General features: G+C 46.5%; 3 protein-coding genes, 1 long non-coding RNA gene and 1 other non-coding gene across 7 annotated transcripts; 4 read left to right on the top strand and 1 right to left on the bottom strand.

Moving 5' to 3' along the window:
- Positions 1-808: 808 nt before the first annotated feature.
- Positions 809-15,277, bottom strand: LOC121830216 (uncharacterized). Its single transcript, XR_013051901.1, has 3 exons — positions 15,173-15,277; positions 2,195-2,277; positions 809-938 (listed from the first exon to the last, which is right to left on the bottom strand). It is a non-coding gene; the product is annotated as an uncharacterized LOC121830216 (long non-coding RNA).
- A 1,201-nt stretch (positions 15,278-16,478) lies between these two features.
- On the top strand, positions 16,479-17,974 carry LOC102903693 (casein kinase II subunit alpha-like). The gene has a single exon (XM_042279403.2). The coding sequence runs from the start codon at positions 16,622-16,624 to the stop codon at positions 17,387-17,389; it is 768 nt and encodes a 255-aa protein (XP_042135337.1). The 5' UTR covers positions 16,479-16,621; the 3' UTR covers positions 17,390-17,974.
- A 13,755-nt stretch (positions 17,975-31,729) lies between these two features.
- On the top strand, positions 31,730-42,535 carry Aqp10 (aquaporin 10). The gene is given in 13 exon segments (XM_076575313.1): positions 31,730-31,793; positions 33,778-33,935; positions 40,547-40,613; positions 40,993-41,066; positions 41,069-41,144; positions 41,253-41,278; positions 41,281-41,326; positions 41,329-41,372; positions 41,451-41,464; positions 41,606-41,650; positions 41,652-41,813; positions 42,345-42,462; positions 42,464-42,535. Coding segments are annotated over 13 exon segments (966 nt in total).
- LOC121830652 (U1 spliceosomal RNA) lies at positions 34,370-34,532 on the top strand. The gene has a single exon (XR_006073870.1). It is a non-coding gene; the product is annotated as a U1 spliceosomal RNA (small nuclear RNA).
- A 1,448-nt stretch (positions 42,536-43,983) lies between the features above and the next one.
- Positions 43,984-68,799, top strand: Atp8b2 (ATPase phospholipid transporting 8B2). Of its 3 annotated transcripts, XM_006976302.4 has the most exons (28): positions 43,984-44,138; positions 46,133-46,200; positions 48,296-48,354; positions 48,715-48,828; positions 48,970-49,068; positions 49,333-49,394; positions 49,494-49,566; positions 50,024-50,094; positions 50,508-50,587; positions 53,349-53,507; positions 53,647-53,735; positions 55,353-55,549; positions 58,300-58,508; positions 59,362-59,405; positions 59,856-60,021; positions 60,143-60,331; positions 60,475-60,590; positions 61,801-61,965; positions 62,049-62,160; positions 62,313-62,418; positions 62,536-62,680; positions 62,930-63,113; positions 63,284-63,507; positions 64,325-64,408; positions 64,714-64,959; positions 65,086-65,224; positions 66,484-66,614; positions 66,863-68,799. In XM_006976302.4, exons 2-28 carry the CDS (start codon positions 46,170-46,172, stop codon positions 67,139-67,141), a joined length of 3,573 nt encoding a protein of 1,190 aa, XP_006976364.1. In that variant the 5' UTR covers positions 43,984-44,138; positions 46,133-46,169; the 3' UTR covers positions 67,142-68,799. The 3 variants fall into 3 exon arrangements, with proteins under 3 accessions (XP_006976364.1, XP_015850679.1, XP_076430588.1); XM_015995193.3 differs by lacking the exons at positions 43,984-44,138; positions 46,133-46,200 and adding an exon at positions 46,732-47,030; XM_076574473.1 differs by lacking the exons at positions 43,984-44,138; positions 46,133-46,200 and adding an exon at positions 47,098-47,821.
- The last annotated feature ends 1,551 nt before the right edge of the window (positions 68,800-70,350 follow it).

Below are 70,350 nucleotides of genomic sequence, written 5' to 3'. Positions count from 1 at the left end.
AGTTCGAGGCCAGCCTGTTCTACAGAGTGAGTTCCAGGAAAGGCACCAAAGCTATGCAGAGAAACCCTGTCTTGAAAAACAAAAACAAAACTATATATATATATATATATATGCTATCCTTATTTTTAGTAGATGATTCTTCTTCCCATTTTCTTACTATACTCATAAATTTATATAAGGATACAGTTGATTTTTTTCAATGAGCTTTTCAGTGTTTAATCATAAATATTAGGCCAAAGATCACCAGATATGTGAGGAAATCTCACACGAGTAATAGAGATTCATACAAACAAAAGTGACTTGGAATAAACTCACTATACAGAGAGACTTGACAAGTAAACAAGTCTCTTATGGTTTTAGAAATATGAGATAATAATGTATAAAAATGTCACAAGTGAGCTGCCAAATTGTCTCAGTAGGTAAAGGCACTTGCTGCCACACCTGACCACCTTGGTTCCATCTTCAGGACCCAGAAAAGAACGACTTTTCACAATAGCACATGCCTACACACACACACACACACACACACACACATAATATAATAAATATAATATAATGATCCAACAAGATGGTTCAGAAAATAAAAACACTTGCCATTGAGGCTGACAACCTGAATTTAATCTCCAGGACTCACATGGTAGAGGAGAACCAACTCTCACAAGTTACCTTATGACCTCGACACAGGCACTATGGCATACATACCATATACAATTCATGAAACTAACTGTTCACTTAAAAAAGTTCACAAGACAAACAGTAAGCTGGGCGGGCTGTTTCAGTAGGTTAAGTGCTTGTACAAACATGAGGGTTGTTCACCCACACGGAAAGCTGGTCCTGATGGCACACACTTGTGACCCACGGCTGGGAAAGCATGAGGGAAGATCCGTGGGCTGGCTTGCCAGCCAGTCTAGTAGAATCAGCTCCAGGTCCACTTTATTCTGTTTGAAAAAGTGAGGAAAAGGGCAAAAGTGATTGAGGAAAATGCCCATTGTCGACCTCTGGCCTCCATACACATGCATGCATACTTCTTACCACTCACTCAAAAAGATTCTTTTTAATGATTTTCATTATTTGCCATGGGTGCTGGGTCCCCAGGGACTGGAGGTACAGACAGCTGTGAGCTGCTATGTGGGTGCTGGGAATTGAACCTGGGTCCTCTGGAAGAGGAGTTCGTGTTCTTAACCACTGAGCCATCTCTCCAGCCCTCCTCAAAAACATTTTTTAATAAAAAACAGTGCTGCTCTTGTAGAGGGCTAAGTTCAGGTTCAGTCCTCAACACCCATGTCACACAGCTTACAAGCCACCTGTAACTACAGTTCCAGAGGATGCAGACACATATAAATACATCTGGAAGCCAGAATATGACCTTGAATGTCTTCCTCAATGGCTCTGTTATTACCTTGAAACAGAGTCACTCACATGCTCACACCAGGAAAACAAACAGCAAGAGACTGGGATGTAGCTCAGTTAGTAGTTCTTGCCTAGCATTCATGAAGCCAAAGCCCTGGGTTTAAACCTCAGCACTACATAAAACTGGGCGTTGGCTGGGCATGGAAGAGCACACCTTCAACCTAGCACTCAGGAGGCAGAGGCAGGTGGATTCCTTAGTTCCAGGCCAGCCTGGTCTACAAAGAGAGTACAGCACAGTCAGGGCTACATAGTGAGACTCTGTGTGTGTGTGTGGGGGGGGGGGGGGAGTGAGCAGAAACAAGCCAACTGTAAGATTTTGAAGGGCTAGTGACATGGCTGAGCAGGTAAGGCTGCTGGCCACCAAGCCTGGCAACCTGAGTTCAATCCCCATGACCTAGAGAGTTTAAGGAGCAAACTGACTCCTGCAAGGTGTCCTATAACCTCTGTGTGGGTACTGTGACACATGCTCCTCCCCTAAAAACAATGAAAGAAGAAAAAAGATTTTGAAGACAAAGATGTGGAAATCTCCCCAAAGTAGATATTTTTAAGACTTACTACAGGGGGCTGGAGAGATGGCTCAGCAGTTAAGAGCATTTATTGCTTTTGCAGAGAACCTGGCTTTGGTTTTCTGCACCCACATAGTGGTTCTTAACTATGTGCAATTCTAGTTCCAGGCAATCTAAGGCCCTCCTCTGACTTCTGCAGGCACCAGTCACAAATGTGGTGCATAGAGATACATGCCAACAAAAGACTCCTATAGGAGCTCAGCAGTGATGGCGCACACCTGTAATCCCAGAGGCAGAGGCAGGCAGATCTCTGAGTTTCAAGCCAACCTCATCTTCAGAGCAAGTTCCAGGACATCCAGGGCTGCAGAGAGAGAAACCCTGTCTCAAACAAACGAAAACAGAAAACACTCCAGTACATAAATATAATTTTTAAAAATTTAAATCCTCAGTGGAAATCATTGAATTTTTTTAAAAGTTATCTTAAGTGTATAAGTGTTTTGTCTGTGTGTACATCTCTACACTTGCATGGTGTAGTGCCCTCAGAAACCAGAAAGGAGAAAACAGGACCCATCCATATGCTGCATACAAGAAACACACCTTAACTCCAAAGACAGACACTACCTCCGAGTAAAGGGCTGGGAAAAGGTTTTCCAAGCAAATGGACCTAAGAAACAAGCTGGTGTAGCTATCCTAATATCTAATAAAATAGACTTCAAACTAAAATCAATCAAAAGAGACCAGGATGGACATTACATATTCATCACAGGAAAAATCCACCAAGATGAAGTCTCGATTCTAAACATTTATGCTCCAAATACAAAAGCACCCACATTCATAAAAGAAACACTACTAAAGTTTAAAACGCACATCAAACCCCACACATTAGTAGTGGGAGATTTTAACACACCACTCTCACCAAAAGATAGATCTACCAGACTGAAACTTAACAAAGAAATAAAGGACCTAACAGATGTTATGACTCAAATGGACCTAATAGATATCTACAGAATATTCCATCCTAACACAAAAGAATATACCTTCTTCTCAGCACCCCATGGAACCTTCTCAAAAATTGACCACATGCTTGGACACAAAACAAATCTCAACAGATACAAAAAAATTGGAATAACCTCCTGTATTTTATCAGACCACCATGCCTTAAAGTTAGAACTCAATAACAACAAAAATTATAGAAAACCCACAAACTCATGGAAACTGAATAATACCCACCTGAAACATCAATGGGTCAAGGAAGAAATAAAGACAGAAATTAAAGAGTTCCTAGAATTCAATGAAAATGAAAGTACAACATACCCAAACTTATGGGACACTATGAAAGCAGTGCTAAGAGGAAAATTCATAGCTCTAAATGCACACATAAAGAAGATGGAGCAATCCCATACCAATGAATTAACAGTACAACTGAAAGCTCTAGAACAAAAAGAAACAAACTCACCCAGGAGAAATAGACGCCAGGAAATAATCAAATTGAGGGCTGAAATCAACAAAATAGAAAACAAGAGAACAATACAAAAAATCAATGAAACAAAGAGTTGGTTCTTTGAAAAAATCAACAAGATAGACAAACCACTAGCCAAATTAACCAAAAGGCAAAGAGAGAACACCCAAATTCACAAAATCAGAAATGAAAAGGGAGACATAACAACAGACAATGAGGAAATCCAGAGAATCATCAGATCATACTTCAAAAACCTGTACTCCACAAAAATGGAAAACCAGGAAGAAATGGACAATTTTCTGGATAAATACCAAATACCAAAATTAAATCAAGACCAGATAAACCATTTAAATAGACCAATAACCCCTAAAGAAATAGAAACAGTCATCAAAAGTCTCCCAACTAAAAAAAGCCCAGGACCAGATGGTTTCAGTGCAGAATTCTACCTGACTTTCAAAGAAGAACTAATACCAATCCTCTTCAAAGTGTTCCACACAATAGAAACAGAAGGAACACTACCAAACTCTTTTTATGAGGCTACAATTACCCTGATACCCAAACCACACAAAGATGCAACAAAGAAAGAGAACTACAGACCAATCTCCCTCATGAACATTGATGCAAAAATACTCAACAAAATATTGGCAAACCGAATCCAAGAATACATCAAAACAATCATCCATCACGACCAAGTAGGATTCATCCCAGGGATGCAAGGATGGTTCAACATACGGAAATCAGTCAATGTAATACACCATATAAACAAACTGAAAGAAAAAAACCACATGATCATCTCCCTAGATGCTGAAAAAGGCTTTGACAAAATCCAACACCCCTTCATGATAAAGGTCTTAGAAAGAATAGGAATACAAGGAACATTTCTAAACATAATAAAAAACAATTTATAGCAAGCCAACAGCAAACATCAAATTAAATGGAGAGAAACTCAAAGCGATACCACTAAATTCAGGAACAAGACAAGGCTGTCCACTCTCCCCATATGTATTCAATATAGTACTAGAAGTTCTAGCTAGAGCAATAAGACAACAAAAGGAGATCAAAGGGATACAAATTGGAAAGGAAGAAGTCAAACTTTCACTATTTGCAGATGATATGATAGTATACATAAGTGACCCCAAAAACTCTACCAGGGAACTTCTACAGCTGATAAACTCCTTCAGTAAAGTGGCAGGATACAAGATCAACTCAAAAAAATCAGTAGCCCTCCTATACACAAATGATAAAAGGGCTGAGAAAGAAGTCAGAGAAACATCACCCTTTACAATAGCCACAAATAATATAAAATACCTTGGGATAACACTAACTAAACAAGTGAAAGACCTTTTTGATAAGAACTTTAAATCTCTAAAGAAAGAAATTGAAGAAGATATCAGAAAATGGAAGGATCTCCCATGCTCATGGATAGGTAGGATTAACATAGTAAAAATGGCAATCTTACCAAAAGCAATCTACAGATTCAATGCAATCCCCATCAAAATCCCAACACAATTCTTCACAGACTTGGAAAGAAAAATACTCAACTTTATATGGAAAAACAAAAGACCCAGGATAGCTAAAAGAATCCTATACGATAAAGCAACCCTTGGAGGCATCACCATCCCGGACCTCAAACTCTACTATAGAGCTATAGTAATAAAAACAGCTTGGTACTGGTATAAAAACCGACATACGGACCAATGGAATCGAATTGAAGACCCTGACATTAATCCATGCACATATGAACACCTGGTTTTTGACAAAGGAGCCAAAACTATACAATGGAACAAAGAAAGTATCTTCAACAAATGGTGCTGGCATAACTGGATGTCAATATGTAAAAGATTACAAATAGATCCATATCTGTCACCATGCACAAAACTCAAGTCCAAGTGGATCAAAGACCTAAACATAAATCCAGTTACACTAAACTTAATAGAAAAGAAGATAGGAAGCACTCTTGAACGCATTGGCACTGGAGACCATTTCCTAAATAAAACACCGACAGCACAGACCCTGAGCACAACCATTAATAAATGGGACCTCTCAAAACTGAGAAGCTTTTGCAGGGCAAAAGACACAGTCAATAAGACAAAAAGACAGCCAACAGATTGGGAAAAGATCTTCACCAACCCCACATCTGACAGAGGATTGATCTCCACAATATATAAAGAACTCAAGAAACTAGACATCAAAGCACTGAACAGTCCAATTAAAAAATGGGCTAAAAAGCTAAACAGAGAATTCACAAAACAAGAACTACAAATGGCTGAAAGACATTTAAAGAAATGCTCAACATCCTTAATCATCAGAGAAATGCAAATCAAAACGACTCTGAGATACCACCTTACACCTGTTAGAATGGCTAAGATCAAAAACACCAATGACAACCAATGTTGGAGAGGATGTGGAGCAAAGGGAACACTCCTCCACTGTTGGTGGGAATGTAAACTTGTACAACCACTATGGAAATCAGTATGGCGGTTTCTCAGAAAATTAGGAATCGAACTACCTCAAGACCCAGCCATCCCACTCTTGGGCATATACCCAAAGAATGCTGATACATACCATAAAGATACATGCTCAGCTATGTTCATAGCAGCACTATTTGTAATAGCCAGAACCTGGAAACAACCCAGATGCCCATCAACGGAAGAATGGATGAAAAAAATGTGGTACATATACACAATGGAGTACTACTCAGCAGAGAAAAACAATGAAAGCATGAAATTTGCAGGCAAATGGATGGAACTAGAAAAAATCATCCTGAGTGAGGTAACCCAAACCCAGAAAGACAGTTATGGTATGTACTCACTCATTGGTGGATTCTAGATATAAAACGAACAATCAGACCACAACCCATAGAACCATAGAGGCTATATATATAGCATGGAGGTCCCTAGGACGACTGTGGCATATAATAAATTTCAGTTTTACTCAATTATTGAAAAAAAAATAGCCAAATGAATGGAAACACATGAACTATGAACCAAAGACTGAGGGGCTCCCAGCTGGATCAGGCCCTCTGAATAGGTGAGACAGTTGATTGGCTTGATCAGTTTGGGAGGCATCTAGGCAGTGGGACCAAGTCCTGTGCTCATTCCATGAGTTGGCTCTTTGAAACCAGGAACTTATGCAGGGACACTTGGCTCAGTCTGGGAGGAAGGGACTGGACCTCCCTGGACTGAGTCTACCAAGTCGATCACAGTCCTCGGGGGAGGACTTGTCCTGGAGGAGGTGGGAATGGAGGGTGGGCTGGGGGTAAGGGGAGGGCGTGGGAGGGGGGAGAATAGGGGAACCCATGGCTGATATGTAGAACTGAATGGTATTGTAAAATAAAAAATATATATCACAAAAAAAAAAAAAAAAAAGAAACCAGAAAGGAGAAAGCATCAGGTCCCCTGGAACTGTAGTGTAGGAGTGATTGTCTGTGACTTATTACCCTGAAGCATCTCCCCTAGTGAGGCAGCAGGTAGCTGCTAGGTACCTTCCCCGCTGGGGCGTGGCCCAGACAGGAACCCCTTAAGACCTGGGATGACATATGTGCTCTTTCTTCAACTTACTACCTTGTGGTCTTGGATGCTGGTGCAGATCAAGGCAGAGCTTAAAAAAGGGGAATGGATGGGTATGGGATATTAAGGTAGATTATTGTATATACTAGTAAACTAATTTAGTGAAATGTTAGCCTTGGATAATTTGCACTGTTATGGTTTCTTGTATATTGATACAAATATAAATTATTTTTATATTCCTATTTAAGATAATTTGTATATTGATGAAAATACAAAATTATATTTGTTATAATGTATATATATTTCCATTCTTATTTGAAATACTTTATATACTGATACAAATGTAAAATTATATTTGTCATACTGTATGTATGTTCTACTTCTGTTTAGGATATTTTATATATTCATACATATTTAGGATTGGTGTCATATTGCATATTACACTATATATACATTTCTACCTCTGTTTAAGATATTTTTTATATTATCACAATTTTGAGGTCATTGTCCTTTTACCATACATTTGCTTACAGAATGTTTACCTTATTTTTATGAAGCCTTAGTCATTGGTTTATTTAGGTAAATAAGACTTACAGATTTATAGTCACCCATGCTTGTCATTTCTATAGTTATGTTAGTTACATTGTCCAGATTTACAGATACATAGGTCAGATGGACAGGTAATCTTCAAACACTTCATAGACCTAGAGAATATGGCATTTAAATAAATTAGAGTTTGCCAGGCAAAAGCTGAACAAAGGAGATTATATTCAGGGATCTCTTTCTGAAGGGAAAAAGGGGGATATAGTATAGAAATGATGATATAAAAGGGTGGTTTGATGAGTTTACTTTTGAATAACCACTAGTCTCAAATATTTTACATCGGTATGGATTTTTATATATTGATACAAATTTAAGGTTATTTTGTTATACCGTGTATATGTTTCTACTCTTGTTTAGGGTATTGTACCTATGCAGCTTATTTAACAATGTAATGTAAAGTTCTAGTCCTTGAAAGCTATTTAGGATAATAAAGAAATACAGGTTAGTAGTTAGTCATCTACAACAATCAAACTTATAACCATGTTAGGTATATTTTCAAAGTCAAACAGATATATTTGAAACAGATAGATGGTCTTCTAACACTTCAGAGACCTATAGAATATGGCAATTTAATGTTTAATATCATGGGGCTTTTCATGACAGACACATATGTTTCTGGCAGCACCAATTTACTTCACAAAGGATGATGGGCATTGAAGAACCTCCATATGGAGTTTGCTTTCGTTGTGGCACAGTTAGCCATTTGGGCAAGAAACTGCCCTTGCCTCAACTGCTGACAGAATGCAGTCCAAATTGGACAAGCGGGACACAAAAGAAGACAATTGCCAAACTTTGCCAAGACAAAGTGGGACAGTCCTTTAAAATTCCTGCTTCACGGAAAAGTCTGACAGATATTTAGGCCCATAGGCCAAAGATGGATGCCCCAATGTTGCACAGGAACCTTGGGTGACTTTCCAGGCAGCCAGATGTCTCTGTTGTTTCTTAGTTTTAGAAGTTGTTTGCTCTGTACTGCCTGTTTACTCAAGTAATAGTTTATCCTTCTCAGGTCTCTGATGGAGTTGAAGATGAGATAGTTATAATCACAGTTTTCTTTTTACCAAATTCAGAAAAGAAACTTACAAAAGAGATGTAAAATGTATAAGGTTGAGAGACATAAAAGCTTAAGTTGTTTATCCAAGAAAATGTTTTAAGGTCTAAAAAGATATTTTTAGGTTGGCAATACAAAGTATGATAAAAATGATTTAGGCGCCGGGCGTTGGTGGCGCACGCCTTTAATCCCAGCACTCGGGAGGCAGAGCCAGGCGGATCTCTGTGAGTTTGAGGCCAGCCTGGGCTACCAAGTGAGCTCCAGGAAAGGCGCAAAGCTACACAGAGAAACCCTGTCTCGAAAAACCAAAAAAAAAAAAAAAAAAAAAAAAAAATGATTTAGGCAAAAACTTCTGACACACTAAAATAGGATAGATAATACAGTAACTTTCTCCAAATTTATTTGGAGACTATCTGAAAATTGTTCTTATTATATGTAGTTTTACTGTGATAGAGTAAGCCTTTCCCTTTTATCTAGACAAAAAGGGGGAAATGTTGTAGAATAATCTTTTTGTACACTGTAAAGATGTGTCTTTGCCAAGGTGCCTTGTGATTGGTTTCATAAATAGCTGAATGACCAATAGCTATGCAGGACGATGTTAGGTGGGACTTCTGGGCAGAGAGGAAAAGAAAGGAGATGAATCTAGGCATGAGAGTGATGCCTAAGGACATGGAGAGGGAATGAAACAGGAAGTGCAAGATGGAAGAGAGCTGGTGGCCCAAAGAAAAATCTGTCTATACTGTTCTACTTCCTTTTTGCCTAAGACTGCTCACAGAACTTCAATGGGAACTTTTTGATTGTTTGTTGTTGGTTTTTTGTTTTGTTTTGTTGAGTGTTTTTTTAAGATTTATTTATTTATTATATATACAATGTTCTGCCCACATATATGCCTATAGGCCAGAAGGGCGCCAGATCTCATTAAGATGGTTGTGATCCACCATGTGGTTGCTGGGGATTGAATTCAGAACCTTTGGAAGAGCAGCCAGTGCTCTTAACCACTGAGCCATCTGTCCAGCTCCCTGTTTTTTTGGTTTTGTTTTTTGTTTTTTGTTTTTGAGACAAGTTCTTACTATGTAGCTGTTTTGGAACTCACCATGTAGACCAGCCTGGCGTTGAACTCAGAAAGATCTGCCTGCCTCTGCCTCCCAAGTGCTGAGATCAAAGGTGTGTGCCACCACTGCCCAACTCTCTCTTTTTTTTTTAAGTTTTTTTTTTAATTTTATTTTACTATATGTGTATTCGGTGTTTGCCTGTATATTTATGTACTATGTGCATTCCTGGTGCCTGTGGAGGCCAGAGGAGGGCGTTGGATTCCCTAGAACTGAAGTTACAGATAATTGTTAGCCTCCATATGAGGGGTGGGGAGGATAGGATTGAACTTGGAAACTCTGCAAGAGCAGTCAGCGCTCTTAACTGAAGAGCCATCTTTCCAGCCTCTTCTTTGGGAAGTTTTATCACTGTGGAATTGGCTATAAAAATCAGTTTTTCCGGCTGGGCGGTGGTGGCACACGCCTTTAATCCCAGCACTCAGGAGGCAGAGGCAGGCGGATCTCTGTGAGTTTGAGGCCAGCCTGGTCTCCAAAGTGAGTTCCAGGAGAGGCGCAAAGCTACACAGAGAAACCCTGTCTCAAAAAACCAAAAAAAAAAAAGAAAGAAAAAAATCAGTTTTTCCAGGACAGTCACCAAAGCTACACAAAGAAACCCTGTCTCAAAAAACAAAAATCAGTATTTTGTGGGTATTGTTGGGTGGACAAAATTGGGAACTAGGTGGAAGTGGCCAAAAGCCTACAACTTTGTCAGCTGAGTGGTTTAACGTTTTTAGAGCACAGACAAATGTGGTAGCACATGCCTATAATCCTAGAACTTGGGAGGCTGAGGCAGGAGGATCCTGACTGAGGGTGCCAGCCTAGGCTACAGAATGAGACTCTCCAAAACAAACAACAAACAAACAGGAGTTATGAAGCTGGAGATGGTTGTGCACACCTGTGAGCCCAGCACTAGGGGGAGTAGAGTCTGGAGGACTGCAGCAAGGTCTAGGCCAGCCTGGTCTACATAGCAAGTTCCAGGTGACCCAGGGATACATGAGACCCTGCCTCAACAATAACAACAGAAGGGCAAGCTCCTTACAAGACTTAGTTGAAAAAAGTGGTAGACAAGCCAGAAATGTAACTAAAAAATTAGAGAGCCATGGATGGAGAGATGACTCAGCATCTAAGATGACTGGCTGCCCTTATTAGACCCATGCCTTCCCCCAAGAACCCTTTGACAGGTCGGAGCTGGATTCGGAAAGACTCCCACATAGGGTGCCTGGACATGGAACTTGGGTACAGAGGATAAAGAGAAGGAACACCATGGGTTAAGTGGGAATGCTCAGGTAATTGAGGTGGTGATAATCTTTTCTTTGGGAGTAAAATTGTAAATATAAAGCAGAGTAATTTAAGTTAGGTTGCAGCAAGTATCCCTTTCTGTCTGTTTCTCTCTCTCTACTAATATAAGTCATACAAGTTTTGGTGAATTTTGAGAAATATAGACTTTAGGTATAGGGATATGGTGAAGATTTAGGCTTAATAGAAGGTTTAACTTAAGAGTAGAGTAGGTTTTCCCCAGTGTGGGACCTGGGATGCAGAAAGCAACTTTCGGGACTGAGAAGCTACTGTGGACTTGGCAGCTTCAGAAGCCCCCGCCACAAGCAGCAGCAGTGGAGGCAGCGGCTGACCCAGCCTCAGCATCACTGAGACCCGTGGGGTATCATCGAATAACAGGCAGCAGGCACCGAGAGAGCCAGCGCGAGCAGCCAGGGTCTGTGCTTTCTGCCATGGCAGAGCTGTGGCAAGGAGAGTACAGTCAGCCAGAATGCTTGTAAGAGCAGGACTGACATGGTTAGAGGCTACACCAAAAGTACACAGAGAAACCCTGCCTCGAACCGCGCCCCACACACACACAAAAAGAAAACATTTAATTGAGTGGTTTGCTTTTTCAGAGGTTCAGTCCATTATCATCATGCAGCAACATGGTGGCGTGCAAGCAGACATGGCACTGGAGAAGGAGCTGAGAGTCCTACATCTTAACTCACAGGCAACAGGAAGTGGTCTGTCTCCCTGGGAGTAGCTTGAACATAGGATACCTCAAAGCCCAACCCCAAGGTGACACACTTCCTCCAACAAGGCTACACCCACTCCAAAAAAGCCACACCGAATAATGCTCCCTTTGAGGGCCATTGTATTTCAGACCACCACACTATAGATCAGATAGAGCCCAGGGCCTTGTACAGGCTAGCCAAGTACTCCACCACTAAGAGATACATCACCAAGCCTCTTTTAACTATTTTTTAAACTTTTGCTTGTTTATTGAAGGGGGTACATGTGCCATGGAACACATATGAAGGTCAGAACAACCTGTAAGAACTGGTTCTCAAAAAAAAAAAAAAAGGACTTTACATGCTGACCTATCTCACTGACCTCCTCTTCAGCTTTTTACTTATTTATTTATTTACTTTATTTTTATTTTATTTCATTTGGTTTTTCGAGACAGGGTTTCTCTGTATAGCCCTGGATGTCTTGGAACTCACTCTAGAGACCAGGTTGGCCTTGAACTCACAGAGATCTGCCTGTCTCTGCCTTGAGGGTGCTAGGATTAAAGGTGTGTGTGCACCATCACTGCCTGGACTTCAAGGGTTTTTAATCTGAACCTTTGTTTGCTTTCTGTTGGAACTCCTTTTATATGCATACTGGTATAGTTAAAATATACTGGTATCTAAGGCTCTGTTTACCTTCTCTTATTATTCACATTTGATCATTTCTGCTGCTCTTTATTTAAGCTTAAATTTTTCTTTTGCTAGTTTGATCTGCTGTTGATTTTATGTAGTCAACAAATGTTATCATTTCAGTTGCTAAACCTTATGATTCATTTGAATTTCTATTTCGTCATTTTTACAGATCTTAATTCTCTATTGAGAGTCCTTTTTTCTTGTATCTTAGCAAATGTACCCACTAAGTCATTGCTGGCCCAAGAATTTAACATTCAATAGAAACTGACTTGGGCCTGGAGAGATGCCTCCTGAGTTAAGAGCATTGGCTCCTCTTCTAGAGGACCCTGGTTCAATTCCTGGCCCTCACATGGCAGCTCATAATGTCTGTAACTACAGTCCCAAGAGATCTGGTGTTTTCTCTGGACTCTGATAGTGCCAGGCCCACACACATGTAGTGCATCCACATACTTTAAGGTAAAACACCTATACACATAAAATCTAAATTAAAAAATAAAATAAAAATATTTTGGTCAGTCATTGTGTAAGCCTTTAATCCCAGCACTCAGGAGGCAGAAGTAAGTTGATCTCTGTGAGTTCAAGATCAGCCTGGGAACCCAGGTGGTGGTGGTGCACACCTTTAATCCCAGCACTGGGGAGGTAGAGGCAGGTGGATCTCTGTGAGTTCGAGGCCAGCCTGGTCTACAGAGTTAGTTCCAGGATAGGCTCCAAAAGCTACACAGAGAAACCCTATCTCAAACAACCACACACACACACACACACACACACACACACACACACACACACACACACGCACCTACACACACACACACACACACACACACACACACACACACACACACACACAAAGTTCAGCCTGGGCAACATGAGGTCATGCCTCAAAAACAAAACAAAAAAACACAACAAAATGTGGGAGTCTGTCAGAGTCCAGCTCCGACCTGTCAAAGGGTTCTTGAGGGGAGGAATGAGGAAGTATTAGATAGAAAGAAGGAAATGATAAGAAAGACAGAGACACGGGATAGCTTCAGGAGGGCCCTGAGTCAATACAGGAGTCTGGGAGTCTGCTTAAGGGGTATAGGGAGTTTATTAGGACATAAACTGCAGTAAACAACTCACTAAACAGCATTGGGTGCCAGATATAGTGAGAAATCCAAGGGACCTGTAAGGAATACAGGGAGTTTATTAGGACATCAATTGGAGAAAACAACTCACTAAACAAAATAGGCCGAGTTGCCTCGAGGTTTATTCCAAAGGGCTTTTTATACAATGCCAAAGAGTGAGGCAAAAGACCTCCCCCTTTCAAAGCACAATGTACAGCCAAGTGTAGACCCTTCAAGACACCTGGTAACCATGCCTGTGACCAAATCATCCCATTGTGCAACTCTGCTGGGTAATGCAAGCTCAGATTTTCTGACCTTGAGTAAGGTCTTATTAGTAATCCTTTGTGGGCCTCCACAATTCCCCCTTCTTAATAATAAAAAATTTTTTAAGTGATGGTACAGAGCTTAACTCTAATCAGCACTGAATCAGCTTTCCACAAAGAGCTTGCAAGTAGCTAGAATAATCATAGCAATGCCCCTGCTTGTTATGGCTGCTGTACTTCCTAATAAAGGAGTAGAAGATGATTGAGATAGAATTTTTAAATGGGTCTAAGATGACTATAGCAGTTATAGCTGGATCCAGCCCCCTTTTTAAATCAATAAACTCCTGATGCAACCACATCAAATCTAATTACTCCTTAGCATCACCATACCATGGTTTATTAATATTAACAAGTTAACATCACAATTCTAGTATGAATATTACTATACACAATTACAATTTTCATAAACTTACATCCAAAAGCAAACTCTTAATAGAACTATTTATACTTCATAAACTTTAGAAAACATCCCAAAGCAATTTCTTAATAGAACTTTTTGCATTTTTTGCTAACAAAACATAGGGTACATTAACACAGGCTAACATTAGTCCACTCAAGGGACAAGAAAATGTTTTTGTGTTTGAGATGCTACAGTCCCACAGCAAAAACTTTATCAACTCCTATTTATCAGTACCTTTTAAAATTAAATAGAGTTTTAAATTAAATAGAATATAACAACTCCCCCTTACTTTATATTTTTGAAGCTCCATCTTGAGCCTGGGTAGAAAAAAAAAACCCTTCTCTATTCCTACATAAAACAGTTCATGAGTCACCACAGTTAATAAAAGTTTATATGCATACACAAAACAGTTCCATTGCAATTAAAGCACTCCTGTCCATCCCATTTCTGAAGTCTGAAAAGTTCAAAAAGTCAGTTCTGACCAGTCTTGATGTTCCACTGAAAGCTCAAGATCAGGGCCTGGCTCATGAGCTGCCCTGACGTCTTTGTATAGCTGTCCAAGTCATAATGAGTCCAAAGCAAAAGCTCCAAATACAAAATGTCTCATTACCAAAGCTTGTTGCAGTTCCCTTGCATGCAGCAACCCAGTTCAAACAAGAGTCTTTGAAAACCCACTCTCAGCTACAGAGGAACTTGACACCAGTGGACTTCCCCTAGGCAATCTGCCTTAGGGTGAAGGTGGTGTTACCTTAGCTGAGCAGTGCAGACCTCTTCAAAAGAGCTCTCCATACAGCCAGCATGAACCGGGAAGCCAGCTCGTAAAGGAGCCATGCATTTGGCCACTGCTAGCAAATGGAAGTTGCGAGGCTTTGGCTCCTGGCCTGTCCACCCAGAGACCCCAGTGTCCTGAGGCCCAAGGGCTCTTAACTGCTTGGCACACAAGGAGCTCAAGGTGCTGCCCACTGGCAAGAGCTGCAGCTCTCGCTCAGCACCCTGGGGAGGATACCCAGCCTTGACCAGCTGCACTGCTGCACCCCGGCTCCTTTACCTGCTCTGCCAGTGGCCTTGAGTCTTCTGTGTGCTGCCTTACTTGCATGGCTGAAGGCTAGCCTCAGGGCAGGGTTCTCTGGAGACTTTGTCTCTTGTACAGCAGCCAAGGCACCTTGCACATTGCCCTCCAGCTGCCTGCTTGGCTCTCCACCCACGCTTTCCTGGGACGTCCCTCACTCAGCTCTGGCTGCTGGGGACTCTGGCTCCAGGTGACAGACTGCTCCAACACTGGGGTCCAAAGTCTCTGCTGCACTCTGCAAGTCACCACTGCTGCCTGTCATTTGCCTCTCCTGCAGCATCTGACAAGTAAGCCACTCAATTAAAGTTTTTGTTGTTGTTTGTTTGTTTCTCTGTGTAGTTTTGGTGGTCTGTCCTGGAGCTTGCTCTGTAGACCAGGCTAGCCTCGAACTCACAGAGATCCACCTGACTCTGCCTCCCAAGTGCTGGGATTAAAGGCATACGCCACCACTGCCTGGCCTAAATGTTTATTTTTTTATAAGAGTTGACTATAGTGAGAAATACAAGGGAGTCTGCTTAAGGGGTATAGGGAGTTTATTAGGACATAAATTGGAGAAAACAACTCACTAAACAAAATAGGCAAATCGTTGCAGGGTCCTGAAAGGCTGAGGTTGTGTCCTGTGATGCTCCTGCCACCTGAGTTAGTCCGCACCATTCAAGCCCATGAGGGAGAGAAGGGGCCAGGCATATGTGCCCCTCAACTTAAGATAGCCCCAAAGCCATGCCCTAGGGGTTAGTACTTCAAGGTCATAAGTGAAACAAGTACCCACTACAGTTGCCATGGTCATGGTGTCTCTTCACAGCAACAGAAGCTCTAACTAAGACATACAGAAAAACCAAAAAATAAATAAATAAATAAACAAAAAGAAAGAAAAAGAAACAAACAAAACCCTAAAACAAACAGAAATAGCTCAAAACTTCTCAAATTTGATGAAAAATATTTCAGATCAAAGAATCTGAACAAACCAAGAACCCAGTCACTTACTAATCAAGTTGCATAAAGACAAAGTTAAAAAAGGAAATCTTGGTTTCACAGAGAAACTCTGTCTGAAACCTCCCCCCCCCAAAAAAAAAAAAAAAAAAAAAAGAATTGTCAAGGGTTTGATCCAGCCTGGGCTAAAGAAATCAAGATGACTACCAGCTTGTTCGAAAATTAGGCAGGGGCAAATACAGTGAAGTGTTTGAAGCCATCAACATCACAAATAATGAAAAAGTTGTTGTTAAAATTCTCAAGCCAGTAAAAAAGAAGAAAATTAAGCGTGAAATAAAGATTTTGGAGAATTTGAGAGGCGGTCCCAACATTATCACACTTGCAGACATTGTAAAAGCCCCTGTGTTACAAACGCCCGCCTGGGTTTCTGAACATGTAAACAACACAGACTTCAAGCAATTGTACCAGACATTAACAGACTATGACATTCGATTTTACATGTATGAAATTCTAAAAGCCCTGGATTATTGTCACAGCATGGGGATTATGCACAGAGATGTGGAACCCCATAATGTCATGATTGATCATGAGCACAGAAAGCTAAGGCTAATAGACTGGGGCTTAGCTGAATTTTATCATCCTGGCCAAGAATATAATGTCCGAGTTGCTTCCCGATACTTCAGAGGTCCAGAGCTACTTGTAGATTATCAGATGTATGATTATAGCTTGGATATGTGGAGTTTGGGTTGTATGCTGGCAAGTATGATCTTCCGGAAGGAGCCATTTTTCCATGGACATGACAGTTATGATCAGTTGGTGAGGATAGCCAAGGTTCTGGGAACAGAAGATTTATATGACTATATTGACAAGTACAACATTGAATTAGATCCACGTTTCAACGATATCTTGGGCAGACACTCTCGTAAGCGATGGGAACGCTTTGTCCACAGTGAAAACCAGCACCTTGTTAGCCCTGAGGCCTTGGATTTTCTGGACAAGCTCCTACGATATGACCACCAGTCACAGCTCACTGCAAGAGAGGCCATGGAGCATCCTTACTTCTCCACTGTTGTGAAGGACCAGGCTCGAATGAGTTCATCTAGCATGCCAGGGGGCAGTACACCTGTCAGCAGCGCCAATGTGATGTCAGGGATCTCTTCAGTGCCAACCCCTTCACCCCTTGGGCCTCTGGCAGGCTCACCAGTGATTGCTGCTGCCAACTCCCTTGGGATGCCTGTGCCAGCTGCCGCTGGCGCTCAGCAGTAATGACCCCCATCCATCTCCTGATGCCTGAGCAGAGGTGGGGAAGTCCACCCTCTCCTTGATGCAGCTTGCGCCTGGTTGGGAGGGGTGAGAATTCTTCAGAAGCACCGTGTCTGAACTATAACTATTTAGACTTTAACTCCATCAAATACCCAGAAGGATGTAATATTATTTAACAACAGAGACATCTGGCTGCCTGGACAGTCACCCAAAGTTCCTCTGCAACTGTGGGGCATCAATCTTCAGCCTAAAGGCCTAGAATATCTGGCAGACTTTTCAGTGAAGCAGGAAATTTGAAGGACTATCCTGCCTTGTATTGGCAAAGTTCATCAGTTGCTTTCCTCTGTGTACCGAAGAATATCTGGCAGACTCTTCTATGAAGCAGAAATCTTGAAAGACTGTCCTGCCTTGTCTTGGCAAAGCTTGAAATTCTTTTTCCTTTGTGTCTTGATTGTCCAGTCTGTACAGCATACTGTCAGGAGTCAGGGCAAGAGCAGTTTCTTGCCCAAATGGCTAGTCTTGTCACATTGAAACTCCATATGGAGTTTCTTTGATGCCCCTTATCCTTTTATAAAGTAGATTTGTTTCACTGTTATGAAGGGCCCTATGTTAACAAAACATTTTAAATGCCATATTCTATAGGTCTTTTAAGTATTTGAAGAGCATTTATCTATCTAAAATATATCTCTGTATGATCTTGAAAACATGTCTAACATCTACAAATTTGATTGTTATAGCTGACTAACTACTAACCTGTGTTTCTTGATTATCCTAATTAGTTTATAAGAATAGATTTCAAAACTAGAACATTACCTTACATTTTTAAATAAACTGCATAGGTGTAATATCTTAAACAAGAGTAGAAACATACAATATGTTGTACCAAAAATAACCTTAAGTATGTAAGAATATACAAAAATCCTTTTAAACAAGAGTAGAAACATATAAACAGTATAACATAAATTACTTTAAATTTGTATCAATATACAAAAGTCCATACCAATACAAAATATTTGAGATTAATAGTTGTTTTTTTAGTTTAAAGTAGATTCAGTAATCTAACCTTTTATCTTATTCTAATACCCCCCCCCTTTTTGGTGAAATCCTCCTAGCTCACAGAGGCTGAACAGCAAATAGCTAGCCTTCTGTCCTTGCTCAAATCTCCTGAAAAAGGGGCCATCCTTCTGCTCAGCCCCCACTAAAGAACCCTTGCTACACTTAGTTCCTCCCTACCACTTCCTGTCAGCTAGTTGCTGACTCAGCCTCCTGACCCCAGGTTAATTTTGTTTAATCAAATGTAACACATCTTTGCATCATTAACAAAAGAGTAGATTATTAAATCTACTTTCAAACTAAAAAGATAACTACTAGTCTCAAATATTTTACATTGGTATGGAGTTTTGTATACTGATAATAATTATGATCAACATTATGCCATGGCCAGCTAAGTTGTTTATCTCCTCATTTATTTTTTTCCATTTTCAAGCCAACCATAGTAACATTAAATAGGGTCCTAATTCCCTGCATTGTGATATTTCTGATTCTTAACATGGGAAAGATGGCCGGGCGGTGGTGGCGCACGCCTGTAATCCCAGCAATCGGGAGGCAGAGGCAGGTGGATCTCTGTGAGTTCGAGGCCAGCCTGGTCTACAGAGCTAGTCCAGGACAGGCTCCAAAGCTACAGAGAGAAACCCTGTCTCGAAAAACCAAAACAAACAAACAAGCATGGGAAAGATTTTCTTCTTTTTTTGACCTAAATCCATGTTTAAAAATTCCCAGGTGTCTTACCAGTTCTGTTGACACAGGCAGCGATGTGCAGGGTAATCAGCTACAGTGACGATGTGGGAGGATGGGTGCAGGAGGGGCCATGGTGGCTGTGCATGCACTGGGGGAGGGGGAACTGGCATAAAGAAACCTGGGGAGCGATCTGTGGGGCTGGGGTGCAGCATGGGGTAAGACCACCATGCCTGTCACTAGCAGCAGCTGCTGTCACTGCTCAGCATGGCTGGGCAGTGCAAGGCCAGGCCCCTTGGCAGCGTGGGGTGGTGGCAACATCAGTAAAAGCCTGAGCCTTGCATAGGTCTCAAGGTGGCTGAGCTGACCTGGGTTGGCGGTCCAGGGAGGGAAATCAAAGGGAGGCCTGCGTGGCAGGAAGTGTGGGCACACCCGGTGGTGGGGTGTCGAACCCCAGTGGTGTTTTGGAGCTGGGGTGGGCAGCAGCTGAAGGCTGCTATAGAAAGACTGCCATGGGAAAAACCCCCAATGTGGAAAAACAGGTGTGGAGGGCCTGTGGGGAGGGAGACCAAGCCAGCTGCCAGTGGCAGCAGTGGTGTGGTTTAATAATGCCCCACATTGGGTGCCAGATGTAACGAATATCTAAATGGTTCCAGTATAATAAAAACCTGGGAGTCAGGAATTGAGATAAAGACCTGATAAGTCCAAGGATAACAGACAATCAATTGGCTAACCCTCTTTCCGTGCTTTTCATGAACCACTTGTGTAACATGAATCTTAGAAGGTCTTATTAATAAAATCAAACCTGAGCCAGGTATTGGGGTGAATGCTGGAAGATCAGAGAAGCAGAACAAGCCACAGCTTCCTCACATCACCAATTCCTCAGGTGATCCTGTTTCCTCGGACTGGATGCTTTTGAGTCCTCATCCAAATGGATCTCAGCTGAACTGCTAGTCGAAAGCCTGAAGCTTAACCAGCCAAAAGCTTCTAGTTTCTGGTTTTCATGCCTTATATACCTTTTTGCTTTCTGCCATCACTTCCTTGGATTAAAGGCAAGAGTCACCATGCCTGGCTGTTTCCAGTGTGGCTTTAAACTCACAGAGATCCGAATGGATCTCTGCCTTAGGAATGCTAAGATTAAAGGTATGTGTGCCACCATTTTCTGGCCTCTGTATCTAGTGGCTGTTCTGTTCTCTGACCACAGATAAGTTTATTAGGGTGCACAATATTTTGGGGAACACAATATCACCACACACTTACCCTGGAAATCCTCTTTTCTCTTCCTGTCTTCTCTAGCAGACATCTTCAGGTCTCCAAGAACTCTACGGCTAATCCCAGCCAGCCAATTCCTCTCTAGCAGACTTGCCCAGTCCTCCACAAACTCTATGGCTAGTCCTGGTCAGCCAATCATTGATTATTGATTCAACACCTTTATTGGCAATAGTGAAATGGCTGGATGAATAATCCTCCTTCAACAGAGATCAGCCTGACTCTGCCTCTTGAGTGCTGGGATTAAAGGCATGAGCTAGCTACACATAATTTTTTTTCTTTTTTTTGGTTTTTCAAGACAAGGTTTCTTTGTGTAGTTCTGGCTGTCTTAGAACTCACTCTGTAGACTAGGCTGGCCTCAGAATTACAGAGATCTGCCTGCATCTGCTTTCTGAGTGCTAGGATTAAGGGTTGCACCACCATCACCTGCCCACATAATTTATTTTTAATTTAAAAAAAATTCCTCCCAGAAGAGGCTATAGGCCCAGAACATAGCTTTGAGAAAATAATCTCTTGGTGTATGTGGTCTGAGAAGATATTACAGAGATACTTGTAGGCCCGTATTTATGGAAGTTAGTTCCTTTATGGAACAGAGCCACGGGGCTGGCTGTGCTGTCGTTACTCTCAATGAGACCATTCAGTGGGCGCCTTTCCCGCCAAGCTCGGGCTCACCTGGCAGGACTGGAGCTCAGCCAAGGTCAGAGTGTTGATATCTGTGCAGATCTGGAGTGTGCCCTCCTGGTTCTCTGTGCCCATGCTCTATGTGGAAGGAGAGACAGCATCCAACAGCCTCTGCACCTCCTAGTGCATATCACCAGGAGACTGATTCACTTTTGGGCGACATCCTCCGTTCTTCCAAGGTTGCAGCAATGCTCTGCAAAGGGCCCCAGAAGGGGATAGAAGAGAGTGTCAGAGGGGAGCAGACTGGATGAGCAGGCAGTCAGAGTTACCGCTAGGAGCACTCTCCCTTCAGAGCCAACAGACGCATGCCTAAGTTGGGAACATGCTCCAGAGGGAATAGATCTACAATATTACCATGAGGAAAAGGACCGGGACCATTCACAGGAACATGCCTTGCAATACACAGGGTGATTTCATAGAAAAGAAAATTACTCTTCCCTGAAGGTAATCAATGGAAAATTCCTAAAACTCTTCACCAACCCTTCTACTGGGGACAGACCCATCAGGTGGCACAACACTCTTTATAATCGAAGGAAAATACATCTTTCAAAGATCATTAAACAGTTTGTCAGGTGCTGTGGGATGTCTTTCTGTATGCTGTGAATATGTGTTGCTCTGATTGGTTGATAAATAAAGCCATTTGGCCTATGGCAAAGTCAGATTATAACTAGGGGGGAAATTGAGGGTAGACAGGAAGAGAAAGGAGAGGCAGGAAGACACCAGCCTGCCTCCCAGGGAGCAACATGCCAGCAGACCGGTAAGCCACGGCAAAACATAGATGAATAGAAATGGGTTAAATTAATATATAAGAGCTTGCTAGCAAGAAGCTTGAGCCATAGGCCATGGCCATACAGTTTGTAAATAATATAAGCCTCTGTATGTTTACTTGGGTGGGTCTGAACAGCAGGGTGAGAGAGATTTGTCTAGACCGTGGAGGACCGGGTGCGACACAGGAAAACTTTGACTACAGCCAGAGAAATAACTCCATGAATAATTGTCAGTGCACTGGGAGGTACCAAGGGAAAACTGGCGTATAGACTTCATCCACATGCCCCAGCGCAGGGACATATGACACCTCTTAGTATTGGTAGACACTTGCTGTTTCAAGTGTTCCCCTGAAGAACAGAAAAGGACCCAGAGGTTGCAAAGGTATTAGTGCCTCAAATTATTCCCAGATTTGGACTCCTCAAGAGTCTACAGAGTGTCAGTGGCCCTTCCTGTAAGGTGACCATTACTCAAGGATAAAATATAGTCCACTACCTGGACACCACAGTCCTCTTAGAGGGAGTGTAGAAACGGTAGTGAGGTCCTTGAGGGACATCTGAGAAAAGGAAACTTCCTTCTGTGGACTGCTTTGCTGTCCGCAGCTCTGCTGTGAGTCAGGAACGCCTGCCTCAGGCACTAGGCTTAGGCCCACACGAGGAGCCACGGAGTGGCCATTTCTCACCCATGATTTTCTTCTTGATAAGGAAGCTACTACCTAGATATACAACAAACTCTCCAGTGCCTACACTGTAGTCCACAGACATGCCCACCATTGTCCCATTTCAGAGATCAAGTGCTGGTCAAATATTACCCCCTTCCCCTAGAACCTACCTGGAGGGACCTCACACTTGTGATACCAACTCTACCAACGGCTATTGTAATGCCTGGAATGGAGTCCTGACTTCATCACTCCAGTCCATCTTTGGAAGCCAAAAGAGGAGAAACTCTAAGAGCCCAATTACCCAGACAGGGCAGATACTGTTGTGGTCTGTTCAGGAGCTGAAGTCCCCTTTGGAGGCTGGAGATGTGATTCAGTGGTTAAGAGCACATACCATTCTTTTTTTTTTTTTTTTTTTTTAAATTATTTATTATGTGTAGTCTGTCTGCAGGCCAGAAGAGGGCACCAAATCTCATTATAGATGGCTGTGAGCCACCATGTGTTTGCTGGGAATTGAACTCAGGACCTCTGGAAGAGCAGCCAGTGCTTTTAACCTCTGAGCCATCTCTCCAGCCCACATATACCATTCTTGGAAAGTACTGGAGTTGCTTCTCTGAACCCGTGTAACACAACTTCCAGGGGCTCTGATGCCTCCATTCTTTGCAGGCCCCTGCACTCCTATTTACATACTCCTCCACAGAACCACACACATACCCAAAAGTCGGCAAGATGACTCAGTGAGTGGAGGGTTTCTATCATTGTGAAGAGACACTATGACCACAGCAACTCTTATAAAGGAAAATATTTAATCCCAGCACTCAGGAGGCAGAGCCAGGCAGATCTCTGAGTTTGAGGCCAGCCTGGGCTACCAAGTGAGTTCCAGGAAAGGTGCAAAGCTACACAAAGAAACCCTGTCTCAAAAAACAGGGGAAAAAAAAAAAAAAAAAGGAAAACATTTAATGGGCTCTGGATTACAGGTTCGGAGGTTTATTCCATTGTTGTCACAGTAGAAAGTATGGTGGCTTGCAGGCAGACATGGTGCTGGAGAAGGAGCTGAGAGTTCAACATCTTGATCCACAAACAGCAGAAGTGAATGCCACACTAGGCCTAGCTTGAGCATCTGAGACCTCAAAGCCTGCCCTACGGTGGCACACCTCCTCCAACAGGGCCACACCTCCTAATAGTACCACTCCCTATGGGCCCATGGGGGCCATTTTCTTTCAAACCACTACATTCCACCCCCTGGTCCCCGGAAGCTTGTAACAATATCATCATGCAAAATGTGTTCAGTCCAACATCAAAAGTCCCCATAGTCTATCACAGTCTCAAACTTGTTTAAAAGTCCAAAGTCTTCTGAGACTCCTTCAGTCTTTTAACTGTAATGCCCTGTAAAATCAAAATCAAAAAACAGATCACATACTTCCAACATATGATGGCACAAGACATACATTACTGTTCCAAAACGTAGATAAGGGGACATAGGAAATACTGGACCAAAGCGAGACTGAAAACCTGATTGAAAATGGCCCCCATAGACCCTGACTGAAAACGAGACTGAAAAGCCTGTCCCTACAGTGACACACTTCCTCCAACAAGGCCACACCCACTCCAACAATGCCACACCTCCTAATAGTGCCACTCCCTATGGGTCTATGGGGGCCATTTTCTTTCAAACACACACACAGAAAAGTCCGTTTACTCCTCCATCATAAGATATACCTCATTTTCTGTCCTTAATGCTGGCCAGCTTTTTGTTTCTGCCTGCCTCTCCCAAAGATGAAAATGCATTAGATAATAAAGAGCAATTGCTGGGTCTCCGGACTCCTACCCACTTCCAGCACTTTAGACTTCTGAGTCTAGTGTGTCATCTTGAAGGGGAGGATTTGGAACTAATTACAACACCACGTTAACTAGGCCAGAATTAGTGCTAGATGAGATGTTTCTCAATAGCCTGTTAATTCAACTTGAGTCAAAGGGACAGGGGCTTGGCCCAGTGGCACACACCTTTAGTCCCAGCACTCAGAAGACAGAGGCAGGCAGGTAGATCTCAAGTTTGAGGCCAGACTGATCTACATAGCAAGTTCCAGAGAAGCCAGGGCTATATAGTAAAAACTGATAAAATCATAAAGAGATATAACCCCCCCTTTTTTTCCAGTAGTCCTGTTCTCACAATTAGCTAAAACAATCATGGATATCAAGGTGGGTATTTTCAAATTTGGGATATGGCTATTTAAGCCAGATGCCCCCTTATGTGGGGAACAGCAAAACCATACTTGTTCAAAGTAACCCATACCTAGGATGGGTACCCCCTGACTTACGGCAAAATTTTATTGTTGTTCATGCATTGGAACAAGGGTTTGCTACAGCAGGTCCTGAGGCCAGACATATATTGGACAGTGTCTTAGTCAGTGTTCCATTGCTGGGATGAGGTAACAAGACCAAGCCAACCCTTATAAAACATTTCATTTGGTGCTTGCTTAAAGTTTCGGAGTTAGTTTGTTACTATGCCTAGGAGAATGGTATACACACTGCAGCAGTGGCTGAGAGCTACATCCTGAGCTGGAGAGAGAGAGAGAGAGAGAGAGACAGAGACAGAGACAGAGACAGAGACAGAGACAGAGAGCCTGGGCCTAGGTGTGGGATTTTGAAACCTCAAAGCCCACTCCCAGTGACACACTTCCTCCAACAAGGCCACACCTCTTAATCCTTCGAATCCAGTGGTTCTCAACCTTTTTAATGCCGGAACCCTTTAATATAGTTCCTCATAATATAGTTGTGGTGGCCTCCAACTATAAAATTACTTCGTTGCTACTTCATAACTGCAATTTTGCTACTGTTACAAATTGTAATGTAAGTATCTCATTTATGTAAATATATATGCAGGATATCTGATGTTACCCCTGTGAAAGGGTTGTTTGATTCCCACAGGGGTCTCAACCCATAGGTTGAGAACTACTGTGTTGTAGAATATTATTTTAAGATGTGTTACATTCTTTTATGCTGTGGAACATTTGTTTAATGATGCAAAGATGTGTTGCACTCTTTTATGTTGTATTTGTTTGACTCTGTGAAGCTGTGTTACCGTGCCTGTCTAAAACATCTGATTGGTCTAATAAAGAGCTGACCAGCCAATAGCAAGGCAGGAGAAATGATAGGCGGGGCTGGCAGGCAGAGAGAATAAATATGGGTAGAAATCTGGGAGGAAGATCAAGGAAAGATGAAAGAAGGAGCCAGTCACCCAGCCATACAGCCAGCCATGGAGTAAGAATGAAAGTAAGATACACAGAAGTAAGAAAAGGTAAAAAGCCCAAGAGGCAAAAGGTAGATGGAATAATTTAAGTTAAAAGCTGGCAAGAAACAAGCCAAGCTAAGGCTGGGCATTTACAATTAAGAATAAGTCTCTGTGTGTAAGGGTACTCAGAGGAATGAAATCTGGCAGATGGACGTGTTTCACTTTGCAAAATTTGGAAAATTGAAATGTGTACACCACACCATTGATACTTATTCAGGATTTCAATGGGCAACTGCTTTGAGTTCTGAAAAAGCTGATTCTGTAATCACTCATTTGCTAGAAGTTATGGCCATCATGGGTATACCTGCACAAATCAAAACTGACAATGCTCCATCATATGTCTCTGTTAAAATGAAACAGTTTTTTGCTTATTACAAAATAAAGCATATTACAGGTATACCACATAATCCTACAGGTCAAGCAGTTATAGAAAGATCAAACAGAACTATAAAGGATATGCTAAATAAACAGAAAGGAGTAACAAAAACCCCCAGAAATAGACTGCATAATGCTCTTCTAACTTTGAATTTTCTGAATGTCAATGAGAAAGGAACAACAGCTGCAGAGAGACATTGGGTAATAGAAAAAACTACAGAATTAAATCAGCCTATATACTTTAAGGATGTGCTGACCTCAGAATGGAAACCAGGGTATGTATTACGTTGGGGACAAGGTTTTGCTTTTGTTTCTACAGGAGAAGATAAGCTGTGGGTACCATCAAAATTGATAAAGGTTCGATTTGAACAAGAGAAACCTCTTAATTAGAGGAGGTGATAGTTCATCAACCAGCATGAACATCCAATTTAAACTAACTTGTACCAGTAACACATGCCTTTTCATTTAATCAGATAATAACTTGCCAAAAGGGAACATCCCCAAAATTAGTCTTGGGGAAAGGTTTTTGTTTTTGTATTTTAGGAGAATGATGGTTAAGGAATCTGAAGAACACAAGACAAATGAGACAACTGAAGAAAAGGGACAAATCATCTATCCCAGGAAACAGAGTGAAACGGCATATGGGTATATATTATCTAAAAAATTTTATGTCTTCTTAAATGTTTGTTTCTGCTTTTCTCTAAAGATTTAACACTATTGGTCTTCTAATAGTCCCAGTTCAATTAAAATTTAAAGCTGACTTTGGAGTTGGGGAATGGCTCTCTCCTTCTTTAAACTCAAGCATGTTGTTAAAAGGAAAATACAAACTCCCTGTATCATGCCAGAATAATAGAGCCATTTTCTGCTGTGGGACAGGACAAAAGCCAAATTAATTAAGGGACTATTCTATTACTAATCTCAACTCTTTGATTCTATTCTGATTCTTTAAACTTTTCTTAAAGTATAAATTTTATATCAAAATTTACAAGATTAATATATATATATATACATTTTAAACTTTATTAAGATATGAATGGTCATATAGAGTACTAACTAATTCTAGAAAAAAGGCTTCAATTAGCTGCATATATATGTCTTTGTGTTCGAGTCTCATCAGTTTTCTGCAGGAAATCACGGCCAGGCCTAACATCAACTGAAGTCTCCAGGAAGAAGATGGGGCCCCACAACAACAACAATTCCACGTGGACAATAATAATATCACTGAACTGACAAACATCATCTACAGATCAGCTTTGAACTACAAGGTGCTCAGAGCAATTTTGAGATGACTAGCTGAGATGATCCAGTCTCAAATACTACTTGAATAAGGACTTGAGATAAACCCTGAACTTTGGCATTATACACAGACTGGATAATAATGAAGGATATAGTTACCTTTCCTAGAATTTGACAATTAACCTAAAATTTTTCTTTCAGGATAAAGATAACTTCGCCCATACCCAGCAGGAAGCAATTTTAAGAATGACGCCCACATTCCCAAAGAGGTGGTGTGGGGTGGGTGGTTTTTTTTGGTCTTTTTAATGGGTTTTGGGTCTGGGATAATTTTCATTATTTAGGGGGGTAGGTTACAAGTTGTTGTCAAGGGTTAGGAAAAAGGCTAAGCAAAGGAGATTAGATTTAAGGTTCTTGTTTTAAAAAAGAAAGAAAGAAAGAAAGAAAGAAAGAAAGAAAGAAAGAAAGAAAGAAAGAAAGAAAGAAAGAAAGAAAGAAAGAAAGAGAGAAAAGAAAAGAAAAAGACAATTACTAGTTTTAAATACTTTATATTATTACCAACTATTAGGATATAAAGAAATGAAAGTAGTTAGACATTACAATAGAAATTGTAGTCATATTAGATATGTTTTAAAAATTGAGCAGATATATTTTAGACAGGTCATCTTCAAACCCTTCAGAGATCTACCGAATATGGCATTTAAAATGTTTTAATAACTTAGAAATTTTTTGAGACATGTCGGCTCCTGGCAGTACCAATCTACTTCAGAGAAAATATGGGCATTGAAGAAACTGCATATGGAGTTAACTTTCATTGTGGCAAAAGTTAGCCACTGGACAACAAAGTATCCTCAAATCAACAGGACAAAATGGACAGACAGAACACGAAACAAAGGACTACCGATTCCTGCCAAAACAAGTCTGGTTATGGCTTTATCAGAAGGCATCTTCTGAGGCCAGGACAATATGGCACCATCCCTGAAGTGGCCTTCACAATCCGGAAAAGGTACAGTGCCCTTTTCTTTGAAGGCAGCTGAACAGGCAGTGGGCCGATGGCTTCTGTTGTACAATGGAACAGCAACTGAAAGCTCACGCCTCTCAATAGTAGACTGGCATTTAATAGAGGGATGTGGAGAAGAAGGGGATGTTGAGATGAAGCCATATATACACAGCCAAGAAGAATGGACAGCTGAATTCAAAAACCATCAACAATTTCCAGAATTTAAAATCCTGAATCATGACATGACACTAGTGGAATTCAGGTGTTTCTGGTACATGGACTGCTCTCACCCAATGTGAGGTTGAACTGTTGACCTTGTGTACAACCTACTTCACAAATGAGTCTGTCAGATTCGATAAGCCTATAGGCTGAAGATGATGCCCCAACACTGCGAAGAAACCTCAGGTGACTGTCCAGGCAGCTGGCTGTTTCTGTCAACTCACAAAATTTTTGGAAGTTGCTTTTGTGCACTTCCTGTTTTTATTTTTGTTAGCTAATATTATTTCCTTCTTGGGTCTCTGAGGGAGTTGAAGATTAGTTAGTTATAGTTGAAGATTAATTAGGATAGAAAGTGAATTAGATACATTTTAGACTTACTAAAATAGGATAGATAAGGGAATTATTTTCTCTGATTTGTCAAATACAAATGGACTAGACATCGTTTAGGTATTTGTTACTTGTATATATTGTATATAGTTATTGTACTTTTGTATATAGTTTTTCTTTTGTTAGTTATAACCTTTTGCCTTTTTTCTTTTTTTTTTTTTTTTTTTTTGGTTTTTCGAGACAGGGTTTCTCTGCGTAGTTTTGCGCCTTTCCTGGAGCTCACTTGGTAGCCCAGGCTGGCCTCGAACTCACAGCGATCCGCCTGGCTCTGCCTCCCGAGTGCTGGGATTAAAGGCGTGCGCCACCACCGCCCGGCCCTTTTTTCTTTTTATTAAAATAGAAAAGGGGAAATATGGTGATATTTTATTTGTACTGAAATGTGATTTTAATTTTATGTTAATAAATAAAATTGCCCTGGGGTCAGAGCTATTAGAGCCATAATAAGAGCGTGGTGGTTAGAAGAGCTAGGTAGATTTCTGTGTGTTCAGGGATACAGCCAGTATTGGAGACATATGCCTTTAAGACCTGGAGGGCGGTACTTATAGGCAGTGATGAGGCAGTCATGTGGTTGGGTTTACAACCAATGAGAAGGCAGAACAGAAAGACTATTTAAACACAGACAAACAGGAGCTACAAAAAGTAGCTCTCTCTCGGGGAAGCTAGGAGCACTGCAGGAGGTAAGATTTTATCTCTGAGCTCTGACCTCTCGGCTTTCTCTTTTACATTGGCTCTGTGTTTCTTATTTTAAAAAGACGATTGGTTACATCTACAAGATGAAAGAAGGAGCCAGTCACCCAGCCATACAGCCAGCCATGGAGTAAGAATGAAAGTAAGATACACAGAAGTAAGAAAAGGTAAAAAGCCCAAGAGGCAAAAGGTAGATGGAATAATTTAAGTTAAAAGCTGGCAAGAAACAAGCCAAGCTAAGGCTGGGCATTTACAATTAAGAATAAGTCTCTGTGTGTGATTTATTTGGGAGCTGGGTGGTGGGCCCCCAAAAGAGCAAAGAGCCAAAAAAGTGAAAAAACAAACAAACAAAAAACAAACAACAATACAAAAAACCAACCAACTACACTGTTGTTCTAATCCTTTCAAATAGTGCCACTCCCTGATGACTAAGCATTCAAACATAAGAGCCTGTTGGGGTCATTATTATTCAGACCACCATATTCCACTCCCTGACCCCCATAAGCTTGTAGCCATATCATAATGCAAAATGCATTCAGTCCAACTCCAAAAGTTCCCATAGTCTATCACAGTCTCAACTCTGTTTAAAGTCCAAAGTCTCTTCTGAGACTCATGGCAATCTCCTAACTGAAACCCCCTGTAAAATTAAAATCAAAAAGCAGATCATTTACTTCCAACATACAATGACACAGAAAAACATTACCATTCCAAAAGAGAGGAAATGGAACACAGTGAGGGAATATTGGACCAAAACAAGAACAAAAACCAGCAGGGCAAACTCTGAATTCTGCCTCTCCGTGTCTGGTGTCAAAGCTCTTTTCAGATCTCCAACTCCTTTCAGCCTTGTTGACTGCAGTACACCTCTCTCTCTCTCTCTCTCTCTCTCTCTCTCTCTCTCTCTCTCTCTCTCTCTCTCTCAGGCTGGTTCCACACCCAGTCTGAACTTTCCAAGGCAGGTATCTTAGGACTCTGGCATCTTCATCATCTTGAGGTCACGGATGCAATCCAGGTTTTACCTTCATAACTTCATGCAATGGCCTCTTGGAGCCCCCATGCAGGGACACCTGTAGATGTAACCAACCATCTTATTAAATAAGAAACACAGAACCAATGTAAAAGAGAAAGCCAAGAGGTCAGAGCTCAGAGCTAAAATTTTACCTTTCCTCCTGCGGTGCTCCTAACTCTCCGAAAGAGAGCTACTTCCTGTGTGTTTGTCTTTAATATAGTCTTTCTGTTCTGCCTTCTCATTGGTTGTAAACCCAAACACATGACTGCCTCATCACTGCCTGTAAGTACAGCCCTCCAGGTCTTAAAGGCATATGTCTCCAATGCTGGCTGTATCCCTGAACACACAGAGATCTATGGGATCATATGGGTGTGTGCCACCACCGCCATGCTCTTTCTATGGCTCTAATAGCTCTGACCCCAGGGCAACTTTATTTATTAACATACAATTAAAATCACATTTCAGTACAAATAGAATACCACCATAGACACCCCTGACACACACCTGGCCTCAGTGGCTTTCCCTAGCCATGGAGGGAGATTCCATAACCCCTTTCTTCTATCCTTGACTCTAAAGTCAGAACCACGCGACCAAAGCTGCCGAGTTCTGCGGCTTGCTGGGCGGGAACTTGGCCCCTCCTTCACTTGAATCTGCACCAGTTTTCTGTTGTAGATGGTCTCCTTCATTGCTTAAGTCAACCTTTAGCACCGGCTACCCCCAGAGGATGGACTGGCAGATGTACTCTAGGGTTTCTTTGGATTCAGGACAGAGAAAGATAAGTAAGAACTCCAGATCCCCCTGCTGCTTACCATATTACAGTGTCGCTGGACCCAAAGCGTTTACTATTAGTATGACCATACAGCTTCTATTCTTATCCCCCGCTACAGGTCTAGAGGATGTGACTTGGCATATTGAAACTCTTACTAAACACACACAAAAATCTTTAAGTCACACAGCTCAAGGAATTTCTCTTCCTTCAAAGCATTTTTTAAAATTTAGAGTATTATTCATCTTATGTGTGTGAGTGTTGTGCCTCCATGTACATGTACCACAAATATACCTGGCACCCTTGGAAGTCAGAAGAGGGCATTGGATCCCCTGGTATTGGAGTTAGGGATGATGTGAGGACCAGACTGGGAAACAAAGTCTGGTCCTTCGCAAGAAAAGCAAGCGCTCTTTTTTTTTTCTCCTTGCTCTTACGAGACTGGTTTCTCTGTGTAACAGCCCTGGCTGTCCTGGAGCTCACTCTATAGATCAGACAAGGCTGGCCACAGAGATCTGCTTGCCTCTGCCTCCTTAGTGCTGGGATTAAAGGTGTGTGCCATCACCCCCACCCAAACCTGTGATCTTAACACTGAAGAGGCTGAGGCAGCCTGGGCTACCTGGAAAGGCCCTGTCTCACTCCTGTACCCAACTCAACAATCATTACCACAGCCTACGGTCTTCAGTCCATTACCACAGCCTACGGTCGGCAATCCATTACCACAGCCTACGGTCTTCAGTCCACCACCACAGCCTACGGTCTTCAGTTCAGTGTCTCTAGATGTCTGTTGAGTTCTTCATACATCCAAGTAGCTCGGGGAGATATTACATTCCACATGAGAGGCTTTGGAGAATACCAGACAGACAGGAGACCTGCATTTGAATTCACCTAGCCACTGTGTGGTCATGAAGGAATGCTTGGGCTCAGTATCTTCATCTGTAGACTAGGATCTGTTGCTCTCAATAGCATAAGGAGTTCTCTCTAATTTTTTAGTGACCCTGACTGAGATCAAACCAGGATTCATGGTTTTGATGCAGAAAAGAATTTCAGTACGCCTTTAATACCAGCACTAGGGAGGCAGAGGCAGGCAGATCTCTGAGTTCAAGGCTAGCCTGATCTACACAGTGAGTTACAGGACAGCCAGAGCTATACAGAGAAACCCTGTCTTAAACTCCACCCCAGAAAAAGACAGAGTCTCACTATATCCCTGGCTGGCCAGGAACTCAATATACAGACCAGGCTGGCCTACAGTTCACAGAGGTCTGTCTGTCCCTGCTGGGATTAAAGGAATGCACCACTATATTCAGTGAGTTGCAGATTTTATTAAATATTTTTAAATTAATTAATGTATTTTATTTTTCGAGACAGGGTCTCACTGTATAGCTTCTTTCTGGCTGTCCTGTTTCACTATGTAGATCAAGCTGACCTTAAATGTAGAAATCCATATCTCCTGCCTCCCAAGGGCTAGGATTACCACCAAGGCTGGTATGTGCCACCATGCCTGGCTAGTAGGTATTTTAGCATGGGTGTGGGCTTCTTGAATAGAGAGTCACAGAAAGTAAGATATGCTTAAGTGTGGGTGTGGCTTCCCCAACGGAGAATCATAATTGTCTTAGCATTAGCTGTATATGCATTTTTTTGTGGTGCTCATGTTCTATCTCAAAAGGTTGCCATAGAAACTTAAAAGCAACCTCTTTCTTTCTCTTGGTAAGTCAAGTTAGAGCTGCAGAGGTGCGGTGGATGGAACTATAATCTGAATATTTTATTATCCTGTTTTATTATGGAACTATAATCTGATAATGCTGGCCACCAAGGTTACACAATAGTCTCTGGCTCGAGTCCTAGAAAGTGACAGATTTTTAGCTGGGAAGAGAGAAGGCCCTTTAGCAACTGCTCCTTGTGTAGGGTTCTTGCTCCTCAGTTGTTGAGAGGCTCTTTCTAGAAGCCTGGGTGTGTGGGGGGGAAACGCTGCTTTTCCTTCCCGTGTCCTCTTACCTTGCCTTTCTAGCCTACCTCACTACTGCTTCACAGTGTTGTCCTCAGGACCAGGAGGACTATCCGTGAAGCAGGGTCCCTCCCGTCAGCACAGGGGGAAGCCAGTCCTGTGAGGAGCGGGGATGAAGGGCAAAAGAGGCAGGGCCTGACCAACCTCCCTACATTCTAGTTCTACACATCAGATAAAGCCATTTTCTTTTTCTAGGTTACACGTGTCACCGATGTTACTATTATCTTAAAGCTGAGATAATTGGTTTTAAAGTCTCTTCCTTATGTTTTCCTCTGGCAGGCAATAATTATGTGTGTAGCAACCGTGTGTCTGAGCAGACGGGGGGAGCAGTGAACAGAGGCAGGTGTCCCCACCATGGCTTGTACATGTAAAAATCGGGACCCACCTCTGGATCCGAAGCCTCATGGCCCGACAGTACCTGGCAGAGTTTCTGGGTGTGTTTGTGCTAGTGGTAGGTGGGGTAATTGAGGGGCAGGTTGGTTGAATTGAGAAGGGAGGTCGGCCAGGGTTTCTGGCTCTTCTTGGTGTTGTTTTCCCCTGTAATCCACTGCCTTTCACCTCAATTTCCTTTCTTTTCCTTCTCCCAGTCTCTTTCCTCCTTCACTCCCTCATCTCGAGTTTTGTTTTAACGTCTTGCTTTGTGTCCTAGGCTGGGCTCAACAGCCCTCAAAGATCCTCCTACCTTAGCCTGTTGTTACTCTTTTTTTTAAAAAAAAAAATTATTTATTATGTATGCAGTGTTCTGCCTGCAGGCCAGAAGAGGGCGCCAGATCTCATTGCAGATGGTTGTGAGCCACCGTGTAGTTGCTGGGACTTGAACTCAGGACCTCTGGAAGAGCAGCCAGTGCTCTTAAACTCTGAGCCATTTCTCCAGACCCTGTTACTCTTTTAAAATTTTTTCTTATTTCTAGTCTTACTTGGCAGGGGATAAGCCATGATCACGAAGGTGGTTTTCTCCGGGCAAGGCTCATCCCTTGCATACCAGATGTGCTAAACCCTAAGGTTTCTCCAAATGTGGGAAACTCAACTGTACAATTTGTGGTAGTAGGGACTGTGTTCATGCTGTCTCCTGAGGAAAAAATTTGTTTTCTTCTTTCTTTTCTTACTATGTAGGCTTGGCTGGCCTGGAACTCACAGACACTCTCCTGTGAGTGCTGGGAGTAAAGTCACCACCACACCTTGTAGCTAAAGTTTTCCTGGTCCTGGCTGGCCCACAGTCAGGACAAATCTCTCCCACCCGCCAGTCCCGCAGCCACTCAGACCCAAATGAACACACAGAGACTTATATTAATTAAAGCTGCATGGCCTAATGGCTCAGGGTTCTTGCTATCTAGTTCTTATATCTTAAATTAACCCATTTCTATACATCTATACCTTGCCATGTGGCTCATGGTTTACTGGTGCTTTACATCGCTGTGGCGGCTGGCAGCGTCTCCTCACTCAGCCTTCCACCTCCCAGAATTCTCCTCTCTCCTTATCCTGCCTACTCTATACTTCCTGCCTGGCTTCTGGCCAATCAGTGTTTTGTTTATCAATCAATCAGAGCAACACATTCACAGCATCCCAAGCACTTCCCCTTTTCTTTTTTTCAAAAAGGAAGGTTTTAACTTTAACATAGTAAAATTACATATAACAGAACAATTATCAAGCAAGAATTACAGTTACAATATCTAGTCTATTTATAATATCTAGTCTATTTGTATTTGTCAAAATTAAAGAAGATATTCTATCTATCCTATATTTGTGAGTCTAAGGTTTCATATCTAACTTATCTTTTATCATGACTAAGGAAATTATAACTATCTAGTCTTCGACTACATCAAAGACCTCAGAAGGATATACTATTACCTGAGAAACAGGAGAAGGATGGAAGCAACTTTAAGGAGTCTTGCGAGAGTAGACAGAGACAGCTGGCAGCCTGGACAGTTATCCAAAGTTTTTCTGTAAAGTTGGAGCATCTGTCTTCAGCCCACAGGCCTAGAGTCTCTCAGTCATTTTTCTCTGTGTCCTGAAGAATGTCTGGCAGTTTCTTCTGTGAAGGACCATTTTGTCAAGCAAAGTTCAGTGGTCACCTTCTTATGAGTCCTGTATGTCCAGTTGATCAAGCAGTCCATGCAAGAACAGTTTCTTGCCCAAATGGCTATTTTTCCCAAGAAGAAGATAAACTCCATATAGAGAGTCTTTGATGCCCATCCTCCTCTCTAAAGTAAATTGGTGCTGCCAGGAGCAGACATGTCTCACACTCTAGAAAGTCTAAATTTTAAAAAACATATTTTAATATAAATTTAACATAAATTTTTTTTTTTTTTTTTTTTTTTTTTTTTTTTTTTTTTTTTTTTTTTTTTTTTTTGGTTTTTTCGAGACAGGGTTTCTCTGTGTAGCTTTGCGCCTTTCCTGGAGCTCACTTGGTAGCCCAGGCTGGCCTCGAACTCACAAAGATCCGCCTGCCTCTGCCTCCCAAGTGCTGGGATTAAAGGCGTGCGCCACCACGCCCGGCTTTAACATAAATTTTTTAAATGTCATATTCTATAGGTCTTTTTTTTTTTTTTTTTTTTTTTTTTTGTTTTTTGAGACAGGGTTTCTCTGTGTAGCTTTGCGCCTTTCCTGGAACTCACTTGGTAGCCCAGGCTGGCCTCGAACTCACAGAGATCCACCTGCCTCTGCCTCCCAAGTGCTGGGATTAAAGGTGTGGAACCATAAGCACACCCTGCACCAATTGGGAACAACTGCTCCCTGAGACAGAACCCACTAACACTGATCCGACTAAGCTGCTCCTGAAGAAACAGAGCTCAACAGCACTGATCTGACCAAGAACACCTAGTGGACCAAGACTAACAATTAGAACAAGAGAGGCATCTTCAGACACAGACACTGCCTACACCAAGCAGGGGAATAAATAGATGAGTAGATGCCAGTGCAAAAATACAGGCAACAACATAAAGACCTATATGACAACATCAGAACCCAGCGATTCTACACTTGCAAGACCTGAACATACCAAGGCAGAAGAAGCAGAAGAAATCAATCCTAAAAATGACTTTAAGAAGATGATAGAGGCCCTTAAAGAGTAAATGAAAAACTCCCCTAAAGAGGAAATAAAAAATTCCCTTAAAGAAATGCAAGAAAAAGCAAACAAAAAATTGGAAGAAATCAAAGAAAGCCAAGAAAAAGAAATTAAACAGATGAAGGAAACAGTTCAAGATTTGAAAATTGAAATTGAGACAATAAAAAAAAAAAACACAAACTGAGGGAATGCTAGAAATAGAAATCCTGACTAAACGAACAGGAACTACAGAAACAAGCATAACCAACTGAATGCAAGAGATGGAACAGAGAATCTCTGACATTGAAGACACAATAGAGAAAATAGATTCGTCGTCGTCAGTCAAAGAAAACACTAAAGACAAAAAAGTCGTAACACAAAACATCCAAGAAATTTGGACACCATGAAAAGACCAAACCTAAGAATAATAGGGACTGAAGAAGGAGAATACCAACTCAAAGGCACAGAAAATATATTCAACAAAATCATAGAAGAAAACTTTCCTAACCTAAAGAAAGAAATACCTATGAAGATACAAGAAGCTTACAGAACACCAAATAGGCTGGATCCAAAAAAAAAAAAAAAAAAGTCCCTCACCACATAATAATCAAAACACTAAACATACAGAACAAAGAAAAAAATACTAAGAGCTGCAAAGGAAAAAGACCAAGTAACATATAAAGGCAGAATAACACCAGACTTCTCAATAGAGACTATGAAAGCTAGATGGTCTTGAACAAATGTTATGCAGACACAAAGAGACCACAGATGCCAACCCAGACTATTGTACCCAGCAAAACTCTCAATCACCGTAGATGGACTAAACAAAATATTCCATGATAAAACTAGATTTAAACAATACCTATCCACAAATCCAGCCCTACAGAAAGCACTAGAAGGAAAAATCCAACCTGAAGAAGCTAAACACACCCATGAAAACTCAGGCAATAGATAATCCCACACCAACAAATACCAAAGAAGGAAAACACAACACAATCACAAAAACAAAACAAAACAAAACAAAAAACAAACCAGGAATTAACAATCACTGGTCATTAATATCCATCAATATCAATGGTCTCAACTCACCTATAAAAAGACACAGACTAACTAAGAAAACAGGATCCATCCTTCTGCTGCATACAAGAAACACACCTTAACTTCTTCAAAGACAGACACTACCTTAGAGTAAAGGGCTAGGAAAAGGCTTTCCAATCAAATGGACCTAAGAAGCAAACTGGTGTAGCTATCCTAATATCTAATAAAATAGACTTCAAACTAAAATCAATCAAAAGAGGTCAGGATGGACATTACATATTTATCACAGGAAAAATCCACCAAGATGAAGTCTCAATTCTGAACATCGATGCCCCAAATTCAAAGTCACCCACATTTATAAAAGAAGCATTACTAAAGCTTAAATCGCACATCAAACCCCACACATTAATAGTGGGAGATTTCAACACACCACTCTCACCAAAAGGCAGATCTACCTGACTGAAACTTAACAAAGAAATAAAGGACCTAACAGATGTTATGACTCAACTGGACTTAATAGATATCTACAGAACATTCCATCCTAACACAAAAGAATATACCTTCTTCTCAGCACCCCATGGAACCTTCTCAAAAATTGACCACATGCTTGGTCACAAAGCAGATCTCAACAGATACAAAAACATTGGAATAACCTCCTGTATCTTATCAGACTACCATGCCTTAAAGTTAGATTTCAACAACAACAACAACAAAAATTATAGAAAGCCTACAATCTCATGGAAACTGAATAGTGCCCACCTGAAACACCAATGGGTCAAGGAAGAAATAAAGAAAGACATTAAATATTTCCTAGAATTCAATGAAAATGAAAGTACAACATACCCAAACTTATGGTACACCATGAAAGCAGTGCTAAGAGGAAAATGCATAGCTCTAAATGCACACATAAAGAAGATGGAGAAGTCTCATACCAATGACTTAACGGCACAACTGAAAGCTCTAGAATAAAAAGAAACAAACTCACCCAGGAGAAATAGATGCCAGGAAATAATCAAATTGAGGACTGAAATCAATGAAATAGAAACCAAGAGAACAATGCAAAGAATCAATGGAACAAAGAGTTTGTTCTTTGAAAAAATCAACAAGATAGACAAACTCCTAGCCAAATTAACCAAAAGGTAAAAAGAAAGCACCCAAATTAAGAAAATCAGAAATGAAAAGGGAGACATAACAACAGACAACGAGGAAAGCCAGAGAATCATCAGGTCATACTTCCAAAACCTGTATTCCACAAAATTGGAAAATCTGGAAGAAATGGACAATTTTCTGGATAGACACCACATACCAAAGTTAAATTAAGACCAGATAAACTATTTAAATAGACCAATAACCCCTAAATAAATAGAAACTGTCGTTAAAAGTCTCACAACCAGGGGCTGGAGAGATGGCTCTGTGGTTAAGAGCACTGACTGCTCTTCCAGACCCAGAGTGGTGGTAAATATACCATCAACATGTTGGGAAGCTGAGGTGGGCAGAGCCAGCAGCCAGAACTGCATTTCAGTCTTAGAAATGCTGTAATTTAAAGCAATAGGTTCACAATAAGACAAATTCAGATGGAACAAGACTTTAAATGGTTTACAATGTCTGTAAAATTGTACGTAGGCTTACAAGAAAAAAAGGAATATAGATAAGTTATATTAAACAAATAGAAAGTTTTAAAAAATAAAGTCTTTAAAGACAAAGTAAAAGTACTATAAAAATATGCCATGTAATATGGATATAACACAGAGAATCTGGATTGTGTTGTCTTTGGAATTTTTAACTGCAGAGAGATATTTGATTGTAAAGGCAGATGAGTTAAACCAATATGTATATTTTAAAGGTACCTTGACTTCAAAATTTGGATCTAAAGATCTAAAGATATGTTGCTTTGGAAAGGAGGCTCTGCTTTTGTTTCTAAGGAAACAAGAGGCTATGGATTTGTTCCAGATTAAGATACATCAGGTTTGACCAGCCAAGACCCCCTGAAAGGTCTCCGATGACACCATGGCCCAGATGATCCAACATCCAGAATGGTTTAAGACAATACAGCCTCACGGACTACCCCATGAGCCTAAATTTTTCTTTGTGTCCCCATAAGATACAGTGCCCTCATCCAGCAGGAAGTAGTATGAGAAGCTACGCCCAAATTTCCAAATATACCAATCTGGCTTTGGAGATGGAATTGGCTCATTCCTTCTCTAAACCCAAGCATATTGCTAAAAAAAAAAAAGCTGAGAGATTTTTCTGTCCCATATCAAAAGAGCTCTCTGGTGTGAGACAGAGTAAAACTAATATTTTTACTTAAAACAGGTTGATTATAAATACAATCTCTTTCTAAAAAAGAAAGCGGGATATGATATGGAAATATAGGATATAGATAAGAGAGGATAAAAAGGTGGATTACTGAACCTACTTTTACTTATTTTTTTCATTTATTTATTTGTTTATTTATTTATTTTTCTATTATCAGCTTGATACAGTATAAATTCTTATCCTAATAGTGAAATGTTTCACTGAGGCTTGCCCAGTGATTGGGCAAAGCCAAAACTTATAATAAGCCACAGTCATTCTAGGGTCCCCCCTGCTATATAGCCTCTCTGGTTCTGTGGGTTGCAGTCTGATTATTCTTTACTTTATATCTAGAATCCACTTATGAGTGAGTACATACCATGTTTGTCTTTCTGGGTTTGGGTTACCTCACTCAGGATGATTTTTTTCTAGTTCCATCCATTTGCCTGCAAATTTCAAGCCCTGCTTGAGCTCCTGTCCTGACTTCCTTTGGTAGTGAACAGCCATATGGAAGTGTGAGCCAAATGAACCCTTTCCCCTCCAAGCTGCTTTGGTCATGGTGTTTTGTTGCAACAACAGAAACCCTGACTAAGACACCATTCGTCACACCAGACGCCTGGCTCACTCAGGCAGAAGTCTATAGCAGAGCACTGAGGGTAATTACCATTATTACAAAAAGGTGCCTCACACCCGAAGCCCTCATCTCTGCTCAGGACCTCATCAGCTTGTCTCTCAATACGTACTGTGTCAGCATGCCCGGCCTCAGCCTCGAGACACAGCGTGCTGCAGGGACACCAGGAGATCTACTCAGGTTCAGAACCTGGCTTCACGTGTGACTTTGAAAAATAAATCACTTAGAAAAATCCATGTGTTTGAATGTTTTGCCTGCATGTACGTCTATGCAAGCGCATGGGGTGCCTGAAGAGGGCATCGGATCTCCTGGGACTGGAGTGACAGATTATTTTGAGCTGCCCAAGATCCTCTCCAAAAGCAACCAGAGCTCTCAATCACTGAGCCATCTCTCCAGTCGCCACATCATTATCTTTTTGAGGCTTAATTGTTTAAACGATGTGATGGAAATAAGCATCGTAGGAGGAGCCACGGAGTTGTGATAGTGTTTGGCAGTGGTATCTAATACTGTCTTTCCCCCGTTGTGAAGGAGCCCACCTAAACCCAGCCTTCTCTCTGGCCATGTGCTTGGGGGCCCACGCCCCCCTCCCCTGGGCCACGGTCCCCCCATTTGCTGCTTTGTGTAACTGTTGTGTGCTTCTGTGCCTCAGGCCTCAGGAGCTCTCTACATTCTCTCCCGTGGTAGCAGAGGGGACAGGACTGGGGGCAGCTGTTGTGGGCAGGGGTGCCTTGCAGTGGTTTGGGATAAACAAAGGAACTCTTGAGTGCCTGCCTCTCTCTCTCCTGAAGATGCCCTCCAGCACTACACAGGCGGGAGAACCTGACAGTGACTGGTCCCAAAGAGACAGCCTCCATTTTTGCCGCCTGCCCTTCCCCCATCTGTCCCTGATCAATGGCTTCTTGGATCAGGTAAGTGTGAAGGGAAGGCATGGGAAATTGAGTCCCAACCTTTGACTTGTTTCCAGAGGACCTCAGCCCGTTGTGCAGATTTTGGGTGGGATATAGTCAGTTCTACCTCGGCATTCCTAGCTTCTGCTGGTCAGGTGGCACAGAGGTGGGGCAGGAACTGTTCGAGGGAGGGAGGACGGATGAAGCACCCACCTGGCAGATGATGGGTTTCCTTCTAGCACCATCAACTCCACGCTGATTGTGGGGCTGTCAGTGATCCCAGACAGACGGAATAAAGGAGCCTGCAGGGATCGAGCCTGTGGTGGTGGGACTGCTGGTGCTTGCCATCGGACTAGCCATGGATGCTAACTGTGGTTTTCCGCTCCACCCTGTCCAGGACCTGGGCCCACGGCTCTTCACCTACTTTGCTGGCTGGGGCTCTGAGGTCTTCAGTAGGAGACAGTTTCCCTTGGTACAGTCCTCCAGTCTCCTCTGTTAATAACTTTGTCCCTGCTTCTCTACCCCCACCCCCACCCCTTTTTTTTTTATTGGAAACAGGGGCTCACTGCATACCAGGCTGGCAAGTGCTGGGATTAAGGTGTGTGCCACCGTGCCCAGTCCAAGTTCTCTTCATTTAAGTAGTTCTCTGGAACTAGTGTTCCTTCTTCAACTGGCAAAGTCTCCCCTCCTTCATAGCTCTCCTGCTCCCCACCCCTTTCATGGACATAGTAGATTCAGAGGAGTCCTTAGGCATGCCATATTGCTTCTTTGGGCTTTAGTGACCCTGTCAGCTAATTCCCCAAGACTAGAGGCTGGACCAAGCTGTGCTGGGGACCTTCCCATTAATGAAGGTGACCCCATGCTCACGGAGGGATCTGTCACGACAGGAACTAGTTTGGGACCTGCCTTTCTATTATTCTCAGTTCTTCAGGTGCGGTGTGTCTGAGAGAATCACCTCCGACATTTTGCCTTCCATTTTGCCTTCCATTACAGGGCTGGGAATGGCTGGTGGTGGGTGCCTGTGGTGGCTCCTATGCTGGGATCCACTCTCGGCACAGCCACATCCCAGCTCCTGGTGGCTCTGCACCTCCCTGAGGACCCAGAGCCAGTTCCAAAGGTGGGTAGCAGCTCAGCTTGAGGCTTCAGATGTGGGAACTCCAGCTCAGCTGGAGTGTAAGCTGTGATGATTGCCAACCTTATCTCACTCTGCAAAAGCACCATGACCTGTCAAGCTTGCAAGACAGATATTCTCTGTGTTAATATGCCAGACCCCGGGACGCTTCTGTTTACCCACTCCTGCTTAAACTGGGGAGAACCAGAGGACATGATCAGGCTCTTCTTCCAAACTGGTCTTTTCACCCTGAGGTCCTTTAGGCACACAGTTCCTTAAAGTGGCCGCTAGGGGGTGTGCGCACTGGCCGCTGGCTTTGGGAAGGTTTCTAGAATCTGTTGGGTGGCGAGGTACTACCATCCTTTGAGGGGTAGGGACCAGGGGCTTCTGGAGAGAAGCTTGGTTTCCATTGCTCTGACTCCCAGCCCCCCCCCCCCGCTCCCCGCCCTCCGCGCCCTTGTCCTTTTCCCCTTAAGACTGGTACTTTTTATGTAGATCATACTGGCCTTGACTTCAGACTCCACTGCTGGGAGTACGAGGTGTGACCCAACAACGCCCAACAAGAATGATTCTTTTAAAAAACAAACAAACAAGCAAACGAACTCAAAAAGACCAGTTTAAGCTGGAGTCCGGAGTGGTGGAGCAAGTCTGTAATCCTAGCACTCGGATCTCTGAGACTTCCAGGCCTGTCAGAGATATATAGTGGTACCCGTCTCAAAGTAACAAAACAACAACACAAAACACACCAAAACCACTTAAAATTTGCGGCACTAGGAAATGAATTCAGAGCATGGGCAAGTGCTCTGCCTGGGAGGTATCTCTGCCTTCTGGCTGCCAGCTCCCGCAAAATCAGCGCTTCCTACCTTTGGCCTGACAGGGGCGCCTCCCTTATACTCCAGAGACGCCCAGATGGTTCTTCGAAAGGTGTGTGTGTGTGTGTGTGTGTGTGTGTGTGTGTGTGTGTGTGTGTGTGTGTGTGTGTGTGTGTGTGTGTGTGTATGTGTGTGTGTGTGTATGTGTGTGTGTGTGTATGTGTGTGTGCGCGTGTGCGCGCGCGTGTACCATCCAAAGGGCTTGATAAGGGACAGAGCCATCTTCGCAGCCTCTGACAACCAGGCAGAGAAACTGAGGCACAAACCAACACCCAGGCAATGCTGGGCTGTGCCACTTAAGGAGGTTGAAAGGCCAGGAGATGAGCCAGGGCGAGGAGGGATGCAGAGCAGACCCGGGCTGGAGAGAAGCGCGCTAAGGAGCTTCTTCACCGCCTCTCCCTCATCAGGCTCCTCCCGGCAGATGTTCTCTGGCTGAGAAGGCAGCCTTCCCTCGGTCTCGGGCTTCCAAAATAAAGAAACAGCATCCCAGCGTGCTCCAGCCTCGCCGAGCGCCTGCGTGTCCGGGGCTGGAGCGTGGGACCCTCCCCTCCGCACCAAAATGGCGCACGCCGCGCCCCTGACCTCCCCAAAGCCCCTCCCGCCCCCCGCCCGCGGCCGCCGCCGTCACTTCCGCCCCGCGGCCGAAACTGACACAAAGTAGCGGGCCGGGGCCCGGGTGGGGGAGAGCCGGGCTGCCGCTGGGGGGCGGGAGCCTGCGGGCAGCGGAGCCGAGCGCCCCCGCCCCAGCCCCCGGCATGGGCTGGACGGGGCCGCCGGGCGGAGCGCCGAGCGCCGCGCGCTGAGGTGAGGCGCCGCCGCGGCGGGTCGGGGGTGTGGACCGGGAGGACCGGCTCCGGGAGGCCCGGGCTGCGGGGGCCGTGGGGAGCGGCTGTGGGAGGCTGGAGAGAAGGGTTCCCCGGGATGGAGAGAGCCGGCCGGCCGCTGTGCGCAGGCTGGGAAGATGGGGCGCACGGAGAGTTGGGGTGCGAGGAGTTACCCTGGTCCCAGCCTTTAGGTGCCCGGAGAGGGAGTTTGGGGATGATAGGATTTGTCCCGCGAAGGTGGAGGTCTCCGCGCCCCAGGAAAACCGAGGGTGCCAGGGGGGTTAGCTTTGGGAGCTCAGAGCTGTGCACCGGGTCCTGGATACTGTCCTTGCCCCGGAAAGGAAGGTGGCCCCTGGCGTTATTGTTTTCTCCTGCCTCCCCCGACCTGCTCGCTTCCTCTGGAGACTCTTGGTTGGAAAGGAGTGGAGGCCAGACCCAGAGGAGGAGCCCTTTTCCTCCGTGGAGCGTTGCCTCCTTCCCAGGGCTGGCTATTTTTATCCCAGATGTGGCTGCAGAGGGGGCTGGGGTAGGGTGACGGGGCAAGGCGACGTGGCTGATGGGCCTAACCGGTTTAGAAAACCCAGGACATCCTGAGAGGGGGACCCTGTTGCCAGTGATTTCTATTACTGTGCCCCCTTGGAGGGTTGGGGCAAACTTGTGTGGAGTCTCCCCAGGGTCTTAGAGGTAAAAGAACTTTCCTGATCCGTGCCCAGACTTGGCTCTTGGTGGTCAGCTAGGTCCACTGTTAACTCTCAAATGAGGAAGACGCAGACCTTAGGGCCAACGATGCTTGAGAGCCTCCCACCAGGGTGGGGCTAGGTAGGAGCCAATAATGCCCACCCTGCATCCTCTCCTTTAACCTCTGGTTTCGCACCCCACCCTCCCATGACTCATGCTCTAGATTGGGTGGAGACCCTGGCTGGGGCTCTGGAAGAGGGCTTGGCATCGCCAAAATGTGCATGAGGTTTTCGTCCTGAGCCAAGGGGGCAGCGCCGTTGCTCGCCACACTTGCGGAGAGTCAGGAGTGAAAGGAACTTATGCCCCTTAGGATTGTCTGCTCTGAGGTCAGGGAGGGAGCGTGTGTTAGCGAAGGGAGAATTGGTGTGGGTGACTGGGCTGGGACCAGAGTCAGTAATTATAGAGATTGGGCAGACAGGCAATTAGTAGCTCTTGGGGCTGACAGGCTGGAAGCAGGGGAACCGAGGAGGGGTTGGTTCCGTCTAAAGGAAGAGTTTCCTTGGCCAGGACTGCACCTTTTTAGGAGAAAGAACACGGAAGGGTGGGAGGAAGCAGAGGCTCTCTGAGCCTGTATCTAGTGTTGCACTGACTGGACTAGCCCCCGGGGGTGGGAAAGAAAGGTGACTTCAGCAGGGTTGCGGAGACCTCTCCGATGGCCCCGACCGCGAGGAAGTGGTTTGGGGACTGTCTGCAGGAAGTGGTGGCCATGTCTCTGATGAGAACCCCTCCGGGGAGAAGAAGGTGATAATGGAAGTCCCAGTAATGAAAGTGGGGGTGGGGACATTATGAGCTTTCTAGAAGGGTGGGACGCGCCCACCCGGTTTCCTGATGCTCTGCCAGGTGTTTCCTGGCTCATGATATCTCCACCCAACCTGCGAGGGGGAAATTCTGCTTTCTAGTACAGGCTGCATTCATTGCTACCAGGAGGGCACATGGGACATCCCGTTAGTTCCTGAGGGAGCTGCCTTGAGAGCATCTCACTTGTCAGTGTCTGGTCTCTTCTAGGCCCTTCTCTATAGGTTTTGGCTTCTGTAAATTCTCAGTCCCCTCATGTTATCCAGGACAGAGGGAAGACCTCTTTCACTCAGGCATCCATAGCAGAACAGGAAGATGAGAGTGTGCATGGAGTTGGAGGCTGTGGGGGACGGCAGGGGCATAGCTGGGATGATCTTTAGATTGGGTCTCCTGTGGGGGATGAAGAGTTCCCGACCACGTGCGTCCGTTGCTTTCTTGCAGGGTCTCCCATGGGATTGCTGGAACCTTGCTGGGTGAGATGGCACTGTGTGCAAAAAAGCGCCCCCCAGGTAAGAGCAGCAAGGAGCGGGTCCCCGGGGCCGTGATGAAAGTGGCTGTTATGATGACTTAGCGAGCCAAGGGGAGAGGGACAACTAGTATGGTTCCGAGAAAAGGGGGGCGGGTTAAGCCCTCTAGGCATCTTGGGGCGGCGGGGGTGAAGGGGTAGCCTGAGAAACCGAATCGCTCATTTCATCCTTGGGCTGATGTTCAGCTGGGACTGCTAATCACCAGCCCCCTTCTCAAAGCACCTGCAGCTCCTACTCTTGGGCCTGGGCTTTTGGGCTCTGGCCTCGTTTTGCCTACCCACCGGAGTCCTCCTCGGTTTCCCGCGGAAGGAGGGGGGTGTGGGATGAAAGCCGTTGCCCAGGACAACGCGGGCGGGCGGCTCTCCGGCATTGGCTGGGGGAGGGGGCGGGGCCGCGTGCTGGCTTTCGCCTACGCGGCACTGGCAGACTTGAGCTCTGCAGTGGGAGCAGGTGGGGCGGAGCGTGGGGCGTGGGCACCGCGTTCCGGACACTCAAAGCTCCACCCACCCACCCGCCTCTGTCGTGGGATTCGGGAGTGGAGCTCCTGCAGAGCTGGTGGTCCCAGGCGCAGGTGGCCGCGAGGATGGTTTGGGCTGCGGGTGGCGCGCGCGCCCAGCGGCCGGGGCTCCCCTCTGCGTGGCCGCAGCCCTTGCGCCTCCCCGGGGGGCCGCCCCATAGGCGCCGCTGAGGCCAAGGACACAGTGCGCCTTCTTAAAACGGGATCATGACGGTCCCCAAGGAGATGCCCGAGAAGTGGGCCCGGGCCGGGGCGCCTCCATCTTGGAGCCAGAAGAAGCCCTCTTGGGGGACAGGTAACGGGCAGGCAGTGTCTGGCAGCTCTCCCTTCTGTGATTTGCCTCCTCTGACCTCCACAGCATTCCCTTGTCCTCGGTCTCCCTCCCCACGCTCTTTGCGGGGCCCTTTGGGATCCTCCTCCTCCTTTTGCATGGTCCTTGGAGATTAGGGTCTCAGTAGGAAAGGGGACCCTCTGAGGGAAGTTTCTGGTTGTCAGATGGCTCATTTGTCTGGTGACTCTGTGGCGTGGAGTTTGTTACTGCATTGTGCTTGTTGGGGGAAGAGGTCTAGACTATCCCCTGGGACTCTTGGTCAAATTTAAGGTGGCAGGCTTACTGCATAACTGATTTACGACTCCTTTTTAAGTCCGAGGAGGGACCCCTTCGTAGGACATCTCTTATTCTTGGCCCTGGAATTGCCACTTGCAGCCTGGGGGTCTCGAAGGTTTAGGTGAGGTGCAGCTTAAATAAGGGTCGTTAACGGTGACATTTCCGTTTAAGGAAAATATCTGTGTGTGGTAGAAGAAAGATCGCAGTGTATCTATCTCATCTTCTCTCCATTGCCGCTCTGTCTGCATGACCCACATCTCTGACACACACGCATGCACACACACCCCCACACTCGAAGATGAGCTTTGCAATAGGATGATGTCATTGTCCACCAGTCAGAAACTGCTGATGGTGACATGTGACAAGAGGCTCCTTTAGAGACACTGCACGTGGGCCCGGGATGCTGCGGCAGAGCAGTTCCAGGGCACTGTGACCCTCTCTGCCTCGGCACCACCCACCGTGCCCCTCCGCAGATCAGGGTGAGAACGGTGCCGGGAGTAGCTTTGCCGTGGTCTCCACGAGGAAGGGGGCTTTGTGCGGGCAGCACTCCCCCTTGATCGCGGTGAGGGATGTGTTATTAACGGGAGCGAGCGAAGGGACCTGGGGATGCGGGCGGGCGGGAGGAGGGGGAGGGACTGAGTGCTTCTGGTGGGTGGAGGGTCTTGATGGTTGATAGTTAGGAGCAGAGAACTGTCCTGAGGAGTAGAGGCGCAGCACTTGGAAGGCTGAGGAGGCCGGAGGCCGGCCTGCATCACACAGGGAGACTTCGTCTCTAAAGGGGAAGCGGGGGAGTAGCACGAAGGGCCGTGTTTGCCATTGGCAAACTGTGGACTAGAGCAAAGCATCCCCGAAGATGTGTTCTGGGGAAAGCAGCAGTCCTGTGGAACCCTCACAAAGGCTGGGTAGGCCGGACGCAGTTCGCTCCTTCTGACTACAGCCTCATTCTATTGCAGAAGAAGAGCGGAGGGCGCGGGCCAATGACCGCGAATACAATGAGAAATTCCAGTATGCGGTAAGTGTTCCCTCTTCCCAGAGCTGGGGAGGAAGAGTATTGGAAGATCTGAGGCCGAGGCTGGTGGCTGAGGGAAGGGTGCCTGGGGGGGAGGGGGGAGGGAGGCAGGGAAGCATCATCTTTGGCCCAATTTCCATCTGCTGCAGGGCTGACTTTTCAGGCTTTCTATCACTGAAGCAAAATACATGGGCCTGGAGAGACTTTCTTCCCCCCCCCCCCTCCTCCCCCTGTCCCACACCTGGGTTGCTGGCAAGGCGGTGTGTGCAGGAGGTTCGGGAAGAAGGAAGAGGCAGCCCCAGCCTGGCTCTAGGGGTTGGGGTGAAGGGGGCCTCTCTCAGCATCTCCCCCTTCTTGCTGTAGAGTAACTGCATCAAGACCTCCAAGTACAATATTCTCACCTTCCTGCCTGTCAACCTCTTCGAGCAGTTCCAGGAAGTTGCCAACACCTACTTCCTATTCCTTCTCATCCTACAGGTAAGTGACCTCTCTTATGTCTTCTCTAACTCACAAAGCTGAATAAAGGCAAAGAAGAAGAGGGGTCGGGGCGAGAACCCCCTGGACGGGGGCTTCGGCAGCATGCCTCTCCGCAGCTGCATGCCTCTCTGCTCTTTGCAGCTGATCCCCCAGATCTCCTCCCTGTCCTGGTTCACCACCATTGTGCCTTTGGTTCTTGTCCTCACCATCACAGCTGTTAAAGATGCCACTGATGACTATGTGAGTTGTTGACCTTCTGTTCCTCGTCACCTCCCCCTCATCCTTCCTCCCCCCCCCCCACTTTTATTTGGTACAGTTCCTTGGTGACCTTGGTGTCCCTTATGGTACAGCTAGATCTGCAGTACCTAGGCTGAGGGCTAGGTGGGGGCTTTAGCTGGCCTGTGGACCGCTGTTATGGACACCAGGATGCTCTGAGTCGCACTGATCTAGTCCCGGGCTCGGGGAGAGAGAGAAGGAGTCTCACTTCCCCTGGTTCTCTTTCAGTTCCGCCACAAGAGTGATAACCAGGTGAATAACCGTCATTCTCAGGTGCTGATCAATGGAGTGTGAGTGACTGTTGGAGACCAGGGCTCTGGGGAGGAGGGAGGTTTCCATGGGAACCGTCATAGTTACTCATGGCCTCTGCTGTCTTCTCTTTGCCACAGCCTCCAGCAAGAGCAATGGATGAATGTCTGTGTCGGTGATATTATCAAGCTAGAAAACAACCAGTTTGTGGCGGTAAGTGGCAAGGTGCCTTTTCACTCTGCGGGGTTATTGTCCTCTTTGTTAGAAGGGCACGGTTCCTTCCTGGTTTTCTGTTGCCTCTTAACACTTATGGAAAGAGGTTTTCCCAGACAGCGGGCTTCTGGGTCATGTTAACATGCCTTTTGAATTCAAAACAAAAAGAATACATCTCTGTGCCGGCCACAATGGCATGGCTTCTAATGCCAGAACAGAGGCAAAGGCAGAGATAAGGCCAGCCTGGTCTACAGAAATTCATTCTGTAGACCAGGCTGGCCTACAGAAATTCATTCTGTAGACCAGGCTGGCCTACAGACAGGGCTCTATACAATGAGAGACACTATCTCAGAACAGCCCCAAACCAAGCCAAGCCCCTCTGCCCCCCGGAGGGTGATGGCCGCTGAGCCCGCGGAGGGCAGAGGCTGGGTGAGTTCTCATCAGGCTCTCTGCGCAGGCGGACCTCCTCCTCCTCTCCAGCAGCGAGCCCCATGGGTTGTGCTACATCGAGACCGCGGAGCTGGATGGGTGAGTGGCGTGCTTGTATCAGGGTCCTCCTCGTGTCCTTAGGGGTAAAAGATGGTTTGAAGGAGGATCCCAGGCCTGGGTTCTGCTCTTTTTAGAAAACTGGGGAGTAAGAAAGGCTCTGGGGGCCGGGCGGTGGTGGCGCACGCCTTTAATCCCAGCACTCGGGAGGCAGAGCCAGGCGGATCTCTGTGAGTTCGAGGCCAGCCTGGTCTACAGAGTGAGTTTCAGGACAGGCTCCAAAACTACACAGAGAAACTGTCTTGAAAAAAAAAAAAAAAGAAAAAAGAAAAAGAAAGGCTCTGGATATGTCAAGTCAAACTTTTCTAGGCTAAGCCGTTGAGGGTCAGGTGCCCAAGGATTGATTCCAGCTGCTAGGAGAGGCCAGGACTCAAGGGTATTTATTGTTCTTCCAGAGAGACCAATATGAAAGTACGCCAGGCGATTCCAGTCACCTCTGAGCTGGGGGACATCAGTAAGCTGGCCAAGTTTGATGGTGAGTAGTCCTGGAGCAGCCTTGGGTAAGCAGGAGGTGGGCTGTGATTTGAGTCCACGTTGTATCTTTTCTTTTGGCTTCTGGTTGTGATTGTGCAGGTCTCTGGACATTTTCAGGAGGGGCAGGTCTGGAATGCTTGGTGGTGCTGTTAGCCTTTGAACTGATGGTTATTTCAAGTGAGCTTCGTGGCTGGTGGTGTGCTGAGAGAAATTCAGCTCTTTCCTTTTGCTCACTGGCTAAGCCCAGTGGTTACCTTCCTTATAACAAGTCGACCTGTGTAGATGTGTGTGAGAAGTCCGTCTCCTCTCTTCTCCTCCAGTTCTGTCCTTGTTAAGTAGCCATATTAGCTGACAGCTCACTTACACACGTGTAACCCCAAGTAACTGATCTTAGTAAAACCTCTACAACTTGCCCTCTGGCCTGTTAAATACGTGTGTTGGTTATATACTAGTCTTGTCAAGACCTGGCTGGTCTGGACCTCCTGGTGTAGCTCGGGCTGGCCTCGAACTCACAGAGATCTGCCTGCCTCTGCCCTCTGAGCGCTGGAACTGCAGGTGTACGCCACCACGCCTGGCCATCGTAAGTATCTTAGCACCACATAAGGAGTTTGCCTTGTCCTCTGTGGTGACCAAGTGTTTCAGAGATCGGCTCTGTTCAGCCTCTTCTTGGCCATGTAGTCTTTTGTGCTAGTGATGCTTGAATAAAAGGTGTCACGGCCTGGTCTGTATGTAGGACAGTCTCAAGTTTGTGATTTTTGGGGGGAGCCGAAGAAATGGATCAGATGTCGAAGTCCTTACTGTACAAGCTCAGATGCCCACCACCCACATTAAAAGCCGGGTGTGGGCCGGGCGGTGGTGGCGCATGCCTTTAATCCCAGCACTCGGGAGGCAGAGCCAGGCGGATCTCTGTGAGTTCGAGGCCAGCCTGGGCTACCAAGTGAGTTCCAGGAAAAGGCGCAAAGCTACACAAGAGAAACCCTGTCTCGAAAAACCAAAAAAAAAAAAAAAAAAAAAAAAAAAAAAAAAAAAAAAAAAGCCGGGTGTGGCAGTACCCCTGAAGTCCCAGCCTTCAGACACAGGAGGCTTCTCAGGGACATCTAGGCTGGCCAATCGGTGAGCTCCAGGTTCAGTAAGAGAGAGACACTGTCCCCAAAACATAAGGTAGAGGCTGGGGAGGTGGCTCAGTGGGTAAGGGCATTTGCCACCAAACCTAACTGCTTGAGTTGAGTTTCTGGGAAGAGAGCACTGGATCCTGCAAAGTGTCCTCCACATGTGCACCATGGTACATGTGTGCCCACACATACTTGTGCTTGCACAGGCACGCGCACACACAAGTAAGTGTAATAGAAAAAAGTGGGAGCGATAGCGGAAGAGACCTCTTGTTGACTTTGGCCCCCATGTGCATGTGGGTGGGCACATGCATATATTACACACATACACACACACACACACACACACACATACACACACACACACACCCCCCACACACGGTATTTTGGGGTCTAAGTGTATGTACATTTTTTGTGTGCTGCTGGGGATGGACCTAGGACCTAGGCAAGTGCTCTGCCGCTGAGTTTCATGAATGTGTGTACTTTTTTTTTTTCATGAATGTGTGTACTTTTTTTTAAAATTTATTTATTTATTTTTTTCATGAATGTGTGTACTTTTTTTTTTTTTTTTTTTTTTTTTTTTTTTTTTTTTTGGTTTTTCGAGACAGGGTTTCTCTGTGTAGCTTTGCGCCTTTCCTGGAACTCACTTGGTAGCCCAGGCTGGCCTCGAACTCACAGAGATCCGCCTGGCTCTGCCTCCCGAGTGCTGGGATTAAAGGCGTGCACCACCGCCGCCCGGCCCGTACTTTTTTTTTTTTAAATTGATTTATTTATTATGTATACAGTGTTCTGCCTGCATGTATGCCTGCATGCCAGAAGAGGGCACCATATCTCATTATAGATGGTTGTGAGCCACCCTGTGGTTGCTGGGAATTGAACCCAGGACCTCTGGAAGAGCAGTCAGTGCTCTTAACCTCTGAGCCATCTCTCCAGCCCCGAATGTGTGTACTTTTAATGTTAGTTCATGCCATCCTTTTTTTTTTTCCCCTGTGTAGTGGAGGATGACCTTGAACTCCTAACCATCCTGTCCCCAACCTCTAGAGTTCTGGATTACAGGCAGGCATTTGCCGTACCCAGTTTATGTGATGTTAGGTATTGAATCTGGGGCTTCAGTGTCCTGTTCTTTTTCCTTAAGTCCTGCCAGCAGGATGCCAATAGCTTGTGTCTTTACAGCACCCTCCTTCCCCGACACACACACAGAGCTACAGTTTCTGCTAAAAACTCCACCCCCCACCCCCCCACCCCCGCAAGAAGGTCTTAGTATGGGGCTCTGTGGCCTAGAATTCTATGTAGATCAGGTTATCCTCAAACTCAAGAGCTCTACCTGCCTCTGCCTACCCAGTGCTGGGATTAAAGGTGTGTGCACCACTAAGTCTGCATATTTAAATTTTTTAAAAGTTGTATTATGTTAAGATTTGTGTGTGTGTGTCTGTGCACACACCACATGTACAGATGCCTGAAGAGGCCAGAAGAGGGTATCAGATCCCCTGGATCTGCAGTTGTAGGTGGTTCGGAGCTACCCAAGGATGCTGGGAAATAAACTCTGGTCCTCTGGAAGAGCAGGAAGTGCTCTTAACCACTGAACCTCTCCCAGACCTGTAACTGCGTCATGTGATTGAGCTCTGAGCAGTGGTGCCGCTGCCTCCCATCCAGGTGAAGTAATCTGTGAACCTCCCAACAACAAGCTGGACAAATTCAGTGGAACACTGTACTGGAAGGAAAACAAATTCCCCCTGAGCAACCAGAACATGCTGCTGCGCGGCTGTGTGCTGAGAAACACCGAGTGGTGCTTCGGGCTGGTCATCTTCGCAGGTGAGCCTCCCGGCGTCCCTCGGGGCGTGGGGCGGAACGATGGGGCTGGTCCTCCATGCGGGCGACAGCCTCTTCCCCGCCTCGTGCTTCTGTTCCAGTGGCACTCAGTTTGTTGATTTGGCTTCCCGTTATTGTCAAGGTCCTGACACCAAGCTGATGCAGAACAGTGGCAGGACGAAGTTCAAGAGAACGAGTATTGACCGTCTGATGAACACACTGGTCCTCTGGGTAAGCAGCCTTCCAGACGTTCTCCCAACGGGGCCTCGGCCTCCTCGGGTCTTCTCTGGGCAGCAGTCAGGCTTGGCTGCTCAGGGGCAGTGTTCATTTCAGATTCCTTTCAGACTTGGAAGATGTTATTTTTTATTTATTCATTTATTTATTTTTGGTTTTTCGAGATGGTTTCTCTGTGTAGCTTTGCGCCTTTCCTGGATCTGGCTTTGGAGACCAGGCTGGCCTCGAACTCACAGAGATCCACCTGCTGCCTCCCGAGTGCTGGGATTAAAGGTGTGCGCCACCACCGCCCGGCCGGAAGATGTTATTTTTCAAAGCCTTAGGACTGTGCCTGAATCAACAACTTAAAGTTAGAATACCCACCCCTTTTGTGGGCTTGGTCGTGATGGCATCTGAACGTGCATGTGACCTGTTAGCTTTTGCCAGGGACAGGGAGGTCTCCATGGGCATGGAGTCGGAGTTAAAAGAAAAATTTCCATGGGGAAGATGGTTAGCAGGATCCTTCCCCAACTTCTAAGGGAAAAGTTTTCTGTGCTTGTTTTGACAATTCCTGAGTCCTTCAGTTTGTCTGGAACTGGATTTCCGTCGGTTGCCTGCTCCCAATATGCCAGCTTGGGAAGCCTGAGGGCAGCCAGGGTTGAGTTTTCCTTGGCTTTAAAGGGTTTACAGAAACCCAGGCTGAAGTGGGGTTAATTCCTCAGACAAAGGCTCTTCCTGCCCCCTGGTGGCCACTCAGTAGGACGACACCTGCTTTTTGGAGCCACAACATAGGCGCAGTTTTGGAAGCAGTTGTTGGAAACGACAGTGATCGCCATTGTCCCCTCCCTGTCCTTTTTCTCGCTCAGATAAAGTCTTGATCTGTAGTTCAGACTGGTCTCGAACTCGGGGTCCTCCTAAACCGAGCCTGGGGGCTTACACCTGTAATCTCTGAATTTGGGGGGCTGAGGCGGGACTTGAAGTCCCAGGCTTGAAGCCAGACTTGTCTTAAAGCAAAAAAGTGAGAAAAGGCCTTAGGATGTAACTCAGTAGTAGATTGCCTAGCGTGCACAAAGCTCTGCGTTCAATTCCCAAGAAGGAAAAAAAGGCATTCTATACAATAAATACATTATGTGTGGGCTAGCACAGGCAGATAGGTTTTTTGTTTTTTTGTTTTTTGTTTTTTGTTTTTTTTTTTTGGTTTTTCAAGACAGGGTTTCTCTGTGTAGCTTTGTACCTTTTCTGGAACTCACTCTGTAGCCCAGGCTGGCCTCGAACTCACAGAGATCCACCTGCCTCTGCCTCCCGAGTGCTGGGATTAAAGGCGTGAGCCACTACCGCCTGGCCTCAGATAGGGTTTTAATTGTATCAAAAGTAGCTACCCTAGCTTCACCCTCTGAGGACTCCTGGGAGTTCCAGATTGGGAGCTACTTAATGTTTCAGCTTCCCTGTCATACGGAAGAGAGAGGACTGCATCCTGTGGTGGCGGATGAGCACCCGTCTTGGCCCTTACAGTAGAAAAGCGTGAAGGTTGCTTGAGCTTTGAAGGGCCCAACATGTCAGAAGAGCCTCTTCAGGGCGCACATGGCTTTGTGAGCTCGCTAAGTCCTGGCTTCTTCTGTGCTTTTCATTGCTTAGATTTTCGGATTCCTGGTCTGTATGGGAGTGATCCTGGCCATTGGCAATGCCATCTGGGAACACGAGGTTGGGACGCGCTTCCAGGTGTACCTGCCCTGGGACGAGGCGGTGGACAGTGCCTTCTTCTCTGGCTTCCTCTCCTTCTGGTCCTATATCATCATTCTCAACACCGTTGTGCCCATTTCACTCTATGTCAGGTATGTGCTTTCTCTGCCCTTGGCGCTCGCTCACTCTCCAGGGGGCCCCGCTGGTTTTTGGTGACTTCTCCAGGAACACGAAACCTTGACAAGGACTATGGAGTCCTCCCTATACTGTGACCATTTTATGTTACCTGTTTATTTGTGATCAGAGTTTCCTGACATTTGGATTATAGTGGGGTGGAAACTATTGATTTATTCAGCACCGCATGCTATTGCATGCCTATTCTGGGAAAGAAGGACAGAGATAAACAAAAAATTGATCTCCTTCCCTTGTGAAGCTTAAGTCTGATAGAAGAAGAAATCCCTGACCGTGTCACAGAACAGAAGCTGGTCTACCGTGAGTCTTCTGTGGAAAGCTGGGGCTGCTGGGCTCTGTAGGTCATCCCTGCCCTCCGAGTGGCAGACTGGCTGACCGGGGACTAGAACCAGTGCCAGCCCCTGAGGTAGCATGTGATAGGCACCAAGAACACTCTTCTTGAGGGCAGGAAGACCGTTGCTCCGAGCAGTTAGGCATCCGTCTCAGATGCAGAGAAGGCAGCTTGGGCGATGTTGGGGGAGGGCTGGGGAGGAGGGGAAGAGGCCGGGAACAGGGACAGGCAGATGAGAAGCTGGGATGGTGTAGGAGCAGTTAGGAGCTTCAGCCATGAGCAAGGAGCTCTGGGGGAGAGGTCTGGACACAAGCTTCCTCTAGATCGTTAAGGGTCTTCGCTCTTTGTCCGTGGGCCTTCAGGAATGGTTTTTGAAAACCTGAAGGCTATGATCTAAGAGTCTTGAGTGCTTTAGCAGTCGTTGGCTGGCTGTGGTGTGTAGCATGTGTGGGACATTGAAAGTAAGGAGAATGTGACACAGAGGCCAGTGAGGACAAAGGAAGGAGGAGGAGGAGGAGGAGGAAAAAAGAATCCAGAGGAGTCTTTCCTACACAGTGCCTGCATTGGTGATAAGGGAGCCTGTGACTTTTTGTTGTTGAATCTGTTACTATGTATCCCATGCCATTTTAGAGCTGGTGATCCTCCTGCCTCAGCCTCTCTATTGCTGGGTTTGTAGGTCTGTACTGTCATACCAGGCTCAGCCTGTGGCAGTTTTTTGTTTTGTTTTGTTTTGTTTTTCGAGACAGGGTTTCTCCGTGTAGTTCTGGTGCCTGTCCTGAATCTCGCTCTGTAGACCAGGTTGGCCTCGAACTCACAGAGATCCACTTGGCTCTGCCTCCCGAGTGCTGGGATTAAAGGCGTGCGCCACCACCGCCCGTCACCTGTGGCAGTTTTAAGGACGGCAGTTTAGAGAGTTGCTCAGAACTCTTCCTAGCTTTCATTTTAGTTAACAAAATGCCCCAAACTGCTCAGCTCTCCTCACCGGCCAAATCCTTGTGATGCTGACTGAAAAAATGAAGGGCTTCTGAGTATCCGGTGTGGGCCTTTCTAGAGCAGGTGGGAGGGCGTCAGAGGGTCAGGGTTGACTGCTGCCTACTGTTAGCCACGTGACCTCAGGCTCGCACAGTCACTTCGGGCCTCACATGCTGTCTCTTTTCCCTTCCTTCCCACGTGAAACCTGTGTCCTTCTCTTCATAAGAAAAGGCGTTTTGATAGACACTGAATTGGAAAATACACATACAAAGTTAAGTTCCCGGGTCAGTCTGGCCTGGTGCCTCATGCCTGCATTCACAGCACATGGGAAGGCTGAGGTCGGCCTTGGCTCCAAAACAGGACCCTGTCCCTCCCACCACACCTCCCCAAAAAACCAAAAGACAAAGACAAAAACCAACCACAACAGCACCAGCAAATCCCTTTGCAAGTACTGGGCGCTGTACCTAGCCCTGCTTCGAGCCCTTTGCTTCTCCGCCGTTATTTGAGTGTTTTGCTCATGACCTAATTCTGTCTCCCCACTTGTGTGCTTTGCTGTGCCTGCTTTCTATCCGAGTTCACCTGGAGCTCTTGGAGCTCTTGCCTAAGGAAGTTTGTTTTTTTCCCTGAGTTGCATCGGCATTCACGCCTGGGGGAGGGTGGGAGGAGGGCTGGTTAGCTGCCCAGGGAAAGGCCATGACAACATTCCTAGTTATCTCCTTCTTGACCCAGTAACAAGATCCTGATAGGAGCCTCAGTCACGCGGAAACAGGGTTCCGGATGTGTGGCCCACTGCTTGGCCATCCTGGACCCAAACGTAGGGCTCTTGGCTGGGAATGTTAACATCCCGGATCCTAAAAGTCAGGATGAGGGGAAGGTCCCCACGTTCTCCAGGCCTCTGCTTTCCAGTGAGGAAGTGAAGCCCGCCCGCCCGCTTGCGCTGGGCCGTGAGAGTGGGGGGCTGGGAGCCTGGCGGGCTTCTCCCCAGCGGGACCTCTCGGAGCTGGGTGCAGCGTGCACCCCACCCTCATTTTATCTCTCTTCTCTCTCCCTTCCTCCCCTCCGCGTTTTCTCTTCTTTTTCTCTGCATGGTTTCTGTATTTAGTTCTGAGGTAAGAACTGGCCCGGCGCCTTGTGTGCAGTCCTCTTCCTTCTCTGCCTGTGCCGTCCGTCTGTCCGTCCGTCCTGCCTGCCCAGAGCCTTTGCACCTTTGTGTGGAGAGCATCAGGAGGGTCGGGTTGGGAGCTCCACCTGCAGGCTTCCCTGCCCCTTGCCGTCCAGGTTCCCTGCCCAGGTGTCTTCTCCATTCCTGTTCCTCCCCAGGCCCAGCGCCTGCAGCCGAGGCCTGTGCGGGTGGGATGCCCCCATCCCTGCCTGCTTCCCAGGCCTCTCCTCCTGTCCTCTGTGCAGTGTGGAAGTCATCCGTCTGGGCCACAGCTATTTCATCAACTGGGACAAGAAGATGTTCTGCATGAAGAAGCGGACGCCCGCAGAGGCCCGTACCACCACTCTGAACGAAGAGCTGGGCCAGGTGGAGTACATCTTCTCTGATAAGACGGGCACCCTCACCCAGAACATCATGGTGTTCAACAAGTGCTCCATCAACGGGCACAGCTATGGTAAAGTGGCACTCCTCAGGGCTGGGCTTACGACTGGCCTGGAAGGACAATGGGGCTGGGGCCCCTCAGTTGTCCTGACACTGGGTTTTCCTTCTTTCCTGTTCAGTAGGAGGGGCCTTGAAAGGGTGTGCTCCGTATGCTGTGCCCGGAATTGTACTGAGAATCCTTTCCATGCCCTTCCTTGGGAGCCCTCTCACTGATCTTAGGTCTTGCACCAAGTTATTTGACATGAGCCCCAAGACACTGGCCTCTGGGCATCTGGCCAGGGTGGACCTACCTTGGCTGCCCAGTGGAATAGAGACTCCTCCTCCCCTGTTGCTGCCAAGGGCCCTTGTGAATCTCTGGAATGTAACTCCAGTCTTCCTAGTGTGGGCCTGTCATAGCGGCTTTGAGGCTGAGCTGCTGGGATGGTGTGGGGCAGGGTGTGTGTGTAGGTGTGAGATCCTGAGCTGCTGGGATGGTGTGGGGCAGGGTGTGTGTGTAGGTGTGAGATCTGCAGTAGCTGTTTTTTGCATTAACATAGACCTCACTGCCAGGGTGTAAAGCTTTATCTGCTTTCTGGGCCTGGCAGGTGCTGGCACCCCAGCAGACCTGGAGTGCTGGGAGGGGCAGGTTGAGAGTTGGAGCTGCCCTTGCTGGAGAGCTACTGGAGGTGGCTGGGGTGGGCATGGTGAGCAGTGGGCACTGGAGCCTTGTGGCCAGGTTCCTGGACTCTGGGGTCCTGGGGACCTGCGGGATGAGTGTGGTGGCTTCTTCAGGGTGAGTTGGCCTGAGGGTCCCACAGGTCCACAGGGTCTGCACTAGAGGTTCTCCCCAGTGATGATGTGCCTTTCCTTCTGTTGGGTGTGTGTAGGTGACGTGTTTGATGTCTTGGGACACAAAGCTGAACTGGGAGAGGTAAGAGCCAGTCTCTGACTGTTCTTTATGCCAGTTAGATAGAGTCTAGGCATCCGGCTAGCACTAGCTGGCATAGTTGGGAACAGTGTGTTACCTGGACAGGAAATGGAGGACCCAGAGAAGGATTTTCAAAGAGAACTGGAGGAGGGAGGGAGTTGCTGATTGAGGCACACCTGTAATCAGCTCAGCACTGGGGAGGCGGAAGTAGGCAGATCACAGCTTTGAAGCAAGCCTGGCTTATGCAGAGAATTCCAGGCCATTCTCCCAGGCTCCACAATAAGACCCTGTTTCAAAGAAAAGGGGAAAAATCAAAATAAAGAAAGCCCAGCTAGACTTTGGAGTCCCAAGGTGGCCAGGATCTTGGCCTCTGGTACTAAGAGGTGGGAGGGTGGGACAGTCGGTTTTCTGGGGTATAGCCTGGCAGCTCCAGAGTCTTCTTGCCTGTTCCAGAGACCAGCGCCTGTTGACTTCTCCTTTAATCCTCTGGCTGACAAGAAATTCTTGTTTTGGGATCCAAGCCTCTTGGAGGCTGTCAAAATGGGGGACCCACATACACATGAGTTCTTCCGTCTCCTCTCCCTGTGCCATACTGTCATGTCAGAAGAGAAGAACGAAGGTGAGCTGAGGAGTTGCCCAGTGCACGCTCCTGGGCGCCGCTGCTCTGCCATGCGGCTTGCTGGGCGGGCGGGCGGCTGGGATGGTGGCCAGTTGTCTGCACATGCTCCTTTCCTCACCAGGAGAGCTGTACTACAAAGCTCAGTCTCCGGATGAGGGGGCTCTGGTCACCGCAGCCAGGAACTTTGGTTTTGTGTTCCGTTCTCGTACCCCTAAAACAATCACTGTCCATGAGCTCGGTACAGCCATCACCTACCAGCTGCTGGCCATCCTGGACTTCAACAACATTCGCAAGCGGATGTCGGTCATAGGTGAGGCCCGTACTAGGGAGCTGAGGAGGCTTGGGGCAGCAGAGAGGCCTGGGTAGGGAAGGTGTGCGGGAGACTTGCTCTTGATACGTTGAGTTTGGATTCTGTCTGAATGTTCTGGCTCTCCTCCCTTGTGCCATTCACAGTGCGGAATCCAGAGGGGAAGATCCGACTCTACTGCAAAGGGGCGGACACCATCCTGCTAGAGAGACTCCACCCTTCCACACAGGAGCTGCTCATCAGCACCACTGACCACCTGAATGTAGGTGTGATGGCCTGGGGCCTCTCCGGGCCTCAGCACTGTCCTTTTTATTCATTTACTTAAAATGATTTATGGATTTGCGTGTATTTCTACCTGTGTGAGGGTGTCAGAGACCCCAGAACTGGAGTTACAGACAGTGGTGAGCCGCCATGGGGCGCTAAGAATTGAACCCAGGTCCTCTGAAAGAGCGGCCAGTGCTCTTAACTGCTAAACTGTCTCTCCAGCCCCATGTTGTCCTTTTAAAAATAAATACACACACACACACACACACACACACACACACACACACACACACACACACACACATACACACACACACACACGTGTTTATGTGTACATATGTGTGTATATATTCTGTAGTTGATATATGACAAAGAACAACTTGAAGGAATTGGCTCTGTCTTTCTACCATGTGGGCCCTGGGGATTAAGCTCATATCTTCAAGCTTGACAGCAAGCACCTTTATTTTCTGAGCCATCTTAGCCGCCCACGATGTACTTCTTTTTCTTCTTCTTTTTTTGTATTTCTTTTTGTTTTTGTTTGTTTGAGACAGGGTTTCTCTTTATAATAGCCCTGGCTGTCCTGGAACTCTCTTTGTAGACCAGACTGGTCTCGAACTCAGAGAGATCCGCCTGCCTCTGTTTCCCAAGTGCAGGAGGCCACCACTCCTGGCCCCTGGCCCCACAATGTCCTTCTTTTCTTCTTTTTTTTCTTTTTTGTTGTTGTTTTATATTTAAGATCTTAGTAGCCATTGAATACATTTAAGGTCTCTCTAGTTTCTTTTTTTCTGTGGTGAGAATACTTAAATCAGCCAAGGCCTGATACTGCATCCTGCCTATGATCGCAGTGTTTGGCACACAGAATCAGGAGGATGAGGAGTTTGGGACTAGCCTGGCTTACAAGAGACTTGTCTCGACAAACCAACTTGGAAGACCATCAAAATGGCTCATCAGGCAAAGGCACTTGAGGCCAATCCTAATGACTTGAGTTTGACCCCAGAACCTGTGTGGTGGGAGGAGATGGCCAACTTCCTTCGCCCTCTACATATGTATGTGCACACACCCGTACAAGCACAAATAACAAAATAACGATAAACATTTTAAAAATCCAACTGAAGATGATCTAAGCCATCTGGTGAGGTCTGAGCTGCAGTCCTTTCTTTGTGTTTTCTGGAAGTCCTTTCAGTTGGCTTTCCCACCTCTTCCTCCAGGAGTATGCAGGGGACGGACTGAGGACCCTGGTGCTGGCCTACAAAGACCTGGAGGAAGACTACTATGAGGAATGGGCCAGGAGGCGCCTACAGGCCAGCCTGGCCCAAGACAGCCGAGAGGACCGGCTGGCCAGCATCTATGAAGAGGTTGAGAGTGACATGATGGTATGAGAGGGCCGGACAGGCTGAGGGTGGAGAAGATGGTGGGGAGCCCACAGCTCTCCTCAGAAGCCCTGTGCTCTTTCCAGCTGCTGGGTGCCACGGCCATCGAGGACAAACTTCAGCAGGGAGTCCCGGAGACCATCGCCCTCCTGACTCTGGCCAACATTAAGATTTGGGTCCTCACTGGAGATAAGCAAGGTGAGGGTGCCTGGCGGGGCGGAATCAGCCGAGGACGGACACACGAGTACCGCCGTGCCTGTGTGGAGATGGACCACCAGTGGGAAGCACGCTGACCCTGGGCCTTGCCCGCCCCCCTGCCCGCCTGCAGCACCTCGGTCTTCTCTTGGCAGAGACCGCTGTGAACATTGGCTACTCCTGCAAGATGCTGACCGATGACATGACAGAGGTGTTCATAGTCACAGGCCACACTGTGCTGGAGGTGCGAGAGGAGCTGAGGTAAACGAGGGGCTGGGGGTGCAGATGCCCTGAGCCGGGCCCGGGGACTGGCAGGCTTCAGTTGTCCTCTCTGCCACTGTCCTGGAGCCCCCCACAGTTTCAATCCTGCCTTCACAGGAAAGCCCGGGAGAAGATGGTGGACGCGTCCCACACGGTGGGCAATGGCTTCACCTACCAGGGGAAACTCTCTTCTTCCAAGCTCACTTCTGTCCTGGAGGCTGTTGCTGGGGAGTACGCCCTGGTCATCAACGGGCACAGCCTGGTAAGGCTGGCCGTCTCTAGCAGGCGGGAGCATGCTCAGACCTTGTGGAGTGCTTGCCCAGAGCTCTTCTGTTCCTTGGCAGAGAAGGCCGTGAACACTGTTTATGCCTTCTCCCAGTATTGCCTTGGAATCTTACCTTGCTCTCAACTTCCCTTGACTTGAGAGAGGGAGGGTTCTGATCACAAGGGACCCGAAGAACCGAGGTGTTTCCTGGGAAGACTGGGACTGCCATGTTTCTCCGTGTTTCAGGCCCATGCCTTGGAGGCTGACATGGAGCTAGAGTTTCTGGAGACAGCATGTGCTTGCAAAGCTGTCATCTGCTGCCGGGTGACGCCCTTGCAGAAGGCACAGGTGGTGGAACTGGTTAAGAAGTACAAGAAGGCCGTGACACTCGCCATTGGGGACGGTGCCAATGATGTCAGCATGATTAAAAGTGAGTGTGGGCTGTGCGCATGCGTGGCCTGGGCAGGGGGTGGGGCTGCAGTAGTGAGGTCTCAGGGCCAGGGAAGAGTGAGTGGGTAACCGGGTGGGAGGCGTGAGGGGCTGTAACTGGTGGGATCTGAAGTATGTGGTCATTCTTCGTGTCATCTTTTGTCTCTGCAGCTGCTCACATTGGTGTGGGCATCAGCGGGCAGGAAGGGATCCAGGCCGTCCTGGCGTCCGATTATTCCTTTTCACAGTTCAAGTTCCTGCAGCGCCTCCTGCTGGTGCACGGGCGCTGGTCCTATCTGCGCATGTGCAAGTTCCTCTGCTATTTCTTCTATAAGAACTTTGCGTTCACCATGGTCCACTTCTGGTTTGGCTTCTTCTGTGGCTTCTCGGCCCAGGTAGCAAGTGTTTCTAGACCTCTCTGCTGCACCTCTAGAAGTTCTGTAAGGGAGGCTTTAGTGAGACTTCCTGAAGGCTTGAGTTCGGATCCCCAGAACCTGTGTAGAAGCCCGATGCAGCAGTGTGAGCCACTGTGCCTATCGGAAGTGGGAGTTGGAGAGGACAGAATCTCTAGAAGCTTGTGGGCCAGCTAGCGTGGCTTACACAGTGGCAGAGGCTGTGTTTCAAACGAGGCAGAAAGCTGAGGACTGACGCCCACTGGTGGTTCTCTGATCTTCCCGCACACCATAGTGCACATGTCTCCCAAACAAGTCTCTCTTACACACACGATGAGTAAATAAATGCCCAAGAGCAGACGTTATGTCTGTCCTGTTAATCGACCCATTGTTTAGTACATGCATTTAGTGAATGTTGGCTTTTCTTTTCCTTCCTTTTTTTGGGGGGTGTGGGGGTGGGAGGCATTGTTTCATGTAATACAGGCTGATCCTCTTATTTACTGTGTAGCACTGGTTGGCCTTGAATTCTGAATCTGGGCATGGTGTGTACACTTATAATCCAAACACTCCGTAGGTGGAGACAGAAGGGTTGAAAGTTTGAGGTCAACTTGGGCAACATAGTGAGTTCCATGTCAGCTTGAACTACATAGGAAACCCTGTCTCAAAATACACAACCTAAAAAGGAAGCGTTCATTGGGAGAGTGGAGATCTTAGGACCTGAGGAAGGTTCTTAGGGCGTCTTGATGGTGCGGCGTTGTCTTTCTGTGCCTGATTCCTGGAGGAGGTTGGTTGCTCACTCTCCTGCCCCGTTCTCTTCCAGACCGTGTATGACCAGTATTTCATCACCCTGTATAACATCGTGTACACTTCGCTCCCAGTCCTGGCCATGGGGGTCTTTGACCAGGTATGGGGGAGGTCAGTGGTCAGGCTGGAAGGAGAGAACTGCCTTGAACTGTGGTCTGATATGGCCGGTGGGGGACAGTGCCCCACTCCAGGGGACACTTCCCGATGGGGAGGGAGGAGGACTCTTTCCATCTTGGAGGGAACCTGTCATTCCCATGGGTTGCTGAACACAGATCGATTGGGAGAATCTGGCTTAAGCCTGGACCTGTTATCTAAGATGTTAGGAAGGGGGAGCCAGGGGGAGCATCTGTCTGCCCTTGACTGGAGAGCATTAATGTGGCAGCTTCTGGGGCCCTTCCCTCACAGGATGTCCCGGAGCAGCGAAGCATGGAGTACCCTAAACTGTACGAGCCAGGCCAGTTGAACCTCCTGTTCAACAAGCGAGAGTTCTTCATCTGCATTGCCCAGGGCATCTACACCTCTGTGCTCATGTTCTTCATTCCCTATGGGGTGTTTGCAGAGGCCACTCGGGACGACGGCACCCAGCTGGCAGACTACCAGTCCTTTGCAGTCACTGTGGCCACATCGCTGGTCATTGTGGTCAGTGTGCAGGTATGAGGCCATCCCTCGGGAAGGAGGGAGCCCTCCATCCCTAGGGCTACCCTCAGCACCACATCTCTGTTTCTGATGGGTAGGATATTTTGGGGTACTCCTACCTGCGATAACTCCTTTTTGCAGATCGGGCTGGACACAGGCTATTGGACAGCCATCAACCACTTCTTCATCTGGGGCAGCCTCGCTGTTTACTTTGCCATCCTCTTTGCCATGCACAGCAATGGGCTCTTTGACATGTTTCCAAACCAGTTCCGGTTTGTGGGTAAGTACCCGTGGCATCCTTTTTAATCAGTGATGAATCCTACCTGGTCTAGGAATGGCAGGGAAGACAGCCAGCACTTACCAGTACTTTACATGCCAGGTCCATTGCAAGGTACAATGTAGTATCAAGGGGTGGTTGACCCAGGCCCTGCTGCCAAGGAGCGTCTATGTCCATGAGAGCGATGAACAGAACTCCAAGGAAGTCGGGGTGGCAGGCTTCATGGTCAGCAGAGTGCCAATGGGGATGGCCAGGGATAGTCCTGTAGATGAGACTGCTGTTAGTGAGCAGAGCGAGGAGTGTGAAGGTACCACTTGGCTCTTGAAGAGCTAGGGTGGGGTCGGAAGCCTGGGGAAGCCCAGGGAGGCAAGGCTGAGAGTGAGCTTCACTCTGCCTGGCCTGAAGTCTTCATTTACTTTGGCATCAAAAGGTCTTTTTGTTTGTTACTTGTTTGTTTTATTCTTTCCAAAAGATGGCTTTAGAAAATATGTAGGCTGGCACATGCCTCTAATTCCAGCACCTGAGAGGTGGAGGCAGGCGGATCAGGAGTTCAGGGTCCTCCTCTGCTGCATAGCAAGTTTCAGAATAGCCTGAACTACGTGAAAGCCTGTCTCAAAAAAGAAAAAGGTGTGTGTGTGTAGAAAAGAGGAACATAGGCTTGAGGCTATAACTCAGCAGAATGCCTGCCTAACTAACATGCACAAAGGCCTTGTTCCATTGGAGGGTTTGAGCAGGAAGTACATAGACCAATTTCTGTTTTTAAAGAGTCATTGTTAACCGTATTTGGATGATAAAGTAGAGGCGTACAGGTAGAAACAGACCAGGGAGGACCTGTCAGTAATCTAAATAGGGCTGATGGGGTCTAGGAATTCAGTGCATGTGGGAGTCTTTAGATATCTGGGAAATGGAGCCAGCAGGTCAGGCTGTGAGTGACGAAGAGAGGGGGGTAGATGGGCGTTGCAGTTTTCGCCTGGATGGATGTGAGTACGTCCCTAGACGGAAAAGGCACAGCGCAGGCTTGGGGTAGAGGAGAAGACAGTCCATTGCTTGGGCCATGTTAGCCTAGAGATAACTTCACTAAGGTGGTCGAGGAAACAAATCTGCATGCAGTTTGGGGAGGGTTGGAGACCGGGGACAGAATTCGAGATAAGCACAGAAAAAAAAGGGGAAGTCAAAGGTGGCTTTGAGGTTGAGGACATGGAACCACCAGAAATAACAGCAGGGAAGTGAGAAGTGTCAACCTCGTGACTCCTGTCCCCCAGGGAATGCCCAGAACACCCTGGCCCAGCCCACCGTGTGGCTCACCATCGTGCTGACCACGGCTGTCTGCATCATGCCTGTGGTCGCCTTCCGCTTCCTCAGGCTTAGCCTGAAGCCGGATCTCTCTGACACGGTGAGAAGCCTGGCAAAGCTGGCCAGAGGCCTTGGGGGGCAGCCGCAATGTGACAGGAAAAGCCTCTCTTGCTTGGGTGCTATGGAGCTGTGTCTGGGCTGCGGGACTCGGGGGGCTGATGCCGCACAGGGCTACGGAAGTTCCCGTGACGATCCGCGGTGGTGCTCAGGGCCCCCCTGCACATGGCGGTGCCTGATGTTGTGAGCAGACGCTGAAGGACGACCCCTCTTCCCTGTCCCCCTCCTCAGGTCCGCTACACCCAGCTGGTAAGGAAGAAGCAGAAGGCCCAGCACCGCTGCATGCGGCGAGTGGGCCGCTCCGGCTCGCGGCGCTCCGGCTACGCCTTCTCCCACCAGGAAGGCTTTGGGGAGCTCATTATGTCCGGCAAGAACATGCGCCTGAGCTCCCTGGCCCTCTCCAGCTTTAGCACGCGCTCCAGCTCCAGCTGGATCGAGAGCCTGCGCCGGAAGAAGAGCGACAGCACCAGCAGCCCGGGGGGCGGGGCCGAGAAGCCCCTCAAGGGCTGAAGACCCCGGCCTGGGACCCCCTGTGTCGGGGACCCGAGCTCACCGGGCCGGTGTCTGGGAACGGCTGGTCCTCCTCCTCCCTGCAGCCCGCCTCCTCTGCCTGACGGACTGCCCTGCGGGTCTCACCAGTTTATCCAAGTGGAGGGACCCCGGGGGCAGAGCAGGGGTTCGGGCCTTGGATAGCGGCCGCCGTGAGGGACCAGCTGTGGAACCAAAAAACATGAAAAACTTAAAGAGATTGGGTCCACCCCTGTCCTGCGTGGGGTCCACAGGGAGACTGAAATCTCCATATTTTTTTACTCCTGTTCCCCCAGAGGGGCCCTTGTGCCCCTGTTCCTGAATTACACAAGAATGTATCACGCCGGGAAGCCAGAGACCTGCTGGGCCTCCGAGCCCCTCACGCCATTCGTGTGTCCTCTTGGTTTGTGTTTGTGTCGTTTGGTTCTTGTCTTTTTTTTTATTTGGTAAGTGGAGGAGGCCTTCATGTGACTTTATGTTATGGTTAATGTCTCGACTCTTCTGGGAAGAGGAGACTGGCACACACTGGGATGCCCTACCTGGTGGGGTGGCTTGGCAGGGGCCGCAGCTCATGGGTCACCTTTAGGGTGCCATTGTCCTTGTGGGATACAGGAGCTACCAGATAGGGAAGAACTGTCAGCCAGAGGAGGATGTCGGGAGAATGGAAAGGAAGAGTGTCCTGGCTCCTTCCTCCCCTGTGCTGTGGCCTCCCCGGGGCACGTGTGAGTTCTTGGATTACCTAAGTCCTGCTGGTGCTGGGCTGCAGCCCAGAGAGTGGCCCCCTCGTTCTCAGTGAGCTAAAGCTGAGTATGAAATGTAGTACTGAGGCGGGGGAAGTAGTTTTCTGGGGTTCCAAATCGAGTCCCCGATTCCTTAGCATACTTGCTTCCAATTTCCCTTCCTCCCCTCCTTATCCGGTGCTTTTTCTACCTACCCTGGGGTGGGACTGAAAAGGGAAGCTGGCTTCTGCTGCTTTGTCCCAGTAACCATACCCTCCGGTCGGAGTGGTGGGTGGTGGATAAACCTGTCCAGCCAGGAGACCACTTGCCTGGTCTGGACAGAACCCCTTCGACCCTCTTCCCAGCCTGGCTCCCATGTCAGGGACTTCCTGAGTTAGTTGCTGCCTTGTCGGCTTCCAGAAGAACCCCTTGTTTGCAGAGTAAGGGGGGAGGGATGGTGTGGAGCTGGGAGTGGGGAACAAAAATCTCAATGTTCCATGCAGGAGCCCCAAAGGAGCTGGAGGTAGTTTGCATTGAAATGGGGCTGCCTGGGTGGGCAGTAGGAAGAGGAAGTCTTGACAGGGGAATCCCTTTCGGCCACACAGTTTACAAGCCCAGAACCATGTCTGTTTGTGTGTCTCTTAAGGGGAAAGTCTGATTTTTATACCAAAGAGGAAATGATTTTTTTTTGTATTTGGTTTGTCTATATTATATAAATGCATATATATATATATATAGCTATATATATATTATTTTTTTTGTTCTCTCTCATTTTTTTAGGGAGGGAGGAAAGTACCACGTTGCATTGAGCTGTAATTAAGGAACATTCTGTATAATTTATGACATTTCTATAATTGCAAAAATTATATCATTTTATGGATATAAAAGAAAAATACCTTTTTATAAAATTCCAATTTCTGAGAGGTGGGTAATTTGTCTCATTTTTGATGTTTACGTAAGACTGAGGGTAAAGCACAAGCAGAAACTCTCCAGTGGGATTTTGAGGGTGGCTCTGGGTGGAAGCTGAGCCTGGGGGCACCGCTCTACACACTGCTGTACCTTGAGTTTCAGTAGGACTGTGGGCAGTGCCAGGACACACACATGGACTTTGTGTTCAGCTAGTGGCCACATGATGCTCAGGACCTTGACTTATGGCTGTTCTGAAAGTAGGCCAGCTTAGTCCATGTCCACGACAGATACGCATGCAGGTAAGTGCATGTGGAAAAGTACCTGGTAACCATTTGAAGGTTGTTTTACTTACCAGTACCAGGGATGACTGAACCTAGGGTCTGAGCATGATAGAGAGATTAAAACAAATTTTGTGTGTGCACATACCCCTATGAATTCAGGGGCCTGAGAGGAGGCAGAGAGGTTGGATACTGTGGGGCTGGAGTTACCGGTGGTTGTGAGCTGCCCAATGTGGGTTCAGGGAACTGAAAGCCGGTCCTCTGGGAGAGCTGCAGTAGTGCTGTGAACCACTGAGCCACCTCTCCAGCCCCTGGCTCTTGGCACTCGCCGCCCGCTCTTCCTCCATGTTCCCGAGACTTATAAAGCGGGTGATGTAGATGTCCTCTTTAGACCAATCCACCTGTCTGTCACTTACTCTTGGTCCTTTGGCTAGTTATGAGTTTCTGTATTAACCACCACCTTAAACAGAAACACCACCAGGATCTCGTGTACCCTGGGCTGGCCTCCAGCTCACTCCACAGCCACAGGTGATCTTGAATGCTGTCCTTCCTCCACTTCCCCAGTGCAAAAATCACAGGCCGAACCATGGTGGCATTTCTGTGGTGTTGGGAATTAACGCAGGGCTTGGTGCATGCCAGGCAAGGTGGTCAACTGAGCTACATCCACATCCTCCAACCTCCCTTTTTATATTTTAAAGCCTTCTGTTTTGTGATGGATAGAATCTCACCAAGTTGTCTACATAAGCCCTGAATTTGCTCTACAGCTCAGGTCAGTCTTGAGCTGTCACCCTTCCTGCCTCAGCCTCTGAGTAGCTGGGATTGTAGGCATTCATGTGCTCAAGGATTTTTATTTTTAATCTCCTCTTGCTTCTTTCCCTCTGAGAGCATCCTCATAATCTCACGGTTAACTGGTTTCTGAAGTATCAGTGAGCCCAACCAAGCATTGTCGACCATGACTTCAGACTGACCAGGCCAGGATGTTGGGCACCCTCAGCATGGCGAGCTAACCTGCCCCTGGGCTGAGTTGACCCCCTGTGTAACCTGTCTGTGCTCTGAGGCAGGGCTTCCTTCCCCTCAGGAATTCCAAGCAGACGCTAAGCTCAGAGGGAAGACATGAAGAGCAGTGTCCTTCAAGAGGGGAAAGAAAGAAGGCTTAGGCAGGAGGATTGCCTTGAGTTAGAGACCAGGCTTGGCAATATAGCAAGACTCTGTTACACAGCAATAGTCCAGGGCAAGAAGAGGATCATGAACGTGGGGACAGCCTGGGTGGTTTGTCTTAGATGGG

The sequence above is a fragment of the Peromyscus maniculatus genome, chromosome 6 (assembly GCF_049852395.1).
Source record: "Peromyscus maniculatus bairdii isolate BWxNUB_F1_BW_parent chromosome 6, HU_Pman_BW_mat_3.1, whole genome shotgun sequence".
Lineage (NCBI taxonomy): Eukaryota > Metazoa > Chordata > Mammalia > Rodentia > Cricetidae > Peromyscus > Peromyscus maniculatus.
This window is presented reverse-complemented; position numbering and strand designations above follow the sequence as displayed.

Excerpts from the sequence above, each read along its gene's own strand:
- LOC102903693 (XM_042279403.2), top strand. The coding sequence starts at position 16,622 with ATGTATGAAATTCTAAAAGCCCTGGATTATTGTCACAGCATGGGGATT.
- Atp8b2 (XM_015995193.3), top strand. The coding sequence starts at position 46,943 with ATGACGGTCCCCAAGGAGATGCCCGAGAAGTGGGCCCGGGCCGGGGCG. Across the intron at positions 50,588-53,348 it reads TAAGCTGGCCAAGTTTGATG|GTGAAGTAATCTGTGAACCT; the intron begins GTGAGTAGTCCT and ends CCTCCCATCCAG. Across the intron at positions 62,419-62,535 it reads GAGGTGCGAGAGGAGCTGAG|GAAAGCCCGGGAGAAGATGG; the intron begins GTAAACGAGGGG and ends CTGCCTTCACAG.